The following is a 72,089-nucleotide window of genomic DNA, read 5'->3' on the forward strand; positions in this document are numbered from 1 at the left end:
GTAAATAAAAAATAGAAACAGTAGGCCATTCAGTTTCTTATGCCTGCTCTGTCCTTCAACGTGATCATGGATGATCTTCAGCAACACATTCCCCACACTCGCCCGAGACCCTTGATTCTCTTAATACGAATTAATATTTTAATTTGAAACCATGTCTGCATTGAACATTTGTTCAATGTGAGGATGATTATGAAATTGAGATAGTAACTACCACAATCCTCCTGGACCAAAGAATTCTAGATTCCATACCCTATAACTGCAAGCAATTTGCAATAAAAGACACCCAGGTCCTTTGCAAATGCAGTACTCACATTTAAAACGTCGATGCTATCTTTTTTCCATTTGCTTTAGCTACAATTTAACTTTAGTTTTAGAGATATAGCACGGGAACAGGCCTTTGACCCACCGAGTCTACGCCAACCAATGATCCCCGTATATTAACACTATCCTACACACTTGGGACAATTTACTCAACCTACAAACCTGTAAGTCTTTGGAATGTGGGAGGAAACCGGAGCACCCAGGAAAAACACACACTGTCACGGGGAGAATGTGCAAATTGAGTACAGACAGCACCTGTAGTTAGGATCGAACCCAGGTTTCTGGAGCTGTAAGGCAGCAAATCTAATGCTGACCACCGTTACTTCATTGACCATTACAGATCGGTACCATTCTTTTTCCGTTCAGTTCAATTTTGTTTGCTTTAAACAGTTCAGCATTAAATCTGCTCCATGTTCATTAAGCTGAATATTATTCATCAATTCAAATTCCCCAGCATGTTAAGAGCTAGAAAACACATTCCACTGAAATTAAAATTTAGTTCTCAAGCTATTCAAATCATGTCAAATGTCATTGTATATTTTTAGGACAATTAGAAGGGAAAAATTCAGTCGGAACAATCTTGTTTGTAGATTTTCTTTTAATATGAAATTAATGGACAGATAAAAGGAAAGATGGGACTAATTTCTGCAGCGGTGATCCCTGGCTGTCTTAAAAGTCTAGGATTTTGCAGCTCTTCCATGAATGTCACAGAGGATCAGGAAACAGTTTCTGCAGAAATTAACCTTCAGCAATGCTATAAAAGGTGGTTGATCCATAGCTCAGTTTCAGTAGTAAAATTACTCTGTTTAGAGGCGGTCAAAAACCTTTAAAATGATGGGTACTCATCTTCAGAAAATTCTGTGCTTGCTGCAAATAGTTCTGGTGAGTAACAACTTAATGGCTCACGCCCTGCAAAAAGTGCACGAAAAGCTGCTGGCATGCTTGCGTTAATTTTTAAATCTTTTCTAATCTGAAACCCTTGAGGAACTGCTGGTTCCTGTTTATCTATTCTCTTTTGAAATACTTTTGAGTTCCGTACTTTCTGCTGAAATGATTGTGTGGGATAATTTCCTACAGGTGTCCTTTTCATACATAGATGGCCTCTAAACTGGTTGCTGCTGTCATTCTCTTTGTTGCTCTCTGTTGTAGCCTTTGAGTCAGTTTGTGTAGCAGCAGCACCAGTACAAGATACACTTTTAAATGATTTAAAACGTGACCTGTGGACATCAGACACACATGAAGAAAAACGAGATATTATTTGAGTTTTGATCGTTGAAGGCGGAATCCATTCTTCAGAATCACTTACATATGATTTGTTGACTGAGCTTTTGTCCAATAAAGAAGACTTTGATGAAACAGAAATCTGGAATCTTTGAGACATTCTTTGAATTTGATGGGATTGCTGCTTAAGGTTATCGTTTTTATTAAAACCTACTTGTTTGTGTTTAAAAGCAGCGTCCTTTGGATTGGTCCTAACATATGGTGATATCTTGAAAGTGCTTTTTTCTCCCAACCTAAACATTTTTAAACACTTAACTCGTGAAACGGGTGTAGACTGAGAAAATGGAATGTAGTCCTGTGAATCTGAAAAGTCACATTTAGGTAGTATCTGCAAATCATTTTCAGAACTGTTATTGTTTTGGTTTGCTATTGCATTAACAGCTGCATCTAAACAATACAGGGAAGTACTACATGGCTCTTCATTGGGCTTACAGGTTGTACTGGATGCTTTAAATGCAGATCTCTGAGATGAAATACTCTGGTTTCTACTGGGACATAATGGTGGTTCCTCTTCACCGGCTCCTGCATCACTGAAGAGTTCTCCAGAAACATCATATTCTTCAAAGCCGGTGCACAAATTGTGGAACAAGCAGTTTTCATTTTTACACACAGTCAGCAGCTGAGATCTCCCTCCAGCTTCCTGGTCACTTTTATCATAGTCCTGTTCTTCATCTTGAATCACACTGTTAAAGTTTTCCTCCATATTTTGCAACCACTTAGCAGAAGGCAACGGTGTCTGAAATTTATCCCTTCTTGGTGCAGAAGACTCATTTGTACGTGGTTTGTTAACTGTAATATCTTCAGGACAAGTTGGGAAATTTAAATGTTCACCCATTTGGTCCGCTTGATGGTTGTGCATCTTTGATTGGATCGTCTGAACAGGATTAGAGCTGTCGTTAACTGCATTTATGGGACTTAGGAAGGTACTGCAAATCTTTCCAACTGCCTCTCGGTTGAGTGTGTGTACAGCACAAGAATCATAACCTGACCATGGGGGCAATGATCTTGGTGGAGAAACCAGTTTCTCTGTGACATTTTTGAAACTATCCGTAAGGATAAGATGTTCTACGGTATCATTCTGATTGTTAGAATCACTTCCGTAGGATGTTTTTTTATTTCTGGTTTTACCAAATTCCAACAATTTGGGCGTGGTAGAATCAGTACCCTGTTGTCTGGATTTTCTCTTCTGCTCTTGGACACCGGAATGGTTAGCACTTTCCAGGCTCTTTGAAAACCAGGAAGGAGTGGCACCATCACTAGCATTCACCCCGGTGGGCAATGTGTTTTCTTCATCACCTCTCTCCAGATTTCCTTCCACTTTTGCCAAAAATTCACCCAAACTTTCTGAAAAGGGTAATTCATCCCATAATATAGTCATTGCAATCCAGTTTACTGCAACTTTTGTCCAAGGGCAAGATGACATTGTCCTTCCGATCGGGCAAAGAGTCCCCATACTTCTGTATGCTAAACGTTTGGATGTCCACACTTGACTCCAACTCTAAACTAAAATCATAATATTGATGTGTACATTCATTACAGGGTAGCCTGTATAATTCTACACTCGATGGGAGACTTTGTATTGTACTTGTACCGCAGCCATTGATATCACTACTTTGCGAAACCGAAGTAGCAAAAGCTGAAGATTTTCTTTTGTCATACTTCCTTCCACTGGTTGATCCCTCTACATGATCAAGAGATGTGATGCTCCTCTTTAAGCCAACCCTGCTGGATCTTACAATTAACTCTTCAACTGTAACGCATTCACCAGAAGTGAAAGTAAGTTCAAAATCGTGCTGCCAAGGGTTTGGTAATTGATTAGCAGCAGTTACCTCTGTGCACGGTTGTGTGTTACCAGAAAGCAAGCTCAAACTGTTGATCTTCGGCGTAGATTGGCTATTGGTATTAAATGGACTGGCAAATGGTAGTGAGTTGGAAGACAAATCTTTTAGACTGGTTGAATCCAAGAGTTTCTTGTAGTAATTAATCACAGTGCAGCCATAGATTGTGCTGTTTGGTACTGCTATTTGGCAGGCTATTAGGTGTTTGTTATATCTACTTTTCCCGAAGGTTGATTGCAAGAGACTTGAAGAAAATGACAGTACACCAGTTTGAGATTCGGATGCCTAAGAAGAAAGGCACATGCTATTATACAAACCACTTGTACAATCATGCATTTTTCAACATCAAAAGTACAGCATCTACAAAAGTTTAATTGTAGCTGAAGATTATAGGAAATGAAATAGATATTGACCAAGTTCCTTCCATGAAGCATTCTTGAAACCACACAAATAACATAATGGGAGGAACAGTCCAATCAGTGCCCCGAGTATGTTCCATGCAAGACCATGACTATTCCAGTCTTGGCCTCAACACCACTGATCATTCCTCTGTACTCCTTTGCAGTTCCAATGTCTGTCGATCTTTATGGTGACTATAATCAATGGCTTCATCTCCAAGCTGTCAAGCGTAGACATTTTCAACTTGGGGGAACATTCTCTGCATTATCCCTACAAATCACTCGCAGAATCTTGTATGATCCGGTCAAATTCAATTAAGATTTTTTTCTTTAAAGGACTCAGGAACATATTAAAACCTCTCCTCCACTGTCACCTATGCAAATATATCCTTTGTTAAACAGACAAAAACTGTCTGGTACTCCACTGTCGGTCTCACCGGCGCTCTGTAAAATTGTATCAAAACTTCCCTATGTTTACACTTCAACATTCCATTAGTCTTCCTAAACCACTGTACCTGCACGCCAACCTCTTGCATTCTGTACTAGGGCCCCCGATCCCTGTGCACTACACCAGTTTGTACTCTTGCTGCATTTCAATATGTTTCTTCATTCTAACTTCCACGTTAGATTAATTTTCTAAATGAACTGATAGATCTTCTCAATAATGGATTCCAACACTTTCCCCAAAGACAGTTGTTTTTAAAGTTCCCATTCGTACTGGGATACCAATAGAATCTATCCTTTATATTCCCCATTATTAATTCTCCAGTATCATCTACAGAATATTTACTCTTCCTTTTTACTGTAAACCTTTGATAAAACAGCACTTTTGGGACATTATTGGTGCCGGACTAGATTTCCCAGGTGATGGGACTTTTCTCCTCTGACAGCAACATCACATTTTTTTAACGTTGTGTTTTTTCATACAACAAATTTCTCGTGAATCCAATGAGTTACAACTATGATCAAAAACTGACTCGTCCTGCAAAACTATTTGCGTTCCTGACCCAGACCGGCTCCAGCCACTCATCAATCAACACACCTAATAACACTTGTCCGAACTTGCATATCAGTTGAAGTTTTGCAGAGTAAGCAAATTTATTGTATAAATGCGTGAACTGGATATCGAATCTGGATACCGATTATTTATTTTCCATGCCTGTGGAAGCTGTTATTTGCTTGTTCACTCCCATACACCATCTTCTGCCTCATTACAAGAATAGAATCTAGCATAACAAAACCAGCTATTTCTCATTTTCATATCCCTTTTATCACCACCATTTAAAACCAACTGGCTACAACATGCAAAAAGCACGTCATAGATGATTCACTCATGAATACACACCCTACATTGTTCCTTCTAACAAATCATTTTAGTCAAATGGTGCCGATGTTAATCTCAGTCATTTACATAAATTGAATGATAATTGTTCCCAATGTACTGCAAAGGAAATTAATTATTGGTTGGGCTGAGGTTACAACATAAACTACAGAAGTACCAAATAATAAAAGTCAAGGTCATTTGGCTCCTTTTGATATTTTTGTTTGGAGGGGCGCTAATGAGAAGAATATTCCATCTTTGTTTTTCTCTCCTTGGGATTTTGTTATTCATGTTGCTTCTCCAAGACATGGCACTTGTGGAGATACGGTATCCCATAGCATGATGCACAAGGCATCACAATTATATGACAATCAGCAAATGTGTTTGTTTTTGCTTATTTTACGTTATCCCCTGTAGTTAAACTTTGATTTTTCTTAATCAAAGCAGTATGAATAAAAAGCAAAAAATAAAGTTGCTGATCATAACTGTGGAAAGAAAAGGGGACATAAGTTTTAAAATTAAAACAGAAAATGCTTGACAGTGAAAGTGTTAACATTTCAGATCAATGACCTTTGTCAGAATTTTGTTTTTCTGCTTGGAAAGTCCAGATTAGCTTTTTTTTTTTTTATAAAGGTTTGAAGAAACTGTTTTCTGGAACTGAAAAATTGCTGACCTGCGTGATCAGACTTCCGGAGTGAAAAAAAAAAAGGATTTTTTTTTAAAGCTAGCAATTTATGTTTAAATGTTTTGGTATCAAAGAGACAAACACACGTAATTAAACCAGAAGCAATTCTGTACAATATTAAAATATCCATATCTTGCTTTTCATTATCAAGTTACTTTTGGGAACACCTATTTAAGGAAACAACTCAAAACAAACATTAATTATACAAATTTCACCTACAGTGCCCTCCATAAAGTTTGGGACAATGACCCATCATTTATTTAGTTGCCTCTTTACTCCACAATTTGAGATTTGTAATAGAAAAAAAATCACATGTGATTAAAGTGCACATTGTCATATTTTATTAAAGGCCATTTTTATACATTTTGGTTTCACCATGTAGAAATTACAGCTGTGTTTATACATAGTCCACCCCCCCTATTTCAGGGACTATGATGTTTGGGACACATTATGGGACAAACCATAATGTTTGGGACACATGGCTTCACAGGTGTTTGTAATTGTTCAGGTGTGTTTAATTGCTTCCTTCATGCAGGTATAAGAGAGCTCACAGCACCCAATCTTTCCTCTAGTCCTTCCATCACCTTTGAAAACTTTTATTGCTCTTTATCAACATGAGGACCAAAGTTGTGCCAATGAAAGTCAAAGGACCCATTATGACACTGAGAAACAGGAATAAAACTGTTAGAGACATCAGCCAAACCTTAGGCTTACCAAAACCAACTGTTTAGAACATCATTAAGAAGCTTACTAATCGCAAAGGGACTGGAGGGCCAAGGAAGACCTCCACAGCTGATGACAGAAGAATTCTCCCTATAATAAAGAAGAATCCCCAAACCTGTCTGACAGATTAGAAAAACATTTCAGGAGTCGGATGTGGATTTGTGAATGACCACTGTCTGCAGAAGACTTCATGAACAGAAATACAGAGGCTACACTGCAAGATGCAAACCACTGGTTAGCCGGAAAAATAGGATGGCCAAGTAAAGCCCCTTTCACGACCTAATTCACGAACTCTGCCACGGTTGCCCTTGACTCGTACTCGCAGCATGGTCGCCACGAGGTCGTAGGTAGGTCATAGCAGGTCGTGATGCTAGTAGAAGGTACTCGTGGCTTCAAGATGATTGTGGTGTTTTTTCTAGCCTGATAAAAAATGTCCACAGATAAAAAAAAAAGGTTGGCATGGAAAAAACTCTATACTTTTTACTCGTAGGTAGGTCGTAGTAGGTCGTGATGCTAGTCGTAGGTAGTCGTAGGTGGTCGGAGGCAGTCAAAGGTAATAGCTCCTGGGTGAAAAAAGGTCAATAGAAAAAAAAGGTTATTTAAACAGCAGAACGTCACCTCTTTCACTCCAAGGCATGTTTATTCATAGCTGGAGAGTTTTTTGGAGAGGAGACTTGTGTTTTAGAGATGGCACCAAAAAGGCAGCAGCGCAGGGGGAGGACACAACCCTTAAAAAAAAAAAAAAAAAACGGCCATGCAGGTGTTACCCACCCAGGAGGTGATGCCACAGGAGGTGATAGTGCAGGAGGAGGTAGCCATGCATGAGAGACCCCTGGAGGAGGAGATCAGGGTGATAGTATACCAGCACCACCCCATCCTTCACTGCCTCACTTGAAAGCAGCAAAGCAGCCCTTTCTCCTGTGTCTGACACAGTATCGGAGGCAGATGCCCCATTGGTGGTGATGGAGGGCTGGAGGAAGGTTATGCCCTAAACCTTCACCAGGCAGCAGGAGGGGGCCTTGAGGAATGGTTCCAGCAGAATGCCATCCTGTACGAAAAGGAAAATGAGGGGGACAGGGACAAGAATGGCATGGTTGCCATCCACTGCCCCACATGTGTGCTTAAAGTTCCATCTTTTGTCAAAGCCCAGCACCACTCTCTTCCCGTCATCTGGTGTACTGCGACAGCCCATCACATCATCTCCATCCACCCATTGAGACCTCTTCTTGTGCTTCCTCTTCACCCTTGCTCTTCCCCTTCTGCCTTTCTTAAAAGGCTGCTGAAGCAAAAGGGCTACTGCAATCAGCAGTAAAACTTACATGGTCGAAGCCAGTCTTCAACATAGTCGAAGGAGGTCTTCTTCATAGTCGTGGGAGGTCTTCAACAGTCGTAGGAGGTCGTACACATGGTCATGGAGGTCGTAGGTTACCGCGACCTTCATTTTTTCCCGGTCATTTAAGGTTGTCGGAGGTCACGAATTAGGTCGTGAAAGTGGGACAGGGGCTTTACTGTTTGCCAAGAAGTACTTGAAAGAGCAACCATAGTTCTGGAAAAAGGTCTTGTGGACAGATGAGACGAAGATGAACTTGTATCAGAGTGATGGCAAGAGAAAGGTATCGTGGAGAGAAGGAACTGCCCAAGATCCAAAGCGTACCACCTCATCTGTGAGGGAACGGTGGTGGGGGTGTTATGGCCTGGGCATGTGTGGCTGCTGAAGGTACTGGCTCACTTATCTTCATTGATGATACAACGGCCGATGGTAGTAGAATAATGAATTCCGAAGTGTATAGACACATCCTATCTGCTCAAGTTCAAACAAATGCCTCAAAACTCATTGGCTAGCGGTTCATTCTACACCAAGACAATGATCCCAAACATACTGCCAAAGCAACAACTGAGTTTTTCCAAGCTAAAAAATGGTAAATTCTTGAGTGGCCAAGTCAATCACCGGATCTGAACCTAATTGAGCATGCCTTTTATTTGCTGAAGAAAATCTGAAGGGGACTAGCCCCCAAAACAAGCATAAGCTAAAGATGGCTGCAATACAGGCCTGGCAGAGCATCACCAGAGAAGATACCCAGCAACTGTTGATGTTCATGAATCGCAGACTTCAAGCAGTCATTGCATGCAAAGGATATGCAACAAAATACTAAACATGACTACTTTCATTTACATGACAATGCTGTGTCCCAAACATTATGGTGCCCTGAAATGGGAGGGACATTGTATAAACACTGCTGTAATTTAGACATGGTGAAACCAAAATGTATAAAAATGGCCTTTATTAAAATCTGACAATGTGCACTTTAACCACATGTGATTTTATTTCTATTACAAATCTCAAATTGTGGAGTACAGAGGCAAATAAATAAATTATGGGTTTTTATCCGAAATGTTCTGGAGGGCACTGTATGCCCCAAAAATTGCATTGTGCATTATTTTATGAAGTATTCAAACTCATTAGACATTTGTATCTTTTTATACTGTCAAATACAAATAACATTTATAAAAACCACCATTGTCCAAAACTAGCTCAATGATTTCAACAATTAAATACTGTATATATTAAGCCAAACGCACATCTTTGGTTGATCAGAACTATTATTATCTAATTGAAAAAGATTAGTGTTATTTCTAAAATTCAGAAAACATAACCAACGGCTCTTCCTGTTTGGTGAAGAAAGCAAGTCTAGTCATATGAAATATTTAACCAATACAGTAATTACCTTTACTCCAAATATAAAGTTTCTCCCAATAAAACAGTGTTCCACGGCTTGGACCAACAAATCGCGAACCTTCTCACCCTCCGGCTCTTGCAGTTCCTTCTTCAAATCTTCACAGTATCTGTTTGAAATTCAATACCCGTCCTAAGTTGTATTCATAAATATTTGCAGAAGATGTGCATAGGTTCAAATGTACGAGGGTCAGGCACTGCGATAGACAACGCTTGCATTGGGCACACTGATAACTTAAAAGTGTCACCAAAGCATCACTGTGTGGTTTATGTGTAGTATGGTAGTTAAACTGTTACTTGAAGTGTACTTGATTTGAAAATCGTGTTAATTATTTTGCTAATAGTGATATTTTCCTTTTATCTAATACATTTTGTGAAAAATAGTTTGGGTTACTGAAATGTGGGCAGTATGAATTGCACTGTATTCTTGTTATACATGACCAACATTGATTTGCATTTTCAAATAAAAGATTCTAGAATCATGCTGATAATGTTCTTCAATTGTAGATTGGGACAAAATGTACAGGAAACTGGCTGCATTAGAATACAACACGCCAGTGTGTGGAGCAGTAAAGTTATGTGACACTTATTAAACACTAACATGTGACTGCAGTACCAGCTGTTATTTACTCTGTGTCCATGGCAAGGGGTGGCAAGGACGCACGACAGAGATTGCCATTCAAGCCGATACTCATAAGCCAGGAAACAAATGCAGACAGAAGGAGATAATCTAAAAGTCCCATTTTATGGAAATTGAAATGAAAATGAAGCATGCATGATAGAAGTTTAAAATAGCAACTTTAGCTAATTGTTTTGCTCAAGTATTGGCACTGTTCTGGCCAAGTGGTTAACTAGGATTTTCACGTCAGTAGTATGGCAAAAAAGTTGCAAAAAATTCACTTGGCTAATGAGAAGCCGGATTTAGTGCATATTCTAGCAAGTAATCTGTTTTGTTATTAAAAGATGACACTTCACTTTTGTCACTCTAGTTTTTACCATGGACATTACCAATTAATATTTCTATAATTTTTGCTGGCTTCAGACTGAATAGATAAGTAGGTCCATCAAAGACCTTGAAGCCTGGCTCACCAAAGTCGACAAGTCAGGTCTCCCTGGCAGATTCAAGGCCTGGATCTATCAGCATTCCATCCTGCCCCAAGTCCTGTGGCCTCTGCTGGTTTACACTGTTCCATTGACCACAGTTGAGTCCCTCAAAAGGAAGATCAGCAGCTTTCTCAGCAGGTGGCTTGGCCTTCCCCGCAGCCTCAACAGTGCTGCACTGTATGGGACCAGTAACATCTTGCAGCTCCTATTCAGTCTACGATGCCCTACCAAGACCAGCTAACCTCCACGTCTGGGGCAAGAGCGAGACACCTTCCTGCCCCCTTGGCTCTGGAAGAGGATCATACATCTCCTCAGCATCTGCCCAAAGTCCCTTGGGGAAGGTCGCTATCGGTGGCGCCATGACCGGGTGCTCGAGGTGGTTGCTGAGAGCATAGCCACTGCCATCGGTAACAGCAAACACCACCACGCCCCAAAGTAATCAATCACTTTTATCAAAGCTGGAGAGAAGCCTCGACCAAAAACAAGGACGGGCCTCCTCTACACAGCCACTGACTGGCAGCTGCACGTCGATCTGGGCAAACAGCTGAAATTTCCACAGCACATCACAGCAACATCACTCCGGCCAGACATGATCATCACCTCCGAAGTGACAAAACAGCTGATCATTCTGGAGTTACCAGTGACTGGGGAAGAGTGTATTGAAGAGGCTAACGCGAGGAAACGCGCGAAGTACCAGGAACTGGTGGAGATGTGCCAGGGCAGCGGCTGGAAGACATACTATGAGCCCATAGAGGTGGGCTGTAGAGGCTTTGCAGGATGCTCACTCTGCAAAGTCCTCAACCAATTGGGCATTACGGGGCTGGCAAAGAAGAGGGCCATTCAATCTGCAAGTGAAGCCGCAGAGAAAGCCACTAGGTGGCTTTGGATTAAGAGGGCTGATCCGTGGGCGGTTGCTGCTGGGTCGCAAGTCGGGGCCTGATCAACCCCGGGCGGGTCGCCTGGGCGAGGGTGTCTGATGTGAGATGCGAAACACCCGATGACCCCAGGTCACATCACTGAGGATGCATCCCAGCGCATCTAGTGGATGTATCTTTCACACTGTCTGCACTTTGGATCTGGCATCGTCATATGCTAGAAAAACATTTTGTAGTTTCTCCTGAACCCAAGGGGAAAAAAAGGTAGAAGAATCATCTCAAAGTATTTTTCAAAGCTGAAAGAGTGTTTTTATTTTGGTTCAATTGCTAAATATCTAACTATCATACTGCAATACTATTCTGTTACAACAAGTGAAATTAATTTAGAGAAAGTCTGATGGTTTTAATGCCATAAATGGTGTCACACAAAACTTCACAATTTAAAATTTTACCTGTTTAAAAATCCTGCTGCTGCTCCAAAATAAGGTTCAAGGCAGCTCCCAAACACAGTGATAATAAATATGTCACATTTTCCTGCAACTTTTACAGAAAGTCTGTATCTGTAATTTACATTTTGTGCTATTGGCAAACAGTTGCATTTTAAGCATTGGAATCTACAATAAAAAGGAGATTGAATTATGTTGTTTCACAAGACGTACGTTTACAATACTACAACCAGAAAATCATTCAGAAGATACACTCACAAATATCAAAGATTATAAAATGGGATTTCTGCTCAAAGCTAAACCTGAATAAGTACAAGAGCAAAGTACTGCAAATACTTAGACTAGGGGAAAAAAAACATGGTGGAAACACTCAGCAGGCCAGGCAGCACCTATGGTATCAAATAGCATGAACATTCAGGCCATTAACCTTTCGTCAGATTGGGATGGTTTATTTAGAGATTCAGCGTGGAAACACAGAAAATTCCTTCTCTTGACTCCATCTACATCTCACGCTGCCTCAGCAATACCGCCAGCCTAATTAAGGATACGTCTCACCCAGGTCACTCCTCCCCTCTCCCATGGAGCAAGATGTACAGAAGCTTGAAAACAAAAACCTCCAGATTCAGGGAGTTTTTTCCCCAGCTGTTACTTGGCAACGGAACCTTCCTCTCACCAGCTAAAGTGTGGTCCTGACCTCCCACCTACCCCATTGGAGACCTTTGAACTATCTTTATTCAGACTTTATTGCAGTTAATCTTACAATAATGTTGTAATTTTATCCTTTATCTGAGTGCTCTGGACTGCTTGATTGTAATGTGAAGGAAGGAACTGCAGATGCTGGTTTAAACCGAAATAGACACAAAGTGCCGGAGTAACTCAGCGGGGACAGGCAGCATCTCTGGAGAGAAGGAATGAGTGTTGTTTCATGTCTGACCAAGGGTCGCAACCCGAAATGTCACCCATTCCTTCTCTCCAGAGATTCAGCCTGAGTTACTCCAGCACTGTCTATCTTCATCTTGATTGTAATCACGTATTGTCTTTTTGACTGGATAGCATGCAAACAAAAGCTTTTTACTCAACTTGCAAACGTAACTAAACTAAACCAAATCAAACTAAACTAGTGTCAGATATCGTTGATATTAAGGAAGGAAGATGTTTTCAAATCACATGGAAGTAGGTTTAGATAAAGGAAGAATAGACAAAGTAGCGAAAATGGGGAATTCTCCATTTGTTGTTTATTTCAATCTGCAATTTTTGTTTTACAGCTACATACCTGCCATGATTAAAAAATAACCGAGTGCCACATTTTTGACAAGCTGGATACAGAAAACATGTGTCATGTAGACACAATATGGAAGCAGCAACAAAGGATCTTTTCCCATTCATGAGCTTCCTGAGAGACAAGAATGTCACAAAAGAACATAATTAATAATTTGTATTCTAGTTAGTTATAATACTTGAATTAAAGAAAAATGCATGGTGCCACTTCTAATGGTTCTTCATAACTGAGTGATTAATATCAGTGCACCCTTATCCAAAGTTGTTCAGTTGACTGAATGATTGGTTCTGAATGTCCGTTATAAATTTCAGTTGGTCAATGTTACTTTCTTGCATTGGTGCTTTGAAATACAATCCACCTGGGAATTGTTACCAATCATGTCCAGTTGAAATGAAACCACCATCCCAATAATCTGTAAGTTATGTGTAAAGCATTCCATAGGAAATGGGAAATACAGGCATAGCATAAAGCAGTGGCAAAACTCCCCCCCCCTTATAATCTTTCACAGGACATTCTGTGATTCCTAAATAAGAATAGGGTGATTGCACGAAAGGTCACTGGGTCATAGGGCTCGACGCACGGAGCCGCTAAATCCAACTGGAAGATATCCATCACTTCCGGTATATGTTATTAATGCTAGAAATGCATACTTTCCTACCTGTTAACAACCGCCAAAATGTTGAATTTTTGCACTGAAAAAAATTGTGGGAGTCGGGGTAAGTGTGAGAGACATGTACCCAACTTCAGAATTCCAAACGTGAAGCGAAATTAAGGTATAGAGAAGCGAGAACTGAAGGGACAACAACAGCTAAAGTGCTTGGTACACATTGAAAATATTGGTAATTATCGCGTTTGCTCACTGCATTTCATCAACTAAGGCATTATTTGTGTTTTTTCTTGATTCATTTGGCATCTAAAAATTCTCAGAAGTGATAAATCTGGCTGTAAATTTTTCTTCAGATGCGTTTTCATTTTGTATGTAAAAACCCACGAGAACCATGGGCGGTTTAAAAAATTACAGCCAGATTTATCATTTCTGAAACTTTTTAGATGCCAAAGGAATCAAGAAAAAACACAAATAATGCCTTAGTTGATGAAATGCAGTGAGCAAACGGCCAATGTTCGCCACGCACTCTGGCTGTTGTTGTCCCTTCAGCTCTTGTTTCTATCTACCGTCATTTCTCCTCACTTTTGGAATTCGTTTGGAAGTAGGCTAAATGTAGTAGTCTCACACGCTTATCCCGATTTCCATAATTATTTACAGCGCAAAAATTGACAATTTCAGCGGGTTTTAACGGGCTCGCTACGCTGGAAACAATGGTAAGTGCCTACCTGCAGTTCATCGCGTGTAATCCATTTGGAGTAGCCTAGCAACAGTACGGGTCATGAGTCATGACCCGACTGCCGGAGGGGGGGGAGAAGCAAAAACATTGAGAATTGATTGGTCATGCAATTAGGTGTAAGCAACCCAAACAGTTGCTGTTCCTCTGGTTTGCTTGTGGCCTCCCTTTGGCAATGGAGGAGGGCACACAGAAAGGTCAGTTTGGGAAGGAGGAGGATAGTTAAAATGGTTAGCAATTGGGAGATCAAGGAGGCCTTGGCAGATGAGTGCAATGTTTGGCGAAATGGTCGCTGAGTCTACGCTTAGTCTTGCCGAAGTAAGGGAGGCCACATCGGGTGCACCAAATGCAGTGATACCCATTTTCCTCTTCCACCTAATCCTTCCTCTGGCTTCACAGTTCACACCTCTTCAATCCTTAGTGAGTGTCATACTGTGTGGAAACAGGCCCTTGCTTCCTCATTTCCCAGCTCTACCCATATTGCCTCAGCAGACAAACCCTCCAGTATGTATCCTCTGAGTACCTCCACGAGTCTCCCAGATTGGTAGCATAACTCCTCCACTTTTGCCTCAGTCTCACTCACATTTGGTTTATCCAAAGCAGAGGAGACCAATTTGTGAGCATTGAGTTCAAGTGAATTGCTACTGTTTGGCTCCTTGGATGGTGGGATCAGTCCCATCGGCTCTGACAACTGACTTTGGGCTGAGACATTGTGCCACCTATGCCCTACATAAACTCAGTGAACTGCACTTTATCCTCTGTCTGGACAAGTTGATGCCCTCAATACTGAGCATTTTATCCACTATAATTTAAGTTTGTTTTTTCGTGCTTTTCATTTCAGTTACAAGCAGTCTGCCTTTAAAACAATGGTTATCTTGGCAACTGTCGCTTGCAAATTATCAGGCATTTCTTCTACCTTCTTCGTTATTTTTTGCAAGTTAAAACGTCTCCAGCTCTGAGGGTCACTAATCCGAAATTCAGTTGCTCTTTCCGCAGACATTACCTGGCTTGCTGAGATGCTCTAGCATTCTCCGCTTTATTTCAGTTCTCCAGCATCGGGACACTGTTTGCATTTTGCTGCCTCTTGATACTCACGGTGTCCTCCTCGCCAAAGATCCTATAGCTACAAGATCTTTGCTCCTCGCCCTCCAGGGCCACATCCGCAGGTTGCGGGACCTTCGACTTTTGAAATTCCCGCCGGATGCGGTGCGTCCAACGGGGTTGGTCCGCGGCCTTTTGGGTCCCGGAGACGGGGACGCGGTGCTAACGGTCCGGAGCATTTCCGTTCCGGAGCTCCATCGGAACCTGCGGTCGGCAGTCGGCGTGGGTCGGGTTTCAAAGGTCGCAGGCAAAGATCCTATAGCAAGCAATAGGATGTTTGGTCGCAGGCTGCTCGACCTGGAGGCCACTTGGTCGGGTCCCGGCTTCAGTTTCTCGGGGCCTCTGACCAAAAAGCTGGTGTATGAAGCTCGTACAGTGCAGTTGTTAAACTGGGGAGGCGAGGGGAAGATGTGGGCTGTGTGTGTGTGTGTGTGGGGTCAGGGTCAAGTCAAGTGTGAGCAGAAATCCCTGAACACGCCGAAGATAGACACGAAATGCTGGAGTAACTCGGCGGGACAGGCAGGCAGCATCACTGGAGAGAAGGAATGGGTGACGTTTCGGGTCGAGACCCTTCTTCAGACTGGTCAGGGATAAGGGAAACGAGAGATATAGACCAAAGATACTAGAGGAGCTCCTTAATATCTTTGATATAGACGGCGATGTGGAGAGAAGAAGAACAATGAATGAAAGATACGCAAAGAAGTAACGATGATAACGGAAACAGGCCATTGTAAGCTGTCTGTAGGGTGAAAATGAGAAGCTAGTGCGACGGGTGGGGGAGGGATAGAGAGAGGGAGGGAAGTGAGATAAATCAATAGTCATACCACTGGGCTGCAAGCTGCCCAAGCGAAATATGAGATGCTGTTCCTCCAATTTGCGATTAGCCTCACTCTGACAAGGGAGGAGACCCAGGACAGAAAGGTCTGTGTAGGAATGGGAAGGAGAGTTAAAGTGTCCAGCAACCAGGAGATCAGGTAGGTTCAGGCAGGCTGAGCAAAGGTGTTCCGTGAAACGGTCGCCCAGTCTGCGTTTGGTCTCACCGATGTATAAGAGTCCACATCTTGAGCAACAGATACAGTAGATGAGGTTGGAGGAGGTGCAAGTGAACCTCTGCCAAAACTGAAAGGACTGTCGGTATCCCTGGACAGAGTCGAGGGGGGAAGTATAGGGACAGGTGTTGCGTCTTCTGTAGTTGCATGGGAAGGTACCAGTGGAGGCAGGTCTTTTGGGCGTGAAGGAATGATTTAACCAGTGAGTTGTCGATGGAACGGTCTCTGTAGAAGGCAGAAAGGGGTGGAGATGGGAAAATGTGGCTGGTGGTGGGATCCTGTTGGAGGTGGCGGAGATTTTGGAGGATTATGTGTTGTAAACTGAATGTTGAATGATATGGAAGATAGACACAAAGTTCTGGAGTAACTCAGCGGGTCAGGCAGTATCTTTGGAAAAAAAGGACGTGACGTTTCGGGTCGGGATCCTTCTTCAGACTGTTGAATTATTCATTGAACAGCTCCATCCAAGGCCGTAAAAAAATGCAGAGAATTGTAGACGCAGCACAGACCATCACCCAAACCAACTCCATCTACATTTCATGTTGTCTTGGCAAGGTCACCAGCATAATCAAGGACATGCCTCATCCCGGACACTCCCGATTCTCCCCTCTCATCAGACAAGAGGTACAGAAGTGTGAAAACGCACCCCTCCAGTTTCAGGGACAGTTTCTTCCCAGCTGTTGTCAGGCAACTGAACCATCCTATGACCAACAACCTCACAGACCCTTGGACTATTTTTAATCAGACTTTACTGGGTCGTATCTTGAATTAAATGTTATTCCCTTAATCTTCTATCTGTACATTGGACGCTTGATTGCAATCATGTGTAGTCTTTCTGCTGACTGGATAGCACGCATTAACAAAAACAAAAAAACTACCTTGGTAGATGTGACACCAAACTAAACTAAACTATATGTACTGACAATGGAACAATGAAATTCTGACTTGCAGCAGCATATTAGGCATAAACACAACAGACATAGATAATAAATAATAAACAAAAATTCAATAAATTAACAGTATTAGTGGGGGGAAAAAGTCCACAATGCAACCAAAGTAGTGTTGTGTCTTGTTCAAGAGCCTGATAGTTATTGGGAAGAAGCTATTCTTTAACCTGGTGGTTATGGTTTTCAGACTACTTTACCATCTTCCTTACAGTAATAGTGTAATGAGAGTGTGGCCAAGGTGATGTGGATCTTTGATGCTACTGGCTGCCTTTTTGAGGCAGTGCTTCCTGGAAATATCTTCGATGGTGGGAGATCCAGTACTTGTGATGGACCTGGCAGTGTCTGCCACTCTCTGTAATCTCTCATTCTGGGTGTTCGAGTTGCTGAACCAACGGCGTGACAAATATGCTTTCTACTGTTCACCTGTAGATTGAAAGGTAAGGAGGCTGTAAACATATTGACAGGTTACGTGAGTGGGAAAATGTGGGACAGGAGTTTTACTCTGTCTTCTACATTTACAATAGAGTAGACATATAATAATCACTGGTGGTACAGAATTCCTGACTTGGGACTATTTTTGCAATTGACAACAAAACATAACTTGTTATTTTGTAGTGAAATATCTTTACGTGCGATTGATACACCACACTATTTTTCATGTAACAGCTGACACTGGAATACTTTCTGCCCTTACATGCTCTGAGGTAAACTATTGATAACTGGGAGTCAATCCATCAATGATCCCATGAAGCAAGATGCCCAGGAATAACCAGTTCACAGGCCTCATTACACACCATCTCAGGAGTCCTACATTCTGCAGGTGAATGATCAGTTTACTCTTCCTGCTTGCTGCAACTCTTCTGTATCCTGTGCAGAAGTTCTGTGGCTGCATGGTCCTGTTTTAAATTAAAATCCCACTGCCATAAGCAGTAAATCCCACTTACATAAGCAGTAGAAGCTTGCAATGGCATTGATTTCTGCTGACCTGAACAAATGCTACTGCAGATCTCTTCCCCTTTCAGATATCTGGTATTACCTGTATCGAATTATTCTTTAATAATATTAATGCTCACTACCATGTCCGAGACACCGTTCTGCAGCCTGACATATTGTGGTCGTCCAGTCAGGTAGCTGGTGATCCAGGACACCATTGGAGCATCCACCCGCATCTTCGTCAATTTGCTCCCTAGCAATGCAGGCCGGATGGTGTTAAAAGCACTGGAGAAGTAAAAAAACATGACTCATAATAAAATCACAAACCGTTTGTGGTTTTAAACAATTCTATCAGTCCCATTCATTGGTATCTATCATGCTTAAAAGATATAATTGTAGTCCAAGTAACTATTTAGATATGATATTATTAAGGTGACCTAGCAAAGGGTTATGTGCGTGCAGTTGGTCTGATTAAGTGTATTCCTTCAAATAGGAGCCAAATTTATCTCTGATTTGAGTACAGATGACTGGTACCATGTAGTCTGCAATATGAGGAACAAGGAACTGCAGATGCTGGTTGCAGAAGTTTAAGAGTCTGAAGAAGGGTCTTGATCCGAAACATCACATATCCATGTTCTCCAGCGATGCTGCCTGACCTGCTGAGTTACTGCAGCACTTTGTGTCCTACTCTGCAACATAATCTGAGTGAATGTGATTTAGAATAATTTAGTGTTGAAAGAATTGTAGAATTATTTTCCAGTTTGTTTTCCTTTGTAGATAAACTTTGCAGATGTTAGTGATAGTCATTCTAAATAGATCAAAGTTCAACTTGTGGTAATCATGCAAAAATTATAATTCAGAATTGAGACCTTTTTTTCCAATTTAAGGTTGAAGGTTTGGTGCCACATGACAGTTACTCCAGCATTTTGTGTCTATTGTTGGTGTAAACTAGCATCTGCAGTTCCTTCCTACAGATTTTAATTCAGGTAAATTCTGTTTGGGTGCTTTATGAGGAGGAATGGTATCAAACATGTCAATTCTCTAATACCAGTCAGCCTCTTAACAATGCAGCCAAATGGTCTAGAGTTATCCTTGTGCAACCAAGTTTTCTAGGGTTACTTGGCATTAATTTAGAATTGACATTTAGCCATCTTCCTTTTCAAGTATTGTATAATGCGATATTTCATCCCAAGATTCATTCCTGCAGAGTTGCAGATGCATTGTCAATCCAAATGCTTCAATTTGTGGCTGCCTAGTTTGGAGGAGAGTGGAGCAGGGCAATAATTGAATCATGTTTTGTGTCCTAACAACTCATTGGGAGGAGTCAAAAAGAAGCATTCATGCAAAGTGAGAGGCTTAAAATTGACAAGACAAAAATAATATACTGAAGTTATTATTGGTCAGATAGTACGTCTACTTGACAAGTCTCCTGGCCAAATCGGTGACTAAATGATGCAGCAAACGCTACACCAAAATCTATTGGAGTAATATCAGATGATGAATCTCCCACTCCCCCAATCTCACTCCTTTGATCCCCCCTCACTTCACCCACTCAATGACTCGCTTTTGTCACTCCAACTTACCTCTTATTCTCAGCCTTCTCCCATGTGGCTTCAACTCTCCACGTTTCCCCATCGTTGTCCCTCCATCACTCACTCTAGTGACCCCCCCAACCACTATCCTTCCCACAAGCCCACTAACCTCCCACTCCAGCTCCAACTAGAGCCCCAACCTCCTCCCACTCGACATCCCACCACTCCAGCCCTCAACCTCCTCCCACTCTAGCCCCCTAACTTCCTCCCACTCTAGCCCCTAACCTCCTCCCACTCTAGCCCCCTAACCTCCTCCCACTCAACCTCCCTTCCCCGAACTAGAGCCCCCTAACCTCCTCCCACTCAACCTCCCTCCCCCTAACCAAAGATCTTAGAGCAGAGCTCTGCTCTAAGATCTTTGCCCCTAACTAGAGCTCCCTAACCTCCTCCCACTCTACTTCCTCAACCACCCACTCCAGCCCTCACCCCGCTCTAGCCCCTCCTCTCCCTCAGCCCCTCCTCCCACCCCGCCCTCCCCGTCCCCTCTCGCCCACTCTAACCCAAAGATCCGCTATAGGATCTTTGCTCTAACCAGCGGTGAGAGAGGATGGCAGCCGCCGGCAGCCCGCGGCTCCTGGCGACCGTCGCCATGGCGATGGCAGCCCTGGTCAGCGCCTCCGCTCCCCTGTCGTCTCTCCGGGGTGGGGGCGGTCGCTCGGCGCAGCAGTTCGATTACAAGACGCGGTACTTCGACCAGAAGGTGAGTGGGGGCCGATCACTGGAGCAGTAAACAGTGTAGGAGGAAGAGGGGGGTCCCGGCCTCACTCATTCACACCCCCCGCCCGGTATCCTCCACCCCCCCACCTTCTCTGCCCCTTTACCCGGCCCCCTACCTCGCCTCTTCCCCCGCCCGCCCGGCCGCACTCACCCACATCCTCCCCCTGCCCCTACATCTCCCCCCTCCCCCCTCCATCACACCACATCCCTCCCCGCTGGCCTCCTTTACCTCCACACCCCTTTCCCCTGCCCGACCTCCATCACCCCCTGTCCCCGACAAGCCACCCTCACCTCCCCAGCCTCCCTGCAGAGCTCGCATCCCACCTTCTGCAGGTCCCTCCCTCCCTCTGCAGACGCCGTCCCTTACCCTGTGATTCAGACCGGACTGGGGGCTCGATCACCACAACTCCAAGTGTGCTGCTCCGTTTAAACAAGTCAACTTTTTTAAATACTCAGCAAAATGTATTTTGTACTATCTGAAATCAAGAATTTTTACCTCCAAAATAGTTATTAAACTACCACCTTTCCGTATCCGCAAGATCACAAGATAATGACGATTTATTTCCTTCCTTCTTCCCCAAGTTTCTACTCTCTCCTGCACTCTGCTCTACAATGCCCCAACCTAATCACATCTATCGCTCTCCAGTGTGTGACATTGTGTGTTGACCGCCTGATGTGCAACCGTGTGATGCAAACGGATCTAATTGTCGTTAAAAGGCTATATGAAACTAGATAGTTCCATATAATAGACAAAAGGTTTGATAACCAGCACTTTGCATGAGACGAGAACTGGTTGTTGGCTGTTCTACTGAAGTCTCAAAAAAAAGAATATTGGGACAGAATCACCAAATTCTTAATCTCTACAGATTTGAACTGAATACTCTCAGTGACAATTATTTTACTAATATTCTTTGTGGCTCCAACAGTAACCACAAGATTAAAAATACATTCTTTGGTAAGATAAAACAGAAAAATATTACTTTTATAATACCGTAAAATGTTAGAAATTTGACATTGAAGTTCAGATGTCAGAAACTTTCCTTTGCTGGATGCAAATTTTGAATTTAGTTGTTTGAGGGAGGATGGGAATAACTAACTTTGAGTAAAGTGTAAACTATCTAATTTTAAAAGAGAGGAAATCTGGATGAACTGTCTTTAATACAAGGTCAATTTAGTACAAATTATCTTTTGAAGGGTTCCCCATTTGCCTTGTCAGCCAAAATATTTGAGCTATTTTGTTTTGCTTGAAGTAACAAATGTTCATAAAAAAACATCTGCACACATTCTCCCTGTCATTTTCTGCTGATGTTAGTTTATGCGGTCATTTCCATCTTGATCATGTGAATGGCATAACCGCAGTATGTACTTTGTACTACGTTTCAGTCATGTGATAAACTGCTTTTTATTTGCTGCATTTAGGTATGCAAAGGAACAGAAACTTTACTTCCATTTCCATACTTATTCCGTACAAATGCTTAATTTTATTATAATTCAAGAGTTGGCAAATCTAATTATATTTTTAACAGATTGATCACTTCGGATTTGTTGAAGATTACACATTCAAACAAAGATACCTGATAGCAGACAAATATTGGAATAAAGATGGAGGGCCCATTCTTTTCTATACAGGAAATGAAGGAGACATCGCATGGTTCTGTAACAATACGGTAAAAACAACTTACTTTGGAAGTTTGTTTCCTTTTTATGTTCCTTTTTCTCTTGAAATGATTCCATGTTTGAAGACTGTGTCTTCTTATCTGCTAACACAATGGATTTTGACCTACATTTGGGAGTTTCTTACTGAGCCCTATCCAGTCCTCATTAGAAATACACATTAATAATTCCTGGTGAAGATTACGGGACAGCAATTAGGAACAATGGGCATTTTATGTCACAAGTTTTTTTTTGTTAACCACAGTGGTATGTATCTGAATCAAATCTGTGGTTAACAAAAAACCTTGTGACATAAAATGCCCATTGTTCCTAATTGCTGTCCCGTAATCTTCACCAGGAATTATTAATGTGTATTTCTAATTTGTTAGTTGGTGAGGACTAGTTTTTTAGTTTATTTTAATATGCCCATATTACGCAAACATTTGGGGAGTGACAGAATGGATTTGCAAGCTGCTGTAGGCATTTACTGCCAAGTGTGTGCATGATTCACAGTTGCATTTCTGACCTGCAAACTGTTTGAGATGCAGCCCTGCCATAACCTAGAGAGGACCTGTAACTATTCTTGTGCTTGTTTAGTTTATGGAGGGATTGTCTGGGTTGGTATTCAGTTACATCTATGAGATGAATATCAAAAATTGGGAACTTTCTTCCTTAAAAGTGCATCCTGCTTTTTCTAAGTCTTATTGTGCTCTGGTGTTTTAGTTTAGGGTGGTCTTCCCTACAAGCAGATATACAATGATGCTGTAACTTCATTGGGGGGGGGGGGGGGGGGGTGCGATTCCGGAGGCTGGGGGGGAGGGGGCGGGATTAAAATGCAGGTTTGTATTGGTTGTCGGAGAGGTATTTGCTCGGACTACAAGTTGATGAAAAAAATTTGTTCTGCGCTTCCGTTCCCGTTTAAAAAAAAAAAAAAAAAGTTGCTGGTCGATTGCATCGCTGGATTGAACTTAAACGCTACTTCTAACTCCTTCAACATCAAGGACTTCCACATCAGGACAAAACAAAAGTTATATAGTTTATTTAACATCTTACCTTGCTTTTTGGTGTGGTTTCATTTTAATCTGATGATTCGAAATATGTTATTTAGGCCCCGATATCGGCCGTGTCTTGACTGCCGATATTGCGGGGCTTAAATCATGGCAGCGGCCACATTGCAATCTATCACAATCCCCTCTCAAGATAATCAAATTCATTATTTCTTTGCACAATCATGTCATAAGAACATATAACTCATCTATATTTTGTGTTATTGCCTATCCATGATCAATATTTTCATACTAAATATCTGATTGAAAACTTCCACAGTACATAGTTTTTAGTCGGGTTTAGTATGAAAATATTGATCATGGATAGACAATAACAAAATATAGATAATTTAGATATTCTTATGACATGATTGTGCAAATAATAATGATTTTGATTATCTTGAGAGTGGATGTTTGTGGATTTTGAATAATTGTGTAAAACGACCCTTGCCTGCAGCAGTGTTATAAACCAACAAGAGTAAAATTTAGGGGAATTAAACATTCAATTCCTTCCATTGGCATAGAAATTCATGACAAAGTGAGATTTAAAAATCATGTTATATCGTGAATTCTTGTGTGAATGGGATCAGTTTGTTATTTGGATACTTTAGCTATTTAAAAAAATATTTTTAGCCTTTTCTTGAGAATGGGATAGATGTTTAGATCTAATAATTGAATTTAGATGAATTTAATTGATTTGATGACACTGATGAATATTAATTTTTTGTTGGGTGTTTACTATTTGTTTTAACGTTACAATTAAAGTTCTGATCTTGAGAATATCACATTTTTGAATTTTCAAGGCAGTCTTAGTGTTTATTACTATTTCCGTCACAATGGTCAATTTTGTAATTATCTACAATTAGGTAACTAGCTAATTATATGCTTTAATTTCAGGTAATCTAAGTAAGATGTATGATATTTGTTTCAGAATGCTTCAATCTACAATAACTTAAAATGTCATTCAGTTCTCTTTTTTTTTAAGAAAGCTATGTGCTTTTATGCCAATTGACAGTCCTCGATCACAGCTTTTAAGTTAATGGAAAAGCAATAGGGAACAAGATGCTAATTTCCGAATATGAAAATAACCATAACTTTTTTAATACTGAAGATATGAAAGTAAATTAGGTATCAAATTAAAGTTCTTTTTATGCTTTATCTAATGGGATAAATTACAAGATTGATTTTCAAATTCTCAACATTTTGTAACATTCCTACAAAATGTGAATGTTGAGAACTGAACAAAAGCTGTGCATGGGAGAGGATCACAGAAATGGTTATGACAGGCGAGTGGCTGCCATCGTACCTCACTGACTTGGTGATTGAGCTTGCTCAACCTTCCCAGCTTGATGGAGCTTGGGGGTTCGGATGTGATGATGATGAGAGAAGGTGTGCAGAAATGCTCCATTCCCCTCCAGTACAAGATGTCTTCAGTCCTACAGCAGCCAGAAAATCCACCTCCATCCATCATATCAGTCTTCCAAATGAGTGCTTGGGGTTTCAGTTAGCAGGGTGTTCATAACCCAGTGCTGAAATGTATAAAGTTACTAATTTGCTATCAAGCTAGGCTAATAAAACCCGTGTTTAAATTTGGGAAATCATCTCTTTTCAGATGTGAAATGTCTGTCATTTTGAGACAATTCTGTAATGTTTCTCAAATTGAAAAGTTTTAAAAATTTGTTTTTATCAATACTTGGGAAGTATGTTTATTTTGAAGATCTGTTAAGCTGTAATTTCTTTTCCCTTGGTCTCAGTTTCCTGTAATTGTTCGTTCAGTTTCTTCCTGTGCTTTTACTTGTCTAATTATGAACTTCCATGCTATTATTAGTCATCTGATATTATCACTACTCTGTATTGCTTTCACTGTTTTTGTACTCTTTACTTTTTCAGGTTTTTGATTTCTCAGTGATCGAAAAGATTTTGGTAATATAATGAGACACATGCTGGATTATGTATCTTTAAGTTTGCAGTAATTAAACTTCTCAAGAGTTCCAGATAATTACCCCAGTTCCTGAGTGCCTGCTCCAGCAACAGTCATGTCCTGATTCAGCAATCGCTCGCACCACTTCCTATTGGAAGTGATGGAGTGGCTATGGCTTCCTCTTAGTTAAACTTTTTGGCAGAGAAAAATCTGTGACATGCAGCGAGATGTGCAGCCAAACAATGGGAGAGGGGAGACCGCAACTTCGATTACATCCAAAAACTGTTGATCTCAGGAGACAGCCAAAATGGATCATCCGTTTGGAAATTCTGATTGAATATGGTTGTGAATGTTTCTGTCTTGTCTATAACATGCAGGCTAGAACCCAGCATTGTTCAGGTTGTGGATACAATGACACTGTAACTTTTTACAATTTTGGAATTCTAAAGTATATCTAATTTATTAAACTTTTCCAGTTTATGCTAATACCTACTGGGAGGGTTGCAGCAATATCTAAATGTTGAGTTTTTGTATATTTTACAGTTGGGCCAGGTTCTGATAGAACCTCTTCGTTTAATTTAGTTTGGAGATACAACGTGGAAACGGGCCCTTAAACACACTGGGTCTACGCCGACCAACGATCACCTGCACACTAGTTCGAGAGGAAACCAGAGCACCCGGAGAAAACCCACGTGGTCACAGGGACGGCACGGTGGCGCAGAGGTAGAGTTGCTACCTTACAGCGTTTGCAGCACCAGATACCCGGGATCGATCGCGGCTATGGGTACTGTCTGTATGGAGTTAGTACGTTCGCCCTGTGACCACGTGGGTTTTCTCCGATCTTCGGTTTCCTCCACATTCTAAAGACGTACAGGTTTGTAGGTTGATTGGCTTGATATAAGTGTAATTTGACCCTAGTGTGTATAGGATGGTGTTAATGTGCGGGGATTGCTGGTCGGTGTGGACTTGGTGGGCCGAAGAGCCTGTTTCCACGCTTTATCTCTAAACTAAACAAGGAGAATGTGCAAACTCTGTAGAGACAGCATGCGTAGTCAGGATTGTACAGGGGACGTTGGTGCTGTAAGGCTGCAACTTTACCTTTGTGCCACTGTGTTGCCCCTTCTCAGCTGTTTAATTGTCTGTCACAATGCGACATATACATGGCAGATTCCCCCCCTGAATGAGATTGGTGAACCACAAGAGTCTATGATAATCTAGTAAATTTTCTGATCATCTTTACAAAGGCTAGTACCTACCTGTTCCTTCAAATTCCAGCGTTAAAACCTGAATTTAAATCCCACAGCTGCCACCTGCATTAAATATACTATTTAATCTAAACTGTTATTCTTCCCAGTCAGTGGGAGATTAACAAAGAATGAATTGGTTTAATTTGCTTGATCACACCTTTTTTTTCAAAAGGCTTCTTCATTGACCAATGTTAAAATTGCTCTTTTTTCAGGGCTTTATGTGGGACATCTCTAAGGAACTGGGTGCCATGTTGGTGTTTGCTGAACATAGATATTATGGAGAGTCTTTGCCTTTTGGGAAGAAGACGTTCAGTGTAAGTTGCCAAAAGTGTGATTTATAAACCTTTTGGCTGTATATTTTACAGACCAATGTTTTGGGTTTTATAACCGTCGTTATTTTTTCTTCTGTTCTTGGAAACTTGCAAAAAGATCACCAGAGATTTAATGGCATATATATTCAACACTTCAGGTCTACTGTTGTAACACTTAAATTCTCACTATTAAATATCTATAATGTGATGCATTACCGTGAGAAAAAAAGCAATTAAGCATAGATTTCCCACCTGGTCTGACTTTCCCATGAAAATGGGATAGTAAAGAAAATGCTGCAAATTAGTTATTTCTGGTTGCAAAATAACATTGAAGTGCTTCAGGATTGTGTTTTCTGAATGATACGGATTATAAATAGTTGATATTTTTAACATTGGAGAAATAGCCTTTGGCTTCACCACGTGGACTATGTCAGTGATTTCATGGAATTTTTATCCGTTCATCCTGAACAGCTAGTTGAGGAGTTGAACGTACAATCATGTTTGTAATGTCTGGAGCTATTTCATGGTTTTTTTATGGAGTTTATTTATAAATTAATTGTTTCTCTTTTGTGAATGGTACTTTCTTGTCAGTTGGAGACAATGGTTATAGCAAAAGGCAGGGTGGAAGGAGGTGTATTCCAAATAACAATGGGTTTGATGTTCCCTACTCTCACTTTCTCCGTCTCTGCAGCATCTGCTCCCAGAATGAGGCTTTCCTTTCTCGGGCATCCAAAATGCCCTCTTTCTTTAGTAAATGTCGCTTGCCCATGCTTTCATAGAAGGATACACGCCTGTGTTTCGTCTGTCCTGTAGTTCTGCTCTTGCTCTCACTCCCCTCAGACAGAACAAGGTTGGAGTTCCCCTGGTCGTCGCCTTGCACCACACCAACCTCCACATTCAACACATCAATCTTCACTTTCAATATGCTCTAGCCACGAGTCATATTTTCCCATCCCCCACCCCTTTCTGCCTTCTGCAGAGTCCATTCCACTCAAACCGCCACACCTTCGGCTACATTCCCCTGCAGCATTGGCTCACTCCGCCAAAGCTGGCTGGATCTCCCTGTTGCTAATTATTTTATCTTCCATTTCTATACTGACATTTCTATCCTGGGATGCCCCCATTGCCAGAGTGAGGCCACACACAAATTGCAGGAACAAACCTCTTATTCTGCTTGGGTAGCTTACATCCTAATGGTATGAATATGGAATTCTCCTATTTTAGTTAACTAACCAAACCCCCCCCCCCCCCCTTCTCAATGTCCCACTTCTCCCCCATCTGCTTCCACCCATTTTCCTTCCTCTGGCTTCACATTTCACACGGCTTCTTCCCTTATCTCATCTCTCACATTTTCTCTTTTCATCACTGGGCAATGTTCAACCATCTGCCAATCAAAAGCCTGCTTCACCTTCATCCACGTATCACTTGTCAAACTTTGTCCTGACCCCAACTCTCTTTCAGTTTTCTCCATTCCGCCACAATCAGTTTGAAGAAGGGTCCTGTTCCAAAACAACACCTATCCATGTTCTCCAGATATGCTGCCTGACCTGCTGATTTACTTTGTGTCCTTCAAGTCAGTTCTTTGTTGTTAATTTTATTTGAATGAACATCAGCTGAATTTTTGACTGAAAGAATCTGAATCATTTGCCAATACTTCAGATGGGGAAAGGGAATGATGCTGGGAATTATCACCAGTGTTATGCAATGCATGGTGTGCAAAATAGGAACTGCATTGTCTGTTTCTAAAATGTAATTCTTTTGTAAATCTTAGCAGGGCATAGTCTTTTGCATTTGACTTGATCATCATCTTTCACTGGAGCAGAAGGATCAAGCAATTCTAAAAATCTCTGAGAATTGAAAGCTGAATTGGTTGTATAACAAGGAACACTGAGGCACTTCTGTGCAGTTGACAGCCTGTTTATGGTGATAAATGAGAGCTGAATGTACAGAAAACTCAACTGCGGTTACTGCCATAAACTTCCTGAATTAACTGCGTTTGAAATGGGTCTGTAAAATCCAGGAGAAGAACTGGACTGTTTTCATTGCCAAATTCCCACAGACTCAAAAAGATTTTCTGACTACTCCTGATAGTAAATGTTGAAATAAATTGCAAGTAAATTAATTGAAATAAAAGTGAAGAGCGAAAGGAGAATCTGCGCAGGCATTGAATCACTTAATATGCATTCATTCTTGGTAGGTTTTGATTTTGAAGCTTTTGTATTTGGTACTGTAGATTTCTAAAGACTAAGTTGGGATGCACTGAGTTACTCCAGCACTTTATTCCATTTTTGTAAACTAGTATCTGCAGTTTCTTGGGACTCCATCTTGGGGAAAACACGACACACAAACACATCAGTATTTATGTGTCTCTTTTTAACTCTTGGACAATTAATGTGATAGTTTCATGAAGCATTAGGTGGTAAATGATGATAGTTTTTTTAGCCAGTTGGTCTCCAGATATATGTCCTTGGTAAAAGTTTTTTTTCGTAGTTCAGTGGCAAACAGATGGCTAACCATTGATCACAAATTCTGGGCCAGTCATTCCTACTAAGTTTATTTAGTCAGACAAATGTTGCTTCAATCACCTTCTTGTTGTGAGCTTTTGAACAAACTACTTAATTCTATTTCTTGCACATTGAACAGATGAGTCCATGTTCAAAGAACGTTCCAAGAATATGTGATGTAAAGTAATGGTAAGAGTAAAGTAAAGTAAGATCTAGATCTAGCCGGTTCGAATCCCGCTTGGAGTGCATACTGTCGTTGTGTCATTGGGCAAGACACTTCACCCACCTTTGCCTGTGTGTGAATGTGTGTGAGTCATTGGTGGTGGTCGGAGGGGCCGTAGGCGCAGATTGGCAGCCACGCTTCCGTCAGTCTGCCCCAGGGCAGCTGTGGCTACAGAAGTAGCTTACCACCACCGAGTGTGACTGAGGAGTGAATGAATAATGCGATGTAAAGCGCCTTGAGTATTAGAAAGGCGCTATATAAATCCCATCCATTATTATTATTATTATTAGATTAGTGCTTTAACTTTGTCAGTTCAATCTGGGTCAAGAACCACTTTTGTGTAGAATGGTGAGTGATATGAAGGCTAGATACAACTATAAGGCAATTCCTATAATTGGGCCAGATCATGCCAGCAGTTATGAGTGATCCATTGATTAGCTACAAGCTGGTCAGCTTGTTTCTGACTCCATCTGAGCATTGCAACACAGTTATCAAACGTGAGCTTGAGATCTGACATATTTGACCAGCAGCTCTACCACTGGGTCCAGAGCTGGAGCCAGGGACCGAGTAAGGTATTCTGATCTGCTAGAATGAATGCACTTTACATTCAGTAATTTACAATGGCTGACATATGTAGGACAGCCTCTTTCAATTTAAATGGGACTGCTGACCGGAAATAAAAAAGATAACTGCAAGTAAATAGTTTTAGTTGACTTAATCGCAATGCTTTTAGTTAATTTCTATCATGAACTCCTTTTAAGGTAACTTTAAAAAGTACATTCTTTTGATTTTAAATGTTTAAATTAAAATTTAAATGCCGTTGATTAACAGCAAAATGTAAATGAATAATTAGACCTTTGTAAGCAGTGCACTCTCAGTAGGTCACTGGGGTGGTTCAAGTATGGAGCCTTGGGATCCTCTTCACAGGACAGCACACCATGAAGTGCGCTGTACATTTAGACTTGTTTGGTGTGAGGGGGGACAATAAAGTGTTGCTGCAAGATTATTGAGAGCAGAAAGTGTCAGGAGCATTTGGATACAGTTCATGTTTGTTTTTTATGTGGCGGTTTCACTTGTCATGCCTTACTATCTTGGGTGTGGACCTATGTAAGTGGTATAATGAAAACTACTAGACCGCGACTCTTCAAATCCATTTACCAGAGATGGCTCTCACTGATTGTGCTGTATTTTAGCAGTGTTGGTAGAAAATGCATGCCATGAATGTACCCAAGTACACATTAACACATTTATGTTGATTCCATATTTGTGCAAATTATACAATTTCTAATTATGAAAATATCTGTTTAGATGAATATTATTGGAATACCAAAGATTATTACGAATGTTGTCACTTTCAGCTATTTTTTCATAGTAAACGTGTATATTTGTCAATACTTCTCTTTTAGAACCGCAATAACTTAAACTACTTCACCTCAGAACAAGCTTTGGCTGACTTTGCAGTTCTTATTAGAAATCTCAAGGAGACCATTCCTGGAGCTCAGAACAGTCCTGTTATTGCAATAGGAGGCTCCTATGGAGGAATGTTAGCAGCCTGGTTTAGGATGAAGTATCCGAATATTGTTGTTGGGTGAGTATTAGTTTAAAAAGAAGCCACCATAGCTTAGATTCAAATGTTCCATTTCTAATATGTCTACAGTAAAATGTATTATTTAGATTAGCACTAGACTAAGTGGGACCCGTTGGGTCCTGTTATTGCAATAGGAGGCTCCTATGGAGGAATGTTAGCAGCCTGGTTTAGGATGAAGTATCCGAATATTGTTGTTGGGTGAGTATTAGTTTAAAAAGAAGCCACCCTAGCTTAGATTCAAATGTCCCATTTCTAATATGTCTACAGTAAAATGTATTATTTAGATTAGCACTAGACTAAGTGGGACCCGTTGGGTCCCATGTTCACACGGGAGGGCTGGTCCCCCAACGCAATATTCCACCTCTCTACCAATTCCAAAATTGGTGGCCAGTGGGGTGGGGGTGGCTTTCTGGAGCACTAGTATGGGTATTGTGGGCTGAAGGGACTGGTTCCCAGAGGGCTAGTATGGACATTGTGGGCCAAATTAATTCTTGGGGTGACAGCTCAGTCACTCAAGCTTGATGTGCTGGCAGTTGACTCATGGCTGATGAGCGAGCAGTTGACTCACGGCTATTTCTTGAAATTCCATTTCAAGCAGGGTGCAAGGCCACCAAATTCAATTGCAGTTTCATACCACTTCAAGCAGGGTGCACGGCCACCGAATTCAAGTGCAGTTTCCTACCACTTCAAGCAGGGTGCAGGGCCACCGAATTCAAGTGCAGTTTCATACCACTTCAAGCAGGGTGCAGGACCATCTAACTCGAGTGCAGTTTCCTGCCATTTCAAGCAGGGTGCAGGGTCACTAAACTCGTGCAGTTTCCTGCCACTTCAAGCAGGGTGCAGGGCCAGCCAGGCACTGCTGGGCCTAAGATCACCAGCCATCCCAAAACCAGCAGGGAATACAAATGTTCAACAACCAGTCATTTGCATTCATGTCAAGTTGAATTTATCATCATATGCACAAGTACAGTGATACCATGAAAATGTTGCATGCAGTAGCATCACAGGCATATATACTGAGACGACATCTAAAAACATAATTTATACATAAATGAGCATGGATTCTGCAAGACAGCATAAAAGAAAAAATACAGCGCAAATCAAAAGCAGGATATTTGTGCTAAACAGATTAAAGAGTCTGATAGTGCAAGAGGTAGCCCATACTAGTTGTGCAGGCTATTTCAAAAACCTTGTAGTTGTAGCGAAGTAGCTGTTCCTGAACTTGGTATAGGACTTCGGGCTTCTGCCCAATGGTAGCCGTGAGAAGGGTGCATGGCCCAAATTGTTGGGGGGGTGGGGGGATCTTTGATATATGGATACTTTTGATGGTGGAGTGGGCTGTGCCAGTGATGAACCAGCCTGAGTCTCCTGCATTCCACTGCTTTGGAATTGCCATACCAGGTGACGATGCAACCAATCAGAGTTCACTCTACTGTCCATCTGACGAAGAGTATTTGGTAACATGCCAAATCTCTTTATCCTTCCAAGAAAGTAGTGCATGCCTTTGTGATTAGATCCATGTGCTGGGACCAGGACATATCATCCGAGATGTGAACGCCCAGGAGTTAGAAGCAGCTCACTGCTCACCCACCAATGGAAACTGGCACATGTTTTCCCAATATCTCCTTTCTGGTCAATGATTAATTATGTGGTTTTGCTGACTTTGTGCAAGTTGTTGTTCTTGCAATACCACTCAACCAGGCATTCCAGTATTCCAGCATTCCAGTATGCTGATTCATCACCATTCGCAATTTAACACAGTGCTTCTTAAACTATTTCAGTGTAATTCACCCTTCATTCACCCTCGACTAAATTTGCTTATGTTTTTTTGGTCGTTTTCGTCTTATTCTTTTTTGTATAATTTTATATATCATTTATTTTGTCACATGAGCAAAAAACATAAATTAACTAATTTCTTAAATCTTTATTTTATTCAACTTTTTGAGCATCATAAAAATATGTAAAGAAAAATAGGAGTGAAAAAAAAGGTTTAGTTACCACAGGAGTTGGAAAATCATTCTATTAGAATGAAAAAAAAAACAATTCCAACGTCCAAACACTGGGCTTCAGCCCCATCCTACCCTTACAGGTTTTGATTACTGCAGTTTATTTCTTGGCAGGAGTAGGCCGTTCGGCCCTTCGAGCCTGCATCGCCATTCAATATGATCATGGTTGATCATCCAACTCAGTATCCTGTACCTGCCTTCTCTCCATACCCCCTGATCCCTTTAGCCACAAGGGCCACATTTAATTCCCTCTTAAGTATAGCCAATGAACTGGCCTCAACTACCTTCTGTGGCAGAGAATTCCACAGATTCACCACTCTCTGTGTGAAAAATGTTTTTCTCATCTCGGTCCTAAAGACTTCCGCCTTATCCTTCAACTGTGACCCCTTGTTCTGGACTTCCCCAACATCGGGATCAATCTTCCTGCATCTAGCCTGTCCAACCCCTTAAGAATTTTGTAAGTTTCTATAAGATCCCCCCTCAATCTTCTAAATTCCAGCGAGTACAAGCCGAGTCTATCCAGTCTTTCTTCATATGAAAGTCCTGCCATCCCAGGAATCAGTCTGGTGAACCTTCTCTGTACTCCCGCTATGGCAAGAATGTCTTTCCTCAGATTAGGAGACCAAAACTGTATGTAATACTCCAGGTGTGGTTTCACCAAGACCCTGTTCAACTGCAGTAGAACCTTCCTGCTCCTATACTCAAATCCTTTTGCTATGAATGCTAACACACCATTCGCTTTCTTCACTGCCTGCTGCACCTGCATGTCTACTTTCAATGACTGGTGTACCATGACACCCAGGTCTCGTTGCATCTCCCCTTTTCCTAATCGGCCACCATTCAGATAATGGTCTACTTTCCTGTTCTTGCCACCAAAGTGGATAACCTCACATTTATCCACATTATACTGCATCTGCCATGAATTTTCCCACTCACCCAACCTATCCAAGTCACCTTGCAGCCTCCTAGCATCCTCCTCACAACTAACACTGCCCCCCAGCTTCGTGTCATCCGCAAACTTGGAGATGTTGCATTCAATTCCCTCGTCCAAATCATTAATATATATTGTAAATAGCTGGGGTCCCAGCACTGAGCCTTGCGGTACCCCACTAGCCACTGCCTGCCATTCTGAAAATGACCCGTTTACTTCCTGTCTGCCAGCCAGTTCTCTATCCACATCAATACAGAACCCCCAATACCGTGTGCTTTAAGTTTGCATACTTATGTGGGACCTTGTCGAAAGCCTTCTGAAAGCCCAGATATAACACATCCACTGGTTCTCCCTTATCCACTCTACTAGTTGCATCCTCGAAAAATTCTATAAGATTCGTCAGACATGATTTACCTTTCATAAATCCATGCTGACTTTGTCCAATGATTTCACCACTTTCCAAATGTGCTGCTATCCCATCTTTAATAACTGACTCTAGCATTTTCCCCACTACCGATGCTAGACTAACTGGTCTGTAATTCCCTGTTTTCTTTCTCCCTCCCTTTTTAAAAAGTGGGGTTACATTAGCTGCCCTCCAATCCCCAGGAACTACTCCAGAATAAAAGAGTTTTGAAAAATTATCACTAATGCATCCACTATTTCTGGGGCTACTTCCTTAAGCACTCTAGGATGCAGCCTATCTGACCATGGGGATTTATCGGCCTTTAATCCATTCAATTTACCTAACACCACTTCCCGACTAACCTGGATTTCACTCAGTTCCTCCATCTCATTTGACCCCCAGTCCCCTGCTATTTCCGGCAGATTATTTATGTCTTCCTTAGTGAAGACAGAACTAAAGTAGTTATTCAATTGGTCTGCCATGTCCTTGTTACCCATGATCAATTCACCTGTTTCTTGACTGCAAGGGACCTACATTTGTTTTAACCAATCTTTTTCTCTTCACATCTATTAAAACTTTTGCAGTCAGTTTTTATGTTCCCTGCCAGTTTTCTTTCATAATCTATTTTTCCTTTCCTAATTAAGCCCTTTGTCCTCCTCTGCTGGACTGAATTTCTCCCAGTCCTCTGGCAGGCTGCTTTTTCTGGCTAATTTGTTTGCTTCATCTTTTGTTTTGATACTATCACTGATTTCCCTTGTTATCCACGGATGTACTACCTTCCTTGATTTATTCTTTTGCCAAACTGGGATGAACAATTGTGGTAGTTCATCCATGCAGTCTTTAAATGCCTTCCATTGCATATCCACCGTCAACCCTTTAAGAATCAATTGCCAGTCTATCTTGGCCAGTTCACGTCTCATACCCTCAAAGTTACCTTTATTTAAGTTCAGAACCCTTGTTTCTGAATTAACAATCCCACTCTCCATCCTAATGAAGAACTCAACCATATTATGGTCACTCTTGCCCAAGGGGCCACGCACAACAAGACTGCTAACTAACCCTTCCTCATTACTCAATACCCAGTCTAGAATAGCCTGCTCTCTCGTTGGTTCCTCTACATGTTGGTTTAGAAAACTATCCCGCATACATTCCAAGAAATCCTCTTCCTCAGCACCCCTGCCAATTTGATTCACCCAATTTATATGTAGATTGAAGTCACCCATTATAACTGGTTTACCTTTGTTGCATGCATTTCTAATTTCCTGTTTGATGCTATCCCCCAACTCCACTACTACTGTTAGGTGGCCTGTACACAACTCCCACTAGCGTTTTCTGCCCCTTAGTGTTTCGCAGCTCTACCCATATCGATTCCACATCCTCCAAGCTAATGTCCTTCCTTTCTATTGCATTAATCTCCTCTCTAACCAGCAACTCTACCCCACCTCCTTTTCATTTCTGTCTATCCCTCCTGAATATTGAATATCCCTGGATGTTCAGTTCCCAGCCTTGGTCACCCTGGAGCCATGTCTCCATGATCCCAACTATATCATATCCATTAATCAATATCTGCACATTCAACTCATCCACCTTATTACGAATGCTCCTTGCATTGAGACACAAAGTCTTCAGGCTTGTTTTTACAACACTCTTACCCCTTATACAATTATGTTGAAAATTGTCCTTTTTGATTTTTGCCCTGGATTTGTCTGCCTGCCACTTTTACTTTTCACCTTGCTACCTATTGCTTCTACCCTCATTTTACACCCCTCTGTCTCTGCTCAAGCTCCAATCCCCCTGCCACATTAGTTTAAATCCTCCCCAAGAACACTAGCAAACGCTCCCCTAAGGACATTGGTTCCATTCCAGCCCAGGTGCAGACCATCCTGTTTGTACTGGTCCCACCTCCTCCAGAACTGGTTCCAATGCCCTAGAAATTTAAATCCATCCCCCTGGCACAATTTTTCAAGCCACGTATTCATCTGCAATATCCTCCTATTTCTACTCGGACTAGCACGTGGCACTGGTAGCAATCCAGAGATTATTACCTTTGAGGTCCTACTTTTAAGTTCATCTCTTAGCTCCGTAAATTCACCTTGTAGGACCTCATCCCGGTTTACCTATATCATTGGTGCCAATGTGCACCACGACAACTGGCTGTTCACCCTCCCCCCCAGAATGTTCTGCAGCCAAATTAGATTTAAGCTGTGCGTACTCACATAGTCATGGGTATTTGGAGAGTAGAGCAGGAAACTAAGCACACAGCCTTTCATTTGCTGTGAGGGAAATGATCAAATTAATTGTTGCCATGCTATTGGTACAGTCTGGTGTTCTAGGCCCTTCTGTTTCTAACTATGCTGGAAACATTTTTACAACATTGACATTGGCCAAGATCTTTGTTAAAATAGTGAGCAATTTTCATGTTGTAACATTAAAATGGAATAAAAATGATCAATGTTTCCACAAATAAGTTTTAACCTATATGTGTACATACCCTAGAGCTCTTGCTGCTTCTGCTCCAATCTGGCTGTTTGAAGATTTGACCCCATGTGAAGCTTTCTCTAATATTGTAACCAATGACTTCTTGAAGAGTGGGAAAGGCTGTGCTGAAAGCATCAGACATTCGTGGGATGCAATTAATAACCTGTCATCCAAAGGTAATAAAACCTTGTCTGGAATTGAAAACTATTGTTTATTACTTTTTACATTTATTCCCAATTTCCTCCCTGCTCTTGCATTTACACGATTCATTAATGACACTGGTTTCCCTTTCTCTCTGTCACCATCTCGAAATACAGACTAGTCACTAACATTTACAAGCATATGACTCCAGCAGCTACTCTGACTAAACATCCTCTCAACCTACCTCTTGTGATGATGGCCAACCCTTCCTTCCCCAGTTTATTTGTCTCCATCTCATTTATTCTAATAATGAGGCCATTTACTGTAGTGTCTCATAAATATCCACCTTCCTGAAATGTGGCTTCCTCTTCCTGGGTGGAGCTCTTAACCACGGATATGAAATGATAGAACTTTATTTATCCCAGGAGGGAAATCTCTTCTTTACATTTTTGCTCTCTTCCCCCTCTCCCCAAGACAGAACAAGGATATAATTATCTTGGTAACTCTCCTTCCATCCCACCAACTGGTTTCTTTTATGATGCTTTTCACTCTACATCTTTTCTATAAAATGCCGAATTTGTCAGTATTTTCTGTTTTTTGTTTCAGATTCCAGCATCTGCAGTTTAATATGTTTTTCTTCTGTCTAGATTTGAATGGGTTTTGCTCAGCATTGTTAAGCTATCACTTGTTTAGAATTTTAAAGCAGTTTCAATATATGATTTATATGCTGTAACTATGGATATCTGACAATATATATAATGTTAAATATTTAATTGTTTTTGCGTTTTTTAGCAGAAGACTTGAAATTTCTTTCTAGTATTTTTCATCTCTGTTCACCATTGCAAGCATCTGATGTATTAATCTTCAAATCATGGCTGGTTAACACTTGGGTTAATTTAGCTATGGTGGACTATCCTTATGAAGCCAACTTTTTACAGCCTCTTCCTGCCTGGCCTATTAAGGTAATTGATTTAACTCTTATTTATGAAGAAAGGTTTCAGTACTATTAATTGAAGGAAACCTTGCACGTTAAAATCAGAGGATTCCATTTATACACTACTACATTTATGGTGAAGTAATGTAGAAGTGCTGGCTTAAAGGAGCTGAAGGAGGCAATGTATTTAACCATGAATAATGCAAATCTTGTCAGAGATCAGTCTGCAAACAACACCTTTTTAAATGTACTTTGGACAAGTTGATAATCCATTTTATTTATTTTTTAGGTTGTTTGCAACTTTCTTAGAGACCCGTTACTACCAGCAAAGTCATTGCTCCAAAATATCTATCAGGCTGTAAATGTATATTGTAACTACACTGGTAAAGTAGCGTGCTTGAATATATCTGAGACTTCAACTTCTAATCTCGACGATCAAGGCTGGTATTACCAGGTAAATGCTATTATGTATAGAGTACTTTTGTGTGATGTTTGTGTAAATGTCCTAATTTTCTTGCCTGTTAGCTATTCCTTTTTTTCCCTTTTTCTCGCTCTCAGCACCCTTAGTGCTTCTCATCCTGACATTGAGAAACAATTATCTTGGCCTCTTGTACTTTTGCATTAGGGTAGGAGACACAAATCTTGCTGACACTTGAATTAAAAAAATTCTAATAATAAACTACTGGCAAATCATAGCAAAATCTGTCAATACAATTTGATGTGATCTTGAGTAATATTGGTGAGTAACATCTATCCACAGTCAGTATTGACTCAGTAGTAAAATCCATGCCTTTTGCTCTCTGCCTCGTAAATCAGAAGGTTGGAGTGTCTGTCTCATTTCTGAGAACAGCATTGTAGAGTACAGCACTGTGTTGTCTTTTGTTTGAACACAATTCTGACGACCCAGTTTGATGCATTGGATGGATACAAGAGATTCTGTGGTGCATGTGATGAGAAATATAGTTTTACCATGGTGATGATGCCAGTATTACCTTTCAATTAACATTATTTGTCTTCCCACTCATGTTTGTGGGATCCTGTGCACATTGCAACAGTTTTTTTGCTAGTTGGGGACTTGAGCAAAAAAAACCCCAATACTTTGTCCAAATGCTGTAGTAGCTGACTAATCCCAAGTTATTTTGTTCAGTGATAACAGAAATTTCAATATTTTGGAAATATTAAGTTTATTATTAAAGAAGCATCCTTTGTGGCTGTAAAATGTTCAGGTTAGCCTCTAAAAATGCAGAAGACCTCATTTGAACAATGCACTGACAAGCCTGATTAGCCTGACTTCCTTGTCAGGTCTTCCCCCCCCACCAATATGAAATGCATATGTATAATTAAGTGGACGTTCACCATAGGTTACCTGTAATTCTCAGTTCATGGTATTAGAAGGACTCATGAACTTTTTTAGTTTTTTCTCCAGATTAACATTATCCAATGGGAAATATTTTGTTTTCCAATAGGATTTCAATAGCATCCATAGTAATTTTTTGGAATATTCAAATGAATGTACATTTTAAGAAAGTAATTTTTGGCCACTGACATTGTTGCTTGCTTTTTGTTGTTAGACTTGTACAGAAATGGTGATGCCTTCATGTACAAATGGTGTAAATGATATGTTTGAACCAATGACATGGAATCTCCAAGTGTTTTCTGACAACTGCAAAAAGGACTGGGGATTGCGCCCAAGACCCCACTGGATGACCACGGTTTATGGCGGGAAAAGTATCAGTTCACACAGCAATATTATCTTCAGGTGAGTTTTGTGAACCAGTGAATGAACACAGGTGAACCAGTGTCTTTAGAGAAAAATTAAATGTTTCCAGTGAGAATAAAGCACTTGGGATGAAAGGGAAAAACTTCTACTGATAGTATTAAAGCCCATTTGGTGAGGGTGTGCTTGGGATGACCTTCCAGATGTGGTGGGTGTTTAATCTGTGTTGGTTGGGCTGGGCAAAACCACTTTTTAATGTCTAAAGTTTGGTTGAATAGGCGTTAGAGACATTTTAGTGTAGGAGTAAAGAGGTCTTTCTACAGTTGTACAGGCCCCTGGTGAGACCACATCTGGAGTATTGTGTGCAGTTTTGGTCTCCTAATTTGAGGAAGGACATCCTTGCTATTGAGGGAGTGCAACGTTAATCCCCGGGAGGTGGGACTGTCAGATTGGAAAGATTGGGCTTTTATTCACTGGAAATTAGAAAAAATAGAGGGGATGTTATAGAAACTTATAAAAGGACTGAACAAGCTAGATGCAGGAAAAATGTTTTGCAATGTTGGGGGGGGGGGGGTCCAGAACCAGGGGCCACAGTCTAAGAATAAAGGGAAGGCTATTTAAAACGGAGATGAGAAAAAACGTTTTCACCGAGAGTTGTGAATTTTTGGAAGTCTCTGTCACAGAAGGCAGTGGAGGCCAATTCACTGAATGAATTTAAAAGAGAATTAGATAGAGCTCTTGGGGCTAGCGGAATAAATGGATATGGGAAGAATGCAGGCATGGGTTACTGATTGTGGATGATCAGCCATGATCACAATGAATGGTGGTGCTGGCTCGAAGGGCTGAATGGCAGCCTCCTGCACCTATTTTCTATGTTTCTAAGCTTGCTCTTCTGTACCATGCAATCTTTCAGAATTTGATGATCTTGTATTTCTCAAATGGAGCACTTACAATTCGGTTAAGATGCCTGCCAAAGTGTTGTTCGGTGACATTTGTTTTGGATATACGTCAGAAGTTTTATTTCCAACATTTCCAGAATCTAAATAACACTAAATGAATAATAAATATCTGTAGTTTGGAAACCCAGTTTTCTACATTTGATATTCTTAAAGATGAGGAGAAACTGCCCAGGGCAGACAAATATTTTTTATCCTAAAAGCAATCTTCCACCATCACCCTCTGCTTTTGAAGCCAATTCTCTATCCATTCAGCTATCTCTCCTTGGATTCCAATGTGATATAATCTTCCAGAGCAGCTTACCTTGTCGAATGCTTTGCTGAAGTCCATATATACAACATCTACAGCTCTGCTCTCATCAACCTTTTTGGTCACGTCTTCAAAAAACCCAATCAGAATTGTGAGACGCTACCGCCCACGTATAAAACCAAGCTGGCCATCCCTAATCAGCCCTTGTCCATCAAAATGCATGACTTTTAATCAGAACTTAAACGTTATTGAGATGTTACAGGATTTTACGAAAGATGCAGAGAAAATAGGGGTTGTGGATAGTTGGGGGAAATGGAGGAGAGTTTTGTGGAAAGCAAAAGTAATTTGGATGAAAAACAAAATGATGGTGCATGGCCAGGTTAACATTTCAGAGCTAATGAATGTGAGTGGACTATGTTTAGCAGTTGGTTTCTTCAGACTAATGGCTAAAGCCACCATAAAACAGCCTGTTTATAATTGTTGGAGGAATAACTAATTCTGATTTGCATTAATTTGGAATTAAAATTTTTATGCATTGCCTTCTGTTAGTATTTGATTATGTGAATATTTTTGTTTCTTATCAGCAGGCTGATTAATTAATGGAAAATTCACCATACATTTTTTTACTTGTATTTGATTGGACACAGGACACAGCAAAAAGATTGCAAATAAAAACTATTCATTAAATTTGGACATCAAAACTCAGACTACATAATTGAGCTATAATATTTACTGCGAACTCTGTAAAATTATGAATGAAATCAGTTCAAAATAAAGCCATAAACTTTTTTAATCCCTAGAGAAGCATAGTTTACAAATTAATTTTGGATGTATTTGAGCTGTTGCTAACTATATACATTGATTATTTTTTACAGCAATGGTGGTTTGGATCCTTGGTCTAGTGGAGGAGTGACCAAATCAATCTCTGACACCTTGGTTGCTATTTTTATTCCTGAAGGAGCTCATCATTTGGATCTGCGTTCCAGTAATAAACACGACCCTCCCTCTGTTCGAAAGGCACGTGCTCTAGAAGTTCAGTATTTCAAAAAGTGGATTAAAGCAGCAAAAACTGAATCGGGTGAAATGTACAATTCTTCTAATCACTAAACTATGTAAACTTGGGTAAACAGTTCCCAGATTTTACCGATTTCTCAACTTTATTTTCTATGGTTCGTTTCTGCAGTTTACAACATTAACAACAAATGTCCTGCTTTCTATATTTTGTACTTGAGACTCTGACTGGGTGATGAGTCATTTTATCCAAAAACCAAAAGAAGTATGTATCTTGTGTTTTATCTAAATCAGGCATTGTTAATCTGTTACCTTTATGTACTATACCCAGTAAAATTGTTTACATTGCTGTGTATTAATTTACTACTTTGAATTGTGGTTTGCTGGTCAGATCTTCCTGATTAAAAAGTAGGTTTTATTTCACAAGATTTGTGAATATTTCCATTCTTTAATAACTGTAACTGAAATAAAGCAATTCCAAGGAATCAGATTTTGCCTATTTGAATTTGAATTTGATAGAATTTAAGACCAAACAAAACACACATCATTTTCTATTGGTCTCCTTTAATGTTCTACCCATGTCTTTTAATGCTACATTTATCCTGTTTTTTCTTGAATTACATTTGTTACTCCTCCTCCTTGAATCCTTGTTGTCCCTTTAAAAAATAATTATCCTTAGTCTTAACTTTCCCTTCAAAGCCATAATGTTTGTTACTCTGTGCAGAACGCCACGAAGGCCTCTGACCTAAGCACTATCAGATATCCCTTCTTACCAATGCTATAAATCATGATTTTGCTATTATTTATGTACTGCCTGTTAATTTTTTATCTGAGCCAATAATTTAACCATTATATCTGAGCCAAAATGTCTACGTTCCAGACCTTTGCATTAAGCTGCTGAGTATGTTTTTCTACAAAATGAGCATCGCAATTTCCTTAGTTGGCATCCAAACAACATCTAGGAGGCAGAGAGTAGGATTGACAAGTTCTACCGAGTGACAAGTTTTTTCCGGACATGCAAATTAAACATACTGTGTTATCCCTGCGATTAAGTCTATGTTAAATTCGTAGAAAGCTGACTCCACCTATATTCAAAGCGCATGAGTGACGTACATAAAAATTGATTACAATTTTAAAGTAAGTGTATCTTTTCTGACAGCTTTACTTGCTATTACAGATCAGTACTGAGTCAGTGCAGCAGTTAGATGTAGAATTAAAACAAGATCTGGACTACTCTCAAAATTGAAAGTAAAGGATTCCGTGACATTATTGTAAGGAAGACTATTCTGCTACCAAATACTTATTTCCTCGCAACATCAGATAAAAGGATTCTTGTCTTATCTTGTTATTTTTACACATCTATGACTACTCTTAAAAGTTATTTAATGAGCTGTAAAGCATCTTAGGATATCCTTCAAGGGATATGAAAGTCGTTAAGAATTAAGCGCGGTTTAATTTTTTCAAAATAAATTGAAGAGATAGATCTACCTATTTGACTTGGCTGACTTGTAATCATGCACAGTTTAAGAAAGAACTGCAGATGCTGCAAAAACCGAAGGCAGACAAAAATGCTGGAGAAACTCAGCAGGTGAGGCAGCATCTATGGAGCAAAGGAATATGTGACGTTTCTGATCAAGACCCTTCTTCAGACTAATGGGGGGGGGGGGATGGGGGTTGCGGGAAGATGGGGCGTAGACAGAGGAATTGGGAGTAGGGGATAGAGTCCTTACAGGAAGCAGGGTGGGAAGAAGTGTAGTCCAGATAGCCATGGGAGTCAGTGGGTTTGTAGTAGATGTCGGTCAATAGTCTGTTAATTTCCAAAATCTCCCTACCGTTTCTAGACCTCACTATCTCCATCGCAGGTAACAGACTACTGACCGACATCTACTACAAACCCACTGACTCCCATGGCTATCTGGACTACACTTCTTCCCACCCTGCTTCCTGTAAGTACTCTATCCCCCTACTCCCAATTCCTCCGTCTATGCCGCGTCTGCACCCAGGATGAGATCGGAGATGTCCTTAGTCTTTAGGGAACGGGTGTTCCCCTCTTCATATTCGATGAGGCTCTCACCAGGGTCTCCTCTATATCTCGTAGCTTCACTCTCCCCATCCCCCCCCACTCGTAACAAGAACAGAGTCCCCCTTGTCCTCGCCTTCCATCCTACCAGCCGTCACGCAACAGATAATCCTCCAACATTTTCGTTACCTCCAACGGGATCCCACCACTGGCTACAACTTCCCATTCTTCTCCATGGCCAGAGTGAGTCCCACCGCAAATTAGAGGAGCAGCATCTCATATTTCGCTTGGGTAGTTTACACGCCAGCGGTATGAACATTGACTTCTGCAATTTCAGGTAGTCCTTGCTTTCTCCCTCTTTCCCCTCCCGCTTCCCAGCTGTCCCACAGCCCACTGTCTCCACCTCTTCCTTTCTTCTTCCAGCATCACCCCCACATCAGTCTGAAGAAGGGTCTCGACCCAAAACGTCACCTATTCTTTCACTCCATAGATGCTGCCTCACCCGCTGAGTTTCTCCAGCATTTTTGTCTAACTTTGTATTCATGCTCAGTATTATCTGACGTTTGGATAGCATGTAAAGCAAAGCTTTTCACTGTGACAATAATTAACCTTATAATGTGACCATAATAAACCTAACCTAAACCAGAACTGACTCAATTTCAAAATTGGACGGCACGGTGGCACAGTGGTAGATTGCTGCTTTAGAGCAAAAGGAACCCCAGTTCAAGCCTGACTACGGTAATTGTCTGGATGGCTGTACGGAGTTTGTAAGTTCTCCCTGTGACCATGTGGTTTTCCCCCGGGTGCTCGGGTTTCCTCCCACACTCCAACGACGTACAGGTTTGTAGACAATAGGTGCAGCAGTAGGCCATTTGGCCCTTCGAGCCAACCAGCACTGCCATTCAATGTGATCATGGCTGATCATCCCCAATCAGTAGGTTAATTGTCTTTGGAAAAGTTTGTAAATTGTCCCCAGTATGTAGAATAGTGCTAGAGTACAGGGATCGCTGGTCGGCGTGGACTCGGTGGGCCAACGAGCCTGTTTCCATGCTGTATCTGAACTAAACTAACCACAATGCGGACAAGCCACCTGGATGTCCTTGCTCCTTAGAGGACATCGTGCAGTCAATAAGATCCGACAGGAAGAATATTTCACTGTTCTGGGAGGAAGATGACTTTCAGTGAGATGAGCAACTTGGTCAGCATTCTTTCTGTAGGCACAGTCAATGCCACAACAATAACAAATGTCACAATGGAAATGTCCTTTTAAAGAGTGAAATTGAGTCATCAAATCTAGCCGACCTAATTAGTCAGGAAAACTGACCATATATAATATGCTGATAGATTGCTACAGTTAAAAATATGCAACAGATGTGCTGCAGAAACGTCAATGTTTTCTCCTTGAGAAGCTGGCACTGCTTCCCTTTGTATCTCTACCCAGATTTAGAGTTTACTGGAACGGTAGCGTTCGGCTGATGGTTATCAGAATGAATTGAAGTGGTCTGAAATCCACCCACCACTTGCTAATTCTCAGGCAAACCGCTAGGTGGCATGTTACAGCTCAGCTTCAAAATCTCAAAGAGCTTGAAGTGAGTGATTTAAGCTGCTGTTTGAGTTTCTAAAATTCCCACATTGGAAAAGTCCAAATCATTTTTATCAACATTCAACAATAAACTAACGGCAAATGGATAAAATGTGAATTAAATGCACTTTCATTCTTATTTTGTAATTGAGGTATATTCATATTTTACTCTGTAGGAAGGAACTGCAGATGCTGGTTTACACCGAAGATAACACAAAAGCTGGAGTAACAGCGGGTCGGGCAGCATCTCTGGAGAAAAGGAATAGGTGACGTTTTGGGTCGGGGCCCTTCTACAAACTGGGACTGTCCTTTCTTCAGAGAAGCTGTCTGATCCGCTGAGTTACTCCAGCTTTTTGTGTCTATCTTCATGTATTACTTTTTGCTTTCTGGTATATTTTTAACTTAGTCCTTATCTTCTCTTTACATTTTGGCATGTTTTTATCTGTGAATATTTTAATCCACTTTTAATCTAATAAGTGTAGGGTAAGCAAACCGAGGTTCATTGGATTTGCCAGTTCAGTGAATTGCCATGGCAGAGCAGGCATTGGAATACAGCTGTAATCATCTCACGCCAGGAGGGATCACTGCGCTGCTAAGAACTGTAGTTGTTCTATTAAAATTGCAAATTTACAGCTTTTAGATTTTTTGATCTGGAATAATCTCATTCAGTTTAAGTCTGTGACACTTTTATTGTATTCCAAGGCCTGGCATTTTACACATTCTTCACGATTTCTATCTGTTCATCACTATGTGAAAGCCACAATGTTTTTCATAAAAGAACTGTGACAAAACCAAGTGGAAGAAAGTAACAACCATTGTTGGTTGAAAATAAAATTTAAAACAATTATAGAGATTTGCAAATTACCAATATTCCACATTTCCTTAGATCTATTTGGCCCATCATGGGAATGCCAGGTCTCAGAGCAAATCCAATCCCCACATTAATTCCATAATAACCTATTCTTCCCACACTCCCATTAACTCTCTACAGATTCTAGCACTTACCTATTCACTTAGGGCAATTTACAGTGGCCAATTAGCCTGCCATGTATATTTATAATGTGGAAGAAACCCATGCAGTCACAGGGAGAACATACAAAGTTCACAAAGACATAATCAGAGGTCAGAATTGAACCTGGGTTACTGGCAGTGTGAGGCAGCAGCTCTAAATGCTGAACCACTGACAATGAAAATGCCCATTGAAAATGAAAATGAAAATCTAAATTTAAATGAAATTTATAGAAAATGCTGGAAACACTTAGCAAGTCGGGCAGTATCTATGGGAAGGGGACCAGAGTTAGTGTTTCAGGTTGGAGAAGCATTTATCAAAATGAAAGGATGAGTGTTCACAGTAGCTAATTAATCTACCAACTCACATGCATTTGGAATGTGGAAGTAAACCAAAGCACAGAAATAAATCCATGTGGTCACAGGGAGACTAAAGGCCTTTCCTCAGAACTGAAGGCTGTGTGTTTCCTACATTTTCCATTTTTATTTCAGATATCCAGCAATGCCGTTTTTTTATTATTGATTTTCATTTATGTGCTAATGTTGTCAAAATGAAATGCAACTAGCAGAACTGCAAGAACTATTGCATCAAACTTATGATCGAGATCTATAATCTTTCATAGGTCTTTTACCTTGTGGAAAGCACGAACAACACACAGCTTCACCATCAACTGGCAGAAATAAACATAACATAAATACCTATTCTGCTGTGATTTATAAAAATTAGATTGTTCGTGCTTTGAAACTAAAAACTCATTTTTTTAAATCCTTGTGCATTATATATTGAATAAAACTCCTTTCATTCCTTCAATATTTGCTGATGTTCTACTGCTCTCATTGCTGCAGTATATAAACCAATATTAAGATTGTAGTTAGTGAGGATTGCTGTGGTGATGAGAATATACATACTGTATCATAGATGTGCACAGCAGTGCCATGTAATGGCATCTGAGAGTTAGTAGGAATATTTTTATTGAGTGGTGCAGAGATCTGAAAAGTCAATTACATCTATTAGAAATTGAATATAATTTAATTGTAAAAATGCTTGTTAAAATGTGTGAATTGACATGCAATTATAGTTGTAAGTAGGACAATTATACATTCTATAATTGTAGATGGTATGCAGTTTTTCATTTCAGAGAGTGTGCATACTTTAATTCAGTTGTGCTGTTCTGCATTCTACTCAATTACACCTTCCCTTGGACATCTTTCGTTGCTTCATTTCACCATTGGTGGCCATGTCCTCAGTTATCGAAGCTTCATTTTCTTTAATTCCCTGTTTAAATCCCCCTGTTCCCCCATCTCATTCTGTTCCCTTGACACCCACCTTAAAACCCAGTTCCTTTACTAAGCTTTCAGTCATCCCTCTAACATCTTCTGCATCCGTCTTTTTCTGATTATGTGTTTGTAAACTACCACATATTGGAGAGTTAATTGGGAATTTATAATGAGTGCTAGTTTTGCAATCACTAGCAAGCAACAGAGTATCAAATTATAAATCAAAACCAGCATGCGAAGATAATTAAATTTTGTACATTACTAGAAAAAATCATATCAAGTGTCCTGCTTGACCACTCCATATATTTGTGTACTCTGTAAAATGATATCTAATTCACAGATCATATGTTGCTTGTTGAGGCCCTATTACTCCACATTATCTATTTGACTTATTTGAAGGCAGGAGATTCTTTGTTATAAAACCTTTAACTAATGGTTGCTCAGGAGCTTTTTAGATATATTTTGTTGTTAGGAAGAATATAGTACTATTCCAAATTCCTAATTGTTCCTGGCAAATGTTAAAATATTAACATATTATAAGAATAATGGATAAGGAAAAAAAAACAAAGAATACTTCTAGGATAGAAATATTATCTATTCAAGTAACAGTGACTATTCACACATTAATTAAAATTGAGCTGGTTATTAAAAGGGTAATCAAATTTAATGACAAAATACTTTTGTAATGTCTCCACAAAATAATACTGATTTTTAATTTATCAGGAATATTTAGTTTTTTTCATTGAGATAACTGCAAGAATAGTAAGCATTCAAAGCAAAATAAAAGCAATCCTTGACACATATTTGAACGTTTTTCACAATTGTGGGTACAGACAGTTCAGAAAGACCAATTAAATTTTACTGTAGCATCTTAAGATCTTGGTTTCATTGGTAAGATGTGGCCTTTGAAGCCTAAGTATTGCAACTATAATTTAATGGAAAGAATGGCACCTTGATAAAAACATTAAATATATTAATCCACATTACTGCTTCTTTGTTAACTGTGCAATGCAGTTTGTGCAAATATGCATGAATAGCTACTTCATTGTAATTGCCCTGTAAAGCCCTAGGTACCGGTAATATAAATGTATATTGTATAACTTATGTATATCTTTAATGTATAAATGCATAACTTTACATCAGAGATGATCAAATAGTCAGTAGGGACCGATACTTATTAAACTGCGCAAGATTCAGAATTACCCGCAAAACTGCAAATATACATGGAAATGTAAGAAATTCTGCAAAGTCAACTAAAAAAAATATTTTTTGATCCCATGATGTGACTAAAGTTAGTAATGTCAGCAATTAAAATGGTTTATTTGCTATATTAGTTTGCTAAGTTCAAACTTGTGAATATAGCAATGTGACCCACTGGGCTTAAAATACTGATATTCATTTTATATTTTTGGTCTAGGTCACCTCTATGGGTGGTTTAAGCAGTTTAAACACTGGCTAAAAGAGAAGCTTCTTTAATGACAAAACTAATGTGATTATCTTAGTGACTATGAGAGGGCTATTGAGGGCTTAGAGGAGCGAAATCTGTTGGCAGAACTGAATGTATCTGCTTAATCCCTTCTCTAATGTGGGTGGAAGATGCTCCAAGGAGCAATTGCTGTTTTATGGTGTAAATCACTAGTCTCTGGAGGCAGGGAATATTTGCAGCTTTAGTCACCCATTGGCCTTTTTCTTCAAAACAGTACAAAAGCTCGGGAGAGAGTCTTTGAGGCCTAGAATTTTCCCAATAAAATACTACTTGGTATATTGCCAAGACGTGGCAGTTCTTTTGATTGTTTAGTGCACAAACAGAATATTTAATTTTATTATGCAAAACTGCATCTTTACTATTACAGATCACCAGTAAATTGTCTGATTATTTTTAAGTAGGTGCTTACGAAAGAAATAATTATATTAATTGGGAAAAAAAGACGAAGGACATGTTTTTAACATTCTTCAGCCTTAGTCCATTTTTACTGAAATATTTTAAAAAGAGTGAGTGAAATTACATTTTTCAAGCTCAATTTTCTCAATTAAATTCTCAGGTTTCAAGTTGAGTAGTTAATATGAAGTGTGGAACTGACTGTCTCAAAGCCAATTATACAAGGAAATATCACCACTCTCAAGGAATTTTGTTACTTTAGTGCTCGATGTTATGTAGATTAAGAATTTTATCAAATATCTGGAACAATATCTATCCAAATTATACTGAAAATATTTGCAAGATTTGTAACAGTAACATTTATTACATTTTGTCATATAATTTTGCTGTTTTAAGCTGTACCATTTTACATACTGCTCTGTGTTTGTTGCAACATTATTCAGTGCGGTTAGTTCCAGTGTCTGTTTGTTTTATTGGGGCAAGTTGCCGCCTTACAGCTGTTTGGGTCATGGAAATTCAACCTTACAGAATTCACAAAACACTGCACAAAAATTTGAGATAGAAAATTTAAATTTGCTCTCAGAAATTTATGTGAACAACCCCGTTTCCTCCAGTCCAAATCCCTCATCTCGAGAACCATTCTAGTATTTTTTCCTGCACCTTTTTTGGGGCCTTCAGATCCTTCCAAAAGCTTGGTGATCAGAGTTGTGAATTAACCATTATTTTTACAGAATGCCTGTTTTGGTTTTTTTTAACAAACACTCATTCTTATACACATATACTGTTTGCTGCCCACCAGGCACATTAGGCTATGTGCAAATTTGCACAAACCAGGGCTAGATGGCCACCCACTTGGCTGTGCTGAGAGATTGTGATTCCAGAGGTTCCTGGAGTTTTGCTGTCTGTGGCTGCCTGTCCCGTAAAGTAATTTTCATGGTTGTTACCTACTGCATGGAAATTAAGACCCTGTGGCAGACTGGCTGTGCCATCCGGGTTATCAGGTAGACATTAGAAGCACGCAGACACTCACCAGGCACTGCAGTTACTGCCAGCTAATCAATCAGGATTGCACACTCAAAATATAGCACACAAAATCAGTAGGCACACTTCCCTAGCACTTGCAGGTTGAATTGGTGCATAAGAGGAGATTTAGTTTAGTTTAGAGATACAGCAGGGAAACAGGCCTTTCGGCCCACCGGGTCCATGCCAACCAGCGATCCCCGCACATTAACTCTATCCTACACTGTCGGGTCAGGGCGTAACCTTGCAACTGGTACCGTGTAGTCCAGTTCAACCTGTGGGACATGCACATCTTTCATGGAAAGTCTGCTTTGGCGGACCAGACGGAAGAGATCTTTATGAACCAACGGCTGGAAAGGCGACACAGCAACCACTGTGGAATGCAAAGGGCTAGTCAGTGCACTAAAGACGACATGGCCATCCACTGCAGCCAAGAAGTCTTCAGCCGTGATGTCAGAACTCACCAGAATTGAGACTGCACAACCCGCCATCGTCGTTACCGACGGGCCACCACCACACCCACTAAGGACAATTTTTATTTACCAAGCCAATTAACCTACAAACCTGCATGTCGTTGGAGTGGGAGGAAATCAAAGATCTCGGAGAAAACCCACGCAGGTCATGGGGAGAACATACAAACTCCGTACCGACAGCTCTGTACAGTCAGGATCGAACCCGGGTCTCCAGCGCTGTTTTCGCTATAAGGCAGCATCCCTACAGCTGCGCCACCGTGACAGTCCTGCCACACTTCTCTGCCACAGAAGTGGAATTCTCTGCCACAGAAGGCAGTGGAGGCCAATTCACTGGGTGTTTTCAAGAGAGCGTTAGATTTAGGTCTTTGGGCTAAAGGAATCAAGGGATATGGGGAAAAAGCAAGAACGGGGTACTGATTTTAGATGATCAGCCATGAACGTATTGAATGGCAGTGCTGGCTCGAAGGGCTGAATGGCCTTCTCCTGCAACTATTTTTCTATGTTTTTATGTTTTTAGTAGGAACTAACTACAGCATAACAGTTGAACTTCCTTGTCTGACCCCATAATGTGATATTACTGTCATTCCCATCCAACTTCAGAGCTGGCAATGTGCCTGACCATAGTAGTCTTGGAACAATGATTCCGTTACAGTGTTATGACTTCCCTCCTTCCCAGCCAAGGATCACAAGGGACGTGAAACGTCAGCTACCCATGTTCTCCAGAGATCTCTGCCTGACCTACTGAATTTCTCCAGCATTTGCTGCTATTGAGGGAGTGCAGCGTAGGTTTACAAGGTTAATTCCCAGGATGGCGGGACTGTCATATGCTGAGAGAATAAAGCAGCTGGGCTTGTACACTCTGGAGTTTAGAAGGATGAGAGGAGATCTCATTGAAACATATAAGATTGTTGAGGGTTTGGACATGCTAGAGGCAGGAAACATGTTCCCGATGTTGGGGGAGTCCAGAACCAGGGGCCACAGTTTAAGAATAAGGAGTAAGCCATTTAGAACGGAGACGAGGAAACACTTTTTCACACAGAGAGTGGTGAGTCTGTGGAATTCTCTGTCTCAGAGGGCGGTGGAGGCAGGATCTCTGGATGCTTTCAAGAGAGAGGTAGGTAGGGCTCTTAAAAATTACGGAGTCAGGGGGTATGGGGAGAAGGCAGGAACGGGGTACTGATTGGGGATGATCAGCCATGATCACATTGAATGGCGGTGCTGGCTCGAAGGGCCGAATGGCCTACTCCTGCACCTATTGTCTATTGTCTATTGTGAATTTTCCAAAAGAAATCTGAAAACATATTTTTCTGTTTTGTTAATAGAGTATTCTGATTGGTTATAGCCAACCAGTTGAGATGTAATATTCAACATGACAAAGAATAAGATACTCTTTTCGTAAACCAGAATCTGCAGTTCCTTGTATCCAAGATTCTCTTAATTTTCCTCCCAGCAGGCTGCTGTAAAACAATATTGATTGCTGCAGCATGACTGTTTATTTTTCAGTTCCTCTCTCCTGTAGTGGTCTTCGAGTTTCCAAATTATGACAAACTTTGTAACCTGGGACTGTGTTTACCAGGAATTGTATTGTGGCAGCTCGGCATACTTAGTTCTGTCCTACACAAAAGATATTTACACCTCTTCAGTTTAGATTGGATTCAAACGGATCCTGGGATGACGCGAATTTCCATCAAATACAGTGGCTTGCAAAAGTTTTCATACCCCTTGAACTTTTCCACATTTTGTCACGTTACAACCACAAACGTAAATGTATTTTATTGGGATTTTATGTGATAGACCAACACAAAGTGGTGCATAATTGTGAAGTGGAAGGAAAATGATACATGGTTTTCAAATTTTTTTACAAATAAAAAACTGAAAAGTGTGGCGTGCAGAAGTATTCAGCCCCCCTGAGTCAATACTTTGTAGAACCACCTTTCGCTGCAATTACAGCTGCAAGTCTTTTGGGGTATGTCTCTACCAGCTTTGCACATCTAGAGACTGAAACATTTGCCCATTCTTCTTTGCAAAATAGCTCAAGCTCAGTCAGATTGGATGGAGAGCATCTGTGAACAGCAATTTTCAAGTCTTGCCAGAGATTCTCAATTGGATTTAGGTCTGGACTTTGACTGGGCCATTCTAACACATGAATATGCTTTGATCTAAACCATTCCATTGTAGCTCTGGCTGTATGTTTAGGTTTGTTGTCCTGCTGGAAGGTGAACCTCCGCCCCAGTCTCAAGTCTTTTGCAGACTCTAACAGGTTTTCTTCCAAGATTGCCCTGTATTTGGCCCCATCCATCTTCCCATCAACCTGTCCCTGCTGAAGAAAAGCATCTCCACAGCATGATGCTGCCACCACCATGTTTCACAGTGGGGATGGTGTGTTCAGGGTGATGTGCAGTGTTAGTTTTCCGCCACACATAGCATTTTGCATTTAGGCCAAAAACTTCAATTTTGGTCTCATCTGACCAGAGCACCTTCCTCCACATGTTTGCTGTGTCCCCCACATGGCTTGTGGCAAACTGCAAACGGGACTTCTTATGGCTTTTTTTCAACAATGGCTTTCTTCTTGCCACTCTTCCATAAAGGCCCGATTTGTGGAGTGCACGACTAATAGTTGTCCTGTGGACAGATTCTCCCACTTGAGCTGTGGATCTCTGCAGCTCCTCTAGAGTTACCATGGGCCTCTTGGCTGCTTCTCTGATCAATGCACTCCTTGCCCGGCCTGTCAGTTTAGGTGGACGGCCATGTCTTGGTAGGTTTGCAGTTGTGCCATACTCTTTCCATTTCGGATGATGGATTGAACAGTGCTCCGTGAGATGTTCAAAGCTTGGGATATTTTTTTATAACCTAACCCTGCTTTAAACTTCTCCACAACTTTATCCCTGACCTGTCTGGTGTGTTCCTTGGGCTTCATGATGCTGTTTGTTCACTAATGTTCTCTAACAAACCTCTGAGGCCTTCACAGAACAGCTGTATTTATACTGAGATTAGATTACACACAAGTGGACTCTATTTACTAATTAGGTGACTTCTGAAGGCAATTGGTTGCACTGGATTTTATTTAGGGGTATCAGAGTAAAGGGGACTGAATACTTTTGCATGCCACACTTTTCAGTTTTTTATTTGTTAAAAAATTTGAAAACCATGTATCATTTTCCTTCCACTTCACAATTATGCGCCACTTTGTGTTGGTTTATCACATAAAATCACAATAAAATACATTTACGTTTGTGGTTGTAACGTGACAAAATGTGGAAAAGTTCAAGGGGTATGAATTATTTTGCAAGCCACTGTATTTACTGTTTCAATCACTGAAAGTCTGAAGAAGGGTTCCAACCTGAAATGCTGCCTATCCATTTCCTCCAGATATGCTGCCTGACCTACTGAGTTACTCCAGCATTTTGCGTCTTTCTTCAATGTACACATAGATCCTGATCCACTTGAATCTTTGAAGAAAAACAGACTTGTTGAGTTTACTCCAACACTTTGTGTCTATCTTCGGTATAAGCCACATCTGCAGTTCTTTGTTTCTGCACAAGGGTTTATCATGTTGGGCTGGCCCAAGTAATGACACACAGCGGGTCAGGCAGCATCCCTCAAGAACACGGAGAGGTGATTGTTTGGGTCGGGATCCTTCTTCAGACCGATTGTGGTGGAGTGGGAGGAGGGGGAGTGGAGTGAAGAGAAATCTGGAAGAGAGGTGTGGGGAGGGCAAAGGTGAGGGGATGGGGGGGGTTGCTTGATTAGCAGATGGCTGGACAAAGGCCAGCGAATTAAAGACAACAAGTGTGCGATAAGTGTGTGACGTTTTGGGCCGAGACCTTTCTTTAGACTGATTGTGTGGGTGGGGGGCGGAGAGGATACCTGGAAAGGGGGAAGATAGGCGCAAAATGCTGGAGTAACTCAGTGGGACAGGTGGCATCTCTGGAGAGAAGGAATGAGTGACATTTCGGGTCGAGACTCTTCTTCAGACTGAGGGGAGATGAAAGGGGGCGAGGCAGGACACAGCGTGGCGGGTAATAGGTTGAGGGTAGTTTATGACAGGCAGATGATTGGAACAAAGGCCAAGAATAAGAAACGAAGGAATGAGTCTAGTTTGAACAGTTGCAGATTGTGAATCCAGGGGGAGGAAAGTAGCAGGAGTGGGAGATAAGGGTGTGTAGAGGGGAGAAATAGGTGAAAGTCTAGGTAGGGCACAGGGCAGGGAAGGGAGTGAGAGAGGTGTAGTGGAGAAAAGGGGGGGGGGGGGGGATATTTCTGCTGACCTAGGACACTGTGGTATCAGGCTGTGTCTGTCCACCCTATAAAACTATCTGCCCTGAGTACCCAGATTGTTTGTGTTGCTGGTGTGATTTCTCCATCGCCATTCATTGAATATGACACACAGCTCTGGTAGGCAAGCACTGGTCATGTCTCTAAGGGAGGTTACCTTTTCTTTTACCCGGAGCTTTACAGAATCTGGAACCTAGTCTCCTGCAGCCATGTACTGGTTGGTTCTGAAAGTTGCTGTCAAGGTGATAGTACCTGGAGACAGACTGGGTAGTAGAGGACTGAGCCAGGGTCATGATCGCTATGAAGGTCAAGGGGACTCATGAGCAGAAGTGATCCTGACCAATTGGCCAGAATTGCTCAATGGACCGTAAGGCCTGTAAATTCTCATTCTCGCAGTCCCACATCATTTGAGCTATCTCTCAAAACTGCTCCCTGTGCCATTTGAGGCTGAGCAGGACCTGCTGTAAAGGGCCATTTGTGTGTGAAAGTGCCCTTATATCCATGTCAGCATCTTGGCCATCATGGTTGAATGGTGGGATGAAACTGCTTATTGAAATATGCTTTAACAAAATGAAATGTAATTTTCAAAACTGGAAATAACATTTTTTTTGCACCTGTGTGTGATGATGTGAGTCTGAGCAAAATGTGCATGATTGCAATGCTCTCTTGTCACATCAGTTTGATGAAAACCATGCATTGTTTTCTTTCCCTGAAAAAGTGTTGACTTCAATGCCAAGAAATAGGGAATCCGATAGCTTTGGGCAAAATAAATCACGCATTGAGTCTTTTGCTTGTATAAATAACTTTCGGAGATAGACTTAGATTGTTTCAACTTGAATTTTTTACCTTGTTCATTACAATATTTGGCTGGATGCCTTTAGCTTTCAGCTCAGTCTTTTCTCTTGCCCAGCAGGCTGGCAACAAGAAGTCAAAACGTCAGCGGGCTGGTCGATGTTATTAAAGCTTGTGTGTAAGAACTCATGCTATTCAGCTTGATAGATTCACTGGCATTTGAATTATCATTAGTCAGAGGGGAATACTGTGCGCTATCTGTCCTATTGTGTGTTATCTAGATTTGTGTGTTATCTGTCTAATTTTTCACCCAAAAATCCTGCAGAGAGACAACAGTAAATTGTTTTTACTGCTCGTCTAAAATATTTGACCCTTTTGTTATAAATTCCAGGTGCAGCATCTCCCTTTTATAACAATGGTGGAGCTGACCTTCTGGTTGGCAGCTGAGGTGAATCATTAAGCTTCCAATAGCCCTTGGTTAGCACAGTGCAGGGAGAGTTTTAAAATCTACATGATCCCCCACCTCTCCTGAAAATCTTGATACTTGAAATGATTTAAAATGATGAAATTAAAGCAAATAAATGTGACTAATTCAGATGGAACAGAAATTCTTCTCTTTTCCAGAACATAATTTTCACACCCTACTGTAGGGATTATGATGACTTCATGAATACTGATCCATTGAATGCCAATTCACACAACACACACTTTCAGTAATCTTGGCAGAGCCTCACAACTGGGAAGACTGCCATCACTGTGTTGCTCTGAAGTATGTTTTCCCACTCTGATTATCTTCATACCACAATTTGATTTTCTGTGTTATTGATACATCATATCTATGGAAAAATACATACGTTTATCTTTGACTGACTTGGTGCTTAAAAATATTCAGCGTTTTTTTAAATTAAGAGTTGTTTCCCTTTTCATTTGCACAGCACTGCACATAGATTTTTTTATTATGGGCCAAAAGAAGAAAGCATTTCAGCTTTTTACAGTGACTGCAAGATCTGGAGCTCTTAGCTAATTTAGAAACTTGCAGGTTTTTGTTTCTTAATCTCCAGCTTTATGGAGGCATTTTTGTTGAATATCTGCTTATGTGGAGTGGAAACAGAAGATTTAATAAATAATCAGAGAGACATTCTCCTCACATTGGCATGCTAATCACTGGGATTTGGAGTATGATTTATGTTTCTTATTCACGATTTCTATGAGTGGTGTTGAATAAATTGAATAGTTTCATTCCACATGAATAATGAAGCTGAATGTGGTTGAACAAATATGAATCTTGCCAAATTGAAAAGTGGAGGAATCCTCTGAAGTAGGACTGCAGAAGACAATGCAATTATATTAATGAGAAATATACGTTCAAATCAACTAATTTACACCAATTCTGATAATTTTTATCAACATAAAAAATTTGAATTAACAATTCTGAACCATTTTTACTCTTTATACTTGGCTTTCTTTTATTATTGTCTATTTATTTGTCTGTTTTTTTAAATATGTACTGAACCTTCTTTGCTGTTTATTATGGGTTTTATGGGTGCTATGTTTACATATCTGTTGTGCTGCTGCAAGTAAGAATTTCATTGTTCTGTTTTGGAACATATGACAGTATGTCACGCTTGACTCTTGACTCTTTGAACACTGTGAGGTATTATATTTAAGTTCAGCTGGCTAGAATATTACCTTGGCTTTTATTATAGCTTACTGTATGCACTTGACTCTGGAGGAAGAAGGTGTAATTTCAGGAAGAAAACCGGACCACGGCAATCCCATCTCTGACATACCAGCAAGTGTTAAACAACTAATAAAGATGAATTGCCCCACGGGGGTGGCGCAGTGGTAGAGTTGCTGCCTTACAGTGCTTTCAGCACCGGAGACCCGGGTTCAATCCCGACTACGGGTGTTGTCTGTACGGAGTTTTACGTTCTCCCCGTGACTGAGCGGGTTTTCTCAGAGATCTTTGGCTTCCTCCCACACTTCAAAGACGTACAGGTTTGTAGGTTAATTGGATTGGTATAAGTGTAAAATTCTCCCTAGTGTGTGTAGGATAGCGTTATTGTGTGGGGATCGCTGGTTGGTGTGGACTCAATTGGTCAAAGGGCATTTTTTCACTCTGTATCTCTCAAACTAAAACTAAAAACACTAAAAACTGATGAAGACCATTTGGAGTAACCATTAATAACTTTTGACTGGCTTGCTGGAAATAGTGTTTAACTTGCCATGCTAAATGCCATTAAAATGCAATTCAGATAAATGTTTCGATTGATTTACAAACCAACAGATTTAGAGTAATAAATTTGAATCAAATAAATTTAGTTTGTGTGGGATTTTATTATTTTTTCTTGCATTTTAATATTCTTTCAGTGAATGATTTCCTTCCTTTTACCCTTGAAAATAGCCACAAATTTTAAAAATAGAGGAGACAAAGCGTTGAGCCTATAAATGTATGAAATAGTTCTTAAACACCGTAGAATGGAATATGATTGAATTGATTGAAAGATACAGCATAGAAACACCGTCCATCGACTACCAATCACCCGTTCAAACTAGTTCTATGTTATCTCACTTTTGCATCAACACCCTATAGACTTGATGCAACTTGCAGCGGCCAATTAACCTACAAACCCACACATCTTTGGGATGTGGGAAGAAACGGGAGCACCCGGAGGAAACCCACGTGGTCTCAGGGAAAACATGCAAACTCCATACAGACAGCACCCAAGTTCAGGATGCAACCCGAGTTCAGGGGTCACTGGAGCTGTAGGGCTGCAGCTCTCCCAGCTGTGCCACTGTGCTGCTGGTAATGTAAATGCAGAGAAACGTGAATGCAGAGATGCTGAAAATCACACTTTGCTCTGTTAGCTGTCAATGTGTCAACCACATGTTATCCAGGCTTTTTGAATCATCTGCTCATTATAGAAACTATCCCAATTTGAATTGAAATGGAAATTAGTCTCAATAATAGCTTCTTATAACGAATGCCAATTTAACTCCTGGCAGCAAATTGCAGTTCTACAACGTTAACCTGCATGTAATTAATTAATTGCTGCAGTGAATAAAATAGCAGAATGGAAAATTATGCAAGAATTTGTGTGGCAGTGAAATAATATAAGCAAATGTAATTCTGTCCCTTTGTAGCAACTGAGATGGAGTTATCAAACCACATCTATTGGCTCTGTTAATAAATATAAAAAGAAAAATTCAATGAAAAATGTATCAATTATTAATTAATTAAACATAAATGCAGTGAACTAAAAAAAAGAACAAAATACTTGGCAGAATTGATCATATTCATGTATTTTTTCGAGCCCATTTAAATGAGTGCATCTACATCAGATGCTCCATCCATGGCTGGTGTAAAGCTAAGGGGCCACATTCAAAGTGTACCTAGAAACATAGAAAATAGGTGCAGGAGGAGGCTATTCGGCCCTTCGAGCCAGCACCGCCATTCATTGCGATCATGGCTGATCATCCCCAATCAATAACCCATGCCTGCCTTCTCCCCATATCCCTTGATTCCACTAGCCCCTAGAGCTCTATCTAACTCTCTCTTAAATCCATCTCTCAAAACCTGACCCCCTAAATTCAGAACTTTACAGAAAAGAGTGGTGGATCCGTGGGTGTAGCGAGAGATCAAATGCTCCCACATCTTGTTCAAAAGGGAACTGCAGATGCTGGAATATCGAAGGTACACACAATTGCTGGGGAAACTCAGCGGGTGCAGCAGCATCTATGGAGCGAAGGAAATAGGCGACGTTTCGGGCCAAAACCCTTCTTCAGACTGATGGGGGGTGGGGAAAGAAAGAAGGAAAAGGGGAGGAGGAGGAGGAGCCCGAGGGCGGGCGGATGGGAGGGTGGGAGGAGACAGCTAGAGGGTTAAGGAAGGGGAGGAGACAGATCTTACATCTTACTCCCACATCTTACTCCATACTTACACATTGCAGAGGGCATGCCTGAAAGTCAGGACCATGTGGACACCTGCACTACAGCTGGATTGTGATCATCAGCATGACCTGGTGTGATGTCAGCTCCAAATGTATCGTGCACTGTATGACGTTTAATCATGGTGTATCGCTCCTTCTTACAGTCTTGATTTAGGGATGACGGTTCTACACCTGCTCTGTGGGCTGATGAGGCCATTGTGGGGTCTGCTACAGATGGCATAGGAGGTGTTTGATGGGCTGGTTAGATGGGTGGTCTAGAAAGTATAGCAATTTGTTTGCCATTTTCACTTGGCTTCCATGTATATGCTTGACAATGAAACTCGGGGTTCTCAATGTTTGACCAGATGCTCTATTTTGAGTAGTAATGGGCCACGACTTCCCAGGAGTCATTCAGAGTGATGATGTTTTATCAAGGAAGCTTATAGAGCATTGTTAAAGTGGGTTCCCTTTCATGATAAAGTCTTTGGCGTGACAGAGTTTGAAGTGGAGAACTGATTTCAGGAGACAGGGATGTGAATGATGTTGTTCATCTGTTACAGCCGCCAGTGTGTAATCAGAGCCTTGATCCTAGGGGATGTTGGCCAGGGAGTGGAAACTAGTATTGCGTTGTTTATCCTTCCAATGGTTTATGGCTATTGCTGCACTAAATCATGTAAAATTCACCAACGTTGATGACATTATCCAATAAAAATTCTTCTTCTTTGCAATCGTGTCATTTACGCTTAATCATTCATTCAATCCAAGGGCTACATATTTACACATCTGCCAAAGATACCTACATCACCTGATCTGACTGGACCTGATGAAGCAGTCAGGTTCAACCTTTCATTGCTAAAAGTATATCTGTCCACTATGGACGGCTTGATTGTAATCATGTATAGTCTTTCCACTGACTGGATAGCGCCTAACAAAAAGCTTTTCACTGTACCTTGGTACACATGACAATAAACTAAACTAAACTAAACTAAAACTTGGACTGTTGAAAGATCATCTTGAATCCTGGCGTTGTTTCACCTTTATACCCATCACTCCCTTAATTCAATCTCGTCCCTACTCCAAACTGAGTTCCATAAGGATCTCTTGGACAATTTCTGGCACGAAAATGACACCTCACGTTCAACTGCTTTCATCACTTTCTTTTCCTTTGCTACCAGGCCAAACTTATACGAATGTTCCTGGCTTTGTAGCCCATTTCTAAATAACTTGGCCCTGTCCCTGGGGCATCCACCCGTAATCGGCGGATGTCGGTCATTTGGAATTGATTGTAACATTTCATCTACAATGACCCTCACCATTGGTGCCCCTCAGAATTGCGTGCTCATCCCCCCTGCTCTACCCCCTGAACACCCGTGACTGTGAGGCCAAGTACAGCGCAAACTCGATCTTTTAGTTTGTCGATGGCACCACCAGTGCTTTTATTATGATGGCGTGCACTGTTACTACATACCTCGAAAAAGTTAAAAGTTGGACCTACCCATTGTTAGAACTTTAATTTTTATGCACTTCAATTTTAAATGATCCGTTTTATCACAAAAAGATTGCTACATTTTAAAGATGTAATGTACTAACTAAATTAGGTGACCAAGCCCTGAGACAGCTTAAACAGCTTAGAGGTAGTCATAGCAGCAGCTGGGATGTATTTATTAATAGTGCCATATGAATTGTTCTATTAAATAAGTATCATTATTCGCCACAGATCCCAACAACAAGGAACAACATCAGGATATTACTTTTGACGACAACTTTGACAAAATTTGGAATCTTCCATCATAGAAACACTGTTTAGTACATTTTAAAATGTATACTACACCAAGTGCAGACTCGTTGGGTCTGTTCCCCCAACGTGTGGTTGTGGGGAGGGGGTGGGGGGGGGCTGGTGGAGGCGGCATGCGGTATCACACACACTAACTACCCCACTTGATATTATATTAATATTATTAATTTGCTCCTTTTACCCCATAACCGCCCTATCCACTGACGCATAGCCCCCAACTCGCAGGCATGTCTAGAGAGGGAGGGGGGGAGGGGGGCGTAGAGAGTGAGGGCAGGGAGAGAATTGGGAGAGACAGAGATAGAGGGGCAGAGACAGAAGGGCAAGAGAGAGGGAGAGGGGGGTGGAGGGGAGGAGAAGAGGGTGGGTAGGGAAGGGTGGGGGAGGAGGGGAGAGGGAGATGGGGAGAGAGTGGGGAGGGAGAGATCGGGAGAGAGTGGGAAGGGGGAGGGGGAGATGGGGAGAGAGTGGGGAGGGGAGGGGGGAAGGGAGAGGGGGATGAGGATGGGGAGGGGAGGAGAGCGGGGAGGGTGAAGGGGGAGACGGGTGGGGGAAGGGGAGGGAAAGAGGGGGAGGGGTGAGGGAGAAGAGGGGAGGAGGGGGAGGAAGAGGGGGAGGGGGAGGAAGAGGGAGAGGTGGAGTGATAGTGGAGGGGGAGAGAGTGGAGGGGGAGAGAGTGGAGGGGGAGAAGGGAGAGAGAGAAGGGGAGGAGAGAGAGAAAAGGGGGAGTGGGGGAAAGGCACGGGGGTGGGAGGGAGTGGGAGAGATCTCCCACCCCTGTCCCATTGTAATATCATATGTAAATAAGATCCATTGTGATTGTACATCTGTGAGATGGCACTGTGTCTCATGCAGCAGTTTGATTTTAGTGGGACCACATGAAGGTTCCAATCTCCCACACCTGTCCCATTCTGATGTCATATATGTAAATGAGATCCATTGTGATTGGACATCTGTGAGTCATGCAGCAGTTTGATTTTAAAATGTACTCCCTCCCCCACCTCCCATCCCCCCTTCCCATCCCCCCTCCCCCCCCCTTCCCCTCCCCCCTCCTCTCCCCCTCCTCTCCCCCTCCTCCCACTCTTCCCCCTCCACACACACAGCGGGTCCGATCTAAGCTGTCAATGAAGACAGCAAATTTTTTTTTTTTAAACTGTCTTTGAAATTAAAAGTTAATGTTAAGAATTAGTGATGTTAAGTGATAAATAATTAAATTCATTTCAATGAAAACCAATGGAATCTACAACCTGGCAGGCTGGGGGTTGGGGCCGGGCGGGGCCAGCAGACAATTGGGTCAGGTGCAAAGGCATTGTGAGGGCAGCAGGGTGGGGCCGGGCGGGGCCAGCAGCCAGGCTGGGGGGGTGGGGCCGGGTGGGGCCTGGAAGCAGTTGGGCCAGGTGCAAAGGCATTGTGAGATCAGCAGCTGGGCAACCTTAATAATTTTTTTACATGTCAGTTTGGTGATAAATTTTAGTAAATATCTCTGGAAATAATCGACCAAATTGATAGAGGATTGGATTTTTGAAATCATAAGGAAATTTTCTACAAGAAGATGTAAACATTTCACTGTTATTGTAACGTCAGCAGCCGGGCAAAAGGTCAGATTGGTCAACAATTTTACTAAAAAAGTCAGGAAAATAATGTACCAAAGGTACAGAGGAGTGGATTTCTAAACTCGCAAGGAAAATATCTACTGAAGTATGTAAAAATTTCCCCGTTTCGGCATCTGGTTTTCGAGGAGATACGTTTCACATGCAAAATAACACACACACACGCACGCACGCACGCACGCACACACACACACAACACACAGAGTTTTAATAGATACTAGACCAAGTGCAGACCCGTTGGGGGAGAGGGGGTGGGGGAAGGGGAGAGAGGGAGGAGGGGGGAGGAGGGAAGGAGGAGGGAGGGGGGAAGAGTGTGGAGGGAGGGGGGAAGAGTGTGGAGGGAGGGGGAGAGTGGTAGAGGGCGGGGGAAGAGTGGGATGGGAGGGGGAAAGGGGTGGGGAAAGAGTGGGGAGGGAGGGAGGGAGGGGGGGGAGGGGTAGGGGGGTGGTGGAAGTGGGACAGGGGGTAGGGGGTAGGGGGAAGGGGGCGGGGGAGAGAGGGAAGGGGGTGGGGTAGAGTGGGAATGGGGGTGGGGGAGAGAGGGATGGGAGTGGGAGGAGGAGGGGGAGGAGAGAGGGGTGGGGGAGGAGATGAGAGAGGGTAGGGGGAGAGAGGTGTGGGGGAGGGAGGAGGGAGGCGAGGAGGGAGATGGGAGATGGGGTAGGGGGTAGAGAGGGAAGAGTGTGGATGGAGGGGGAAGAATGGGGAGAGGGAAGGGGGTGGGGGTGGGGGAGGGAAGGGGGTGCGGGGAGGGGGTGGGGGAGAGAGGGAGTGAGGAGAGGGAGAGGGAGAGGGGGAGGAGAGAGGGGTGGGGGATGGGAGGAGAGAGGGATGGGGAGGGGGAGAGAGGTGTGGGGGAGGGAGGGGAGGAGGGATGTGGTAGGGGAGGGAGGGAGAAGAGGGTGGAGGGAGGGGGAGAGGGGTGGGGGGGAGAGAGGGGAAAGTGGGGAGGGAGAGTGGGAGGGGGAGGGGGGAGAGAAGTGGAAGAGTGGGGAGGGAGGGAGGGGGAGAGGGGTAGGGGGAGTGGTGGAAGAGGGACAGGGGGAGTGGTGGAAGAGGGACAGAGGGGTAGGGGAAGGGGTGGGGGAGAGGGGAGGGAGGGGGAAGTGAAGGTGAGACAGGGGTGGGGGAGGGAAAGGGAGAGGGAGAGGGGTGGGGTAAGGGGGAGAGAAGTGGAAGAGTGGGGAGGGAGGGGTAGGGGGAGTGGTGGAAGAGGGACAGAGGTGTAGGGGGAAGGGGGCGGGGGGAGAGAGGGAAGGGGGTGGGGTAGAGAGGGAAGGGGGTGGGGGAGAGAAGGATGGGAGGGAGAGGGGTGAGGAGAGAGAGATGGAGAGGGAGATGGAGAGGGGGAGGAGAGGGGTGGGGGAGGTGAGGAGAGATGGGAGGGGGAGAGAGGTGCGGGGGAGGGGGGAGGGATGTGAGGAGGAAGATGGGGTAGGGGGTAGAGGGGGAAGAGTGGATGGAGGGGGAAGAGTGGGGAGGGGGAAGGGGGTGAGGGGGAGAGGGAAAATGGTGGGGGAGGGAAGGGGGGTGGGGGGCGGGGGTGGGGGAGAGAGGGAAGGGGTGGGGAAGGGAAGGGGGGAGAGGGAAGGGGGGGGGGGAGAGAGGGATGGGGGGTGGAGGAGGAGGGGGTGCAGAGGGAGGGGGGTGAGGAGAGAGAGAGGAAGAGGGGGAGGAGAGAGGGATGGGGAGGGGGAGAGAGGGATGGGGGAGGGGGAGAGAGGTGTGGGGGTGGGGGGCGGGAGGGGAGGAGGGAGATGGGGTAGGGGAGGGAGGAGTAAGAGTGTGGAGGGAGGGGGAGAGGGGTGGGGGGAGAGAGGGGAAATAGTGGGGAGGGAGAGTGGAAGGGGGAGGGGTAGGGCCAGTCCATCTGTTCCCCATTCCCTATCACCCCAATCCTCTTTCTCTATTCCCACGCACGTGATGACGCGCTTCGACACAGGCTGCGGGGGTGGGGGGTGGACGGGCTGGGGTTGGGGCTGCTGCAAAGGCATATGTAAATGGATCCATTCCGATTGGACATCTGTGAGCATTGGGCATTGTGACATCACACGATGGAACGTTCACCAACATGTTATGGGTGAGAAGCTGTTTTTTTTTTTAATTTGGGGGGGTGGGGGGGTAGAAGGATTTAATTAAAAATGTGTACATAAACATGACGAAATTTAATCAGGAGTGGATACTTGGAATGAAAAGTAAAATCTCTACCGAAATGGAAAAATCTGGGCGTTTCTGCGTCTGACGTTGGCGTGGTAACGAATCAAAGGCTGGTAGCCAAAAGTCAGAAACACACCCGGCCACACAGCCAGCTAGACACAGAGTTTTATATTATAATAGATAGATAGATAGATATGATATGATATGATAGATTTGATATGATGATATGATTATTTTAATTATATATTCAATGTTTTAAATGTGTTGATTTTATACTTTTTAATTCATAGTTTATCAAATTAGAAGTTGATTGGTCACAAAATCAAAACAGACGATGGGGATATATTAATGGAAAAATTTGTTGCTAAATATAGCTTAATTTTTTATTGATACCGGCACCTTTTTGTCTACATTTAAAATCACTGGATACCACTATTGCTGGACTGATCAACAGCAAAGATGAGAGGCAGTAAAGGAAAGATATTAGGAACCTTGTGCTATGGTGCTAGTCCTTAATGCCAGCAAGATGAACAACAAATTGATTGTTGAACTAAGGAAGTATCTGAGATGCAACTGAGCACAACATCACAACATCAACAGAGCTGCTGTTAGTGACGGTCGACATCCATTTCTCCAGCAACCTAACCAGTTCCCTTCATACTAATGTGATTTTGCAACTAAAGGGCATCAGTCTATTTACTTTCTTGGATGTCTGAGAAGATACGACATGTCCACAAAGATTTTCTTGAACCTTTACAGATGTGCTATGGGAAGGAGTCTGACGGAACGCATATCAGCCTTAAAATCAACCCTTTACAACAAACATTTGGTACCTTTGTCGATTTCTTTGTATTAAAAATATTATTACTTAAAATTGCCTTATAAAACAAATTAATCCTTTATATATTAAAGCTGCAATGAATATGTAAGTTGTTCTGAATAATACTTGTTTGGAATGTTACTGTTGGCAGAGTTCACCAGTTCTGGTTATTTTTAAAGCATTTTGAAAGTCTACCAGTCTTTTTAGATAATGAAGGAATGATTCATATCTTTCTAGATATTAAATAAATCAGTCAAGAAAATCTCTGCAGAGTAGATATTAATCCATGATCACAATGATTGGTGAAGCTGGCTTGAAGGAGCAAATGGCTTCTCTTGCTATTGTTTCTCATGTTCGTAGAACTTCATAAGGAAGACGGTTTGTCTTTATCTGTTTTGTTATTCTCTTGCAGCTTCAAAATACCTTTTGATTTCCACATCAGAAATCATAATTCCTTTCCTACTGTTTATTGAACTGATGAATTTGGTATTTTTTGTTGCACTCCCCATATTACACTTCCAAACCATTGCTTAATAGTTTTGTTCACTCTGTGCACTGTTGCTTACGTCCTACTGATAGGGTCAGGAACAATAATTGCTTATTTACCTTTGACACGGCTTCAGATTTTATGCATTTATGTTCAAGATTCCATTTACCCTTTCATCTTTTGAATCTTTAACGTTCGCTGCGAAACCAATATTTTTTTGCTTGTTTCAAATGTCCAGTATAATGTTCAAGCAAACTCTGACAGAGCTTGGGACATGTGTTTTGATCTGAGAGAACATCCAAAGAGAAAGTAGAGGTTAAATATAAAAGTCATGAGCATTGAGCTATTTGCAAGCAGTTAATTACAAGATTTACTTGAGGCTAGGAACTTTACCAACGCACAAAGTTTGAGATTGATTAACATATTTGTCGTTTATAAATTATTATGCATAATTAATTAGATATAGTTTCAGGTAATGGTAATGCTGGTATGTGTAAATTTTATTTTTTATCCTTTATTCCATGGCATTGAATGGATAAATGCAATTCATCAAGGAATGATGATTTTAAAAAAAAAATCAAACATAACAGGATATCAAAATTTGATTGAAGATGTCTGATTTCAAACCAAGCGATTAAAACGAGAATCAATATTGCATGCTTATAGCCAGGACACTTGCGGGAATATCTTCCCACGTTTACTCACCATGAAAATGTCTTACTTTGTTTCATGTTTGATTGAATGTTAAATGATTATCTCTTGAAAGTTATATATGTGCACTTGATCAGTAATTATTTTCAAGAACATTTATTAACCATGTTAATTTTTATTGTGAGCTTGCCTCGGAAAACATTTTAAGACTTTATCATGTTTTCATGTTGCAAATGTGTAGGAGATGCATTACTAATAAAAAGCGTGAAGCTCTATATCTGGACTTTGACCGTTGAATAGTCATCTGCAGGGGGTGGGGGCAATGAACTGGAATAAATGCTAGAACTATGGGTAACCTGCTGAATTCCTTGGGTCACAAAGCAATTTAAAGAAGTGATCTAATGTCATTAAGTTTACTTCCAGACAAGTTGGGACCCCTTGGTGTATGGTGCCCTGCTGATAGTAATATTAATAATGTAGTTACAGTCAGCAGGCGGTGAAGAAAGTGCAGAAAGTACAAAATACATCCTGAAAAACGTGATGGGGAAAAGTATTTTAAAAGATGTTAGGTGGTCTCTCGCATGGCTTTATGACTTGTACAATTGTGAGGGACTTGTGAAACCAGCCAGCCAATAACTACCATTTCAGGCATTCTCTGTGGGATATCTACTACTTTGCGTTGTTGCCTTTTACTTTAGCCACTGGCTGTTAAAGATCAGGTTGGGAGAATAAAAATAGTCAGCAGGCAGTCTGAAACTAAGTGCAGATCTTTCCCATGTTGAGTTCTTTCCTCTTTAGTAAAATTTGGGATGGAATATTTTTTATCTTGTTTAACGTGGCAAAAATTATCCCAAGAGTTATAATACGGGTTTGAAAAAAATCACCCCACGGTGATGAGTTGTATTAATGCACTCATTCCATTAGCGAGAACAATATGTTAGATAGAAAAAATCAGTGAGCTGGGAATGTTTAGTTTAGAGATATAGTGTGGAAACAGGCCCTTCGGCCCACCGAGTCTGCACCAACCATCAACCGCTGCACATTAACACTATCCTACACACACGAGGGACAATTGACATTTATACCGTCAATTAATCTACAAACTTGTACTTCTTTGGAGTGTGGGAGGAAACCAAAGATCTTGCGAACCCGGGTCTCTAGCGTTGTAAGCAGCAATTCTACCGCTGCCACTGTATATATGTCTATGTTAGACTGACAGACTCCACACATCATTATATCTACATAGAAACATAGAAACATAGAAAATAGGTGCAGGAGTAGGCCATTCGGCCCTTCGAGCCTGCACCGCCATTCAATATGATCATGGCTGATCATCCAACTCAGTATCCTGTACCTGCATTCTCTCCATACCCCCTGATGCCTTTAGCCACAAGGGCCACATCAAACTCCCTCTTAAATATAGCCAATGAACTGGCCTCAACTACCTTCTGTGGCAGAGAATTCCAGAGATTCACCACTCTCTGTGTGAAAAATGTTTTTCTCATCTCGGTCCTAAAAGATTTCCCCCTGATCCTTAAACTGTGACCCCTTGTTCTGGGCTTCCCCAACATCGGGAACAATCTTCCTGCATCTAGCCTGTCCAACCCCTTAAGAATTTTGTAAGTTTCTATAAGATCCCCCATCAATCTTCTAAATTCTAGCGAGTACAAGCCGAGTCTATCCAGTCTTTCTTCATATGAAAGTCCTGACATCCTAGGTATCATTCTGGTGAACCTTCTCTGCACTCCCTTTATGGCAAGAATGTCTTTCCTCAGATTAGGAGACCAAAATTGTACGCAATACTCCAGGTGTGGTCTCACCAAGACCCTGTACAACTGCAGTAGAACCTCCCTGCTCCTATACTCAAATCCTTTTGCTATGAATGCTAACATACCATTCGCTTTCTTCACTGCCTGCTGCACCTGCATTCCTACTTTCAATGACTGGTGTCTACTTTCCTGTTTTTGCCACCAAAGTGGATAACCTCACATTTATCCACATTATACTGCATCGGCCAAGCATTTGCCCACTCACCCAACCTATCCAAGTCACCTTGCAGCTTCCTAGCATCCTCCTCACAGCTAACACTGCCCCCAGCTTCGTGTCATCCGCAAACTTGGAGATGTTGCATTCAATTCCCTCGTCCAAATCATTAGTATATATTGTAATAGCTGGGGTCCCAGCACTGAGCCTTGCGGTACCCCACTAGTCACTGCCTGCCATTGTGAAAAGGACCCGTTTACTCCTACTCTTTGCTTCCTGTCTGCCAGCCAGTTCTCTATCCACATCAATACTGAACCCCCAATACCGTGTGCTTTAAGTTTGTATACTAATCTCTTATGTGGGACCTTGTCGAAAGCCTTCTGAAAGTCCAGATATAACACATCCACTGGTTCTCCCTTATCCACTCTACTAGTTACATCCTCGAAAAATTCTATAAGATTCGTCAGACATGATTTACCTTTCATAAATCCATGCTGACTTTGTCCAATGATTTCACCACTTTCCAAATGTGCTGCTTTCCCATCATTAATAACTGACTAGCCGTTTCCCCACTACCGATGTTAGACTAACTGGTCTTAGCTACCCTCCTACCTCTTTTACTTTGTCCCCTGCTTTATACCTAAGCAAACAGAACATGGGCAATGTCTCAGCAAAAAGTAAATCATGTAGAGTGTAATAGTTTTCATCGGCTAAAACTTCAGGACTAGGACATAGAAAATAGGTGCAGGTGTAGGCCATTCGGCCCTTCGAGCCTGCACCTACACAGATTCACCACTCTGTGTAAAATCTGTGTAAAAGGACGTTATAAATTTCTGATGGTTTCCAAGATTTCAGGAATTTATAACGTTCCTTTGCTCCTTTCAGGCAGGAGATTAATGGTGGGGTGTAATAGGACGGACTAGGAACAACATGGCGGGGCTAAATATTTTGTTTTTTGATTTACTCATCCTCATCTGCTTATTTTCTAAACTCCTGTCAAGTGAAGATGGTTGTGAAAGTTTGCAGCAGGATCTAGATCGATTGGCCAGATGGGCAGAGGAATGGTTGATGGGATTTAATACAGAGAAGTGTGAGGTGTTGCATTTTGGGACGTCGAACAAGGGTAGGACCTACGCATTAAATGGTAGGCCTCTGGGTAGTGTTGTAGAGCAGGGATCTATGAGTGCAGATGCATGGTTCCTTGAAGATCCAGTCTCAAGTAGATAAGTTGGTCAAAAAGGCTTTTGGCACATTGACCTTCATCGGTCAGAGTATTGAGTATAGAAGTTGTGAGGTCATGTTGCAGTTGTATAAGACGTTGGTGAGACCGCATCTAGAATATTGTGTTCAGTTCTGTTCACTATGTTATAAGAAAGATATTGTCAAGCTTGAAAGGGTTCAGAAAAGATTTATGAGGATGTTGCCAGGACTAGAGGATGAGCTACAGGGAGAGCTTGAGTAAGCTGGGTCTCTCTTCCATGGAGTGCAGGAGGATGAGCGATGATCTTATAGAGGTGTAGAAAATCATGAGAGGAATAGATCGGGTAGATGCACAAAATCTCTTGCCCAGAGGAGGGGAATCAAGGATCAGAGGGCTTAGGTTCAAGGTGAAGGGGAAAGGATTTAATAGGAATCCAAGGGGTAACTTTTTCACTCAAAGGGTAGTGGGTTTATGGAACAAGCTGTCAGAGGAGGTAGTTGAGGCTGGGACTATCCCATCATTTAAGAAACAGTTAGAAAGGTACATGGATAGGGCAGGCTTGGACGGATATAGACCAAGCACAGGCAAGTGGGACTAGTGTAGATGGGACATTGTTGGCCGGTGTGGGCAATTTGGGCTGTAGGGCCTGTTTCCACAGTGTATCACTCTATGACTCTATGTCCAGGTATGCAGTTGAAGAATATTCTCCTTTCACAGTGTCTGATTGATGCCTCTATGTAAGCCTTGGAACAAATGGATGAGGTGCTTCTTGCTTCCACAGCAGCATCATTGCGTTATATAGAAAAACTAATATCAATGTCAGGTCTGTAGCTGTTTATAAGATAACGAACATCTAATACAATTATACATGGGATTGCTCATGAATACCCTTTATCAACCTCAGTAGAAAACTGCTATTTCTCACCTTCATACAAGAAAATCTTTGTCCTTCAATCATTTCTAATCATTGCACAAGCATTGTTGAATTTATGGAGAAAGAATAACTGAATGAATGAATACACTCTTTAAGCAAATAGTTTAATTCATTGGCATGTCTGCTGCCCGTAGGTCTTGTACTTTGTGGTGGTATAAACTGTGTACTATTAAATTATCTGCTTCCTAGCCAAA

General features: G+C 41.6%; 2 protein-coding genes across 6 annotated transcripts; one reads left to right on the forward strand and one right to left on the reverse strand.

Moving 5' to 3' along the window:
* Nucleotides 1-666: 666 nt before the first annotated feature.
* Nucleotides 667-16,025, reverse strand: ddias (DNA damage induced apoptosis suppressor). 4 transcript variants are annotated; one of them, XM_033022535.1, is made up of 6 exons: nt 15,495-16,025; nt 15,441-15,449; nt 13,000-13,119; nt 11,733-11,894; nt 9,294-9,411; nt 2,835-3,725 (listed from the first exon to the last, which is right to left on the reverse strand). In XM_033022535.1, the coding sequence occupies exons 1-6, from the start codon at nt 15,623-15,625 to the stop codon at nt 2,961-2,963; spliced, it is 1,305 nt and encodes a 434-aa protein (XP_032878426.1). In that variant the 5' UTR covers nt 15,626-16,025; the 3' UTR covers nt 2,835-2,960. The 4 variants fall into 4 exon arrangements, with proteins under 4 accessions (XP_032878424.1, XP_032878426.1, XP_032878425.1 ...); XM_033022533.1 differs by having other exon boundaries at nt 667-3,725; nt 15,349-15,553; XM_033022534.1 differs by having other exon boundaries at nt 15,441-16,025.
* A 4,434-nt stretch (nt 16,026-20,459) lies between these two features.
* Nucleotides 20,460-42,430, forward strand: LOC116974248 (prolylcarboxypeptidase). Of its 2 annotated transcripts, XM_033022537.1 has the most exons (10): nt 20,499-20,667; nt 22,211-22,351; nt 26,764-26,865; nt 30,996-31,095; nt 31,294-31,375; nt 37,014-37,171; nt 37,929-38,098; nt 38,360-38,524; nt 39,642-39,829; nt 41,869-42,430. In XM_033022537.1, exons 1-10 carry the CDS (start codon nt 20,515-20,517, stop codon nt 42,098-42,100), a joined length of 1,491 nt encoding a protein of 496 aa, XP_032878428.1. In that variant the 5' UTR covers nt 20,499-20,514; the 3' UTR covers nt 42,101-42,430. The 2 variants fall into 2 exon arrangements, with proteins under 2 accessions (XP_032878429.1, XP_032878428.1); XM_033022538.1 differs by lacking the exon at nt 31,294-31,375 and having other exon boundaries at nt 20,460-20,667; nt 30,996-31,177.
* The last annotated feature ends 29,659 nt before the right edge of the window (nt 42,431-72,089 follow it).

The sequence above is a fragment of the Amblyraja radiata genome, chromosome 6, assembly GCF_010909765.2.
Source record: "Amblyraja radiata isolate CabotCenter1 chromosome 6, sAmbRad1.1.pri, whole genome shotgun sequence".
NCBI lineage: Eukaryota > Metazoa > Chordata > Chondrichthyes > Rajiformes > Rajidae > Amblyraja > Amblyraja radiata.

Bases quoted from the DNA above. Each gene is read 5' to 3' on its own strand.
- ddias (XM_033022533.1), bottom strand. From the start codon at position 3,055: ATGGGGACTCTTTGCCCGATCGGAAGGACAATGTCATCTTGCCCTTGG.
- LOC116974248 (XM_033022538.1), top strand. From the start codon at position 20,515: ATGGCAGCCGCCGGCAGCCCGCGGCTCCTGGCGACCGTCGCCATGGCG. The intron at 38,525-39,641 runs GTAAATGCTATT...TTTTGTTGTTAG, and splicing joins ATCAAGGCTGGTATTACCAG to ACTTGTACAGAAATGGTGAT. The intron at 39,830-41,868 runs GTGAGTTTTGTG...TATTTTTTACAG, and splicing joins CACAGCAATATTATCTTCAG to CAATGGTGGTTTGGATCCTT.